Raw genomic sequence first — 51352 nt, 5'->3', positions numbered from 1 at the left:
TCAAATGCATCTCTATTAGCACTCCCTCCTTGTCTTGGAATTGGAGTTATATTATGAACTGTATTTATCAATATAGAGTTTGATAATAACGCGTACAGACGTCGTACCTAGTACCTACGTCCTCGCCGAATCGCTCGGCGACAACAGAACTGCCCTTGCTTGCGCGTACGGCGATGATATAAAGCAAATTAATATTATTGCTGCTTCAGCACATCTTGCTTCACTGGCCTGACCTAATAGTATGTCAATAATTTACACCTTAAACTATTCTTACTTATATTACCCCTGAAAGAATAGCGACACAATATGTTCGGTGCCGACTCCGGCGGCGACAATATTTATTTTTGTCGCGGGTCTACGTCTAGATTGTAAGAAAATAAATTATCATCATTAAATGAAGAAAAATTAATTGAGTTGTATTCATACAAAGGGTTAGAACAGATTTTTAATAGCAATAAAAACATAAGTACATTTTGGATCAAAATTCAATCTGAGTATCCTGCATTAACAGAGGAAGCTTTAAAAAAGTTAATTCCATTTTCAACGACATACTAATGCGAAGCAGGATTTTCTACGATGACTAGAATTAAAACTAAATCGAGAAATCGACTGGATATATCGCCAACAATGAGAATAAGTCTATCCAAATCTGTTGAGTCAAAGATTGACAAAATTATTTCAAATCAACAACAGCAAAAGAGTCATTAAATTAAAAAAATATTCAAATGTACATAATACACCTTTTTTTGTAAAATATATACACAAATAAATACAATAATAACAGTTTCTTAAATTTTTTAATGCTTACATTACATAAGGGTCGTTAGACATCTCGGTGACATTATATGGGGGGGGGGGGGGGGGTCGCGAACTCAAAAAGGTTGAGAACCGCTGGTCTAGAAGACCCTACCCCGCGCCGCCGTATAGTGCAAACCGGCTTCCCGTCCGGCCGCCGCCAACAGAGGCCTACCGCCGCGGTACGCGGACTTAGATGTATCAGATTAGTCGTCAAAGTCGTGTGACGCGATCTGTATCGAGTCCGTCGTCGTCAGTTATTATGGGTCGGAATCGGTGGCATAGTGCGTGATTTATGTTGGCTTTGATCCGAATGCTTGACTAATATGCCTGTAGCAGGGGCGGACTTACCATTTTTCCGCCCCTGGGCACTACAACACTTGCGCCCCATGCATTATTGGCGTGCTCCCGTGTTTAATCTTTAATATTGTAATTGATGTTTTCTTATAGGCAGCCAGAAAGGTACTGATTAAAGTGGTGAGCACTCTAGTCTCTATAATCGTAATCGATTAGCAGATTTCTGAGCAGTATGCACTATGCAGGAGACGGGCGACAGTGCCGTCGTCGCAATGTTTATTATTATTTATTACTTTATCAAGACATCTGATTTCCAGAATTAATTCCAGTTTCTAATTCTAATTTCCATTCTAAGAATAGACTAGTTTGATGGCCGCGGGCCCGTGCACACTTATTTTGGTGCCGGGTGCGGGGTGAGGCGGGTCCCAGTTAATAACAAATCATTTACTTGCCAAGCACTGTGCGAGCTGTCCCCCATCTAGCTAGTAGAGAGGCTATATACCATGTACCCGGCGGCCCGAGGCAGTATATTTGACTGCCTTGGCTGGCGTTTTGCACATGCGCCATTCACAATATTGTATATTGTGTTTACGCCGCATACCCGTACACCACCTCCTATGCATTAACATAGGCAACGCCGGCAACTGCCTCGTCGAGTGTCGATGTTGAACCTCTAGCGGCGCGCGCCGTTCGCAGGATTAAACTCGAACGGCAAGGTTATTATAGCTTATAAATTAAAACGTTACTGCGAAGTGACCATTCTCTAGTTAGTAGCATGCAATTTGTATACAAAAAAAAAATTAATATCAAATATAAATTTAGGTAAAAAAAATTATGAAATTATGAAAAACTAAAAAGTAAAAATTAACTAAAAAATTGCGCCCTAGGCACGTGCCTTGGTGGCTATGGGTAAATCCGCCCTTGGTCTGTAGCGATAATATTAAATACCAAAACCTAATGCGGGTATCGTCAACTCTTTACTCTATACTATGTTCTGTACGAATCCCGGAAAAAAAAAATCCCCAGGTTACAATATTACTCACAACCACATACAAAATATGGTTGAACAAATATTTTTAAACGTTAATTAGTATCTATAATTAATATTTAATTACAAAAACGTATATTATATTATATTGTTAAAAAAATTATCTATTATAAATAATATTTTGTTTTAAATTACGGTAATATATTATGTGTAATTCAAATTAACAACTTAACAACTTCACAAATAGGTATAGAATTTTTAATAGGTTTTTATGAAAAACCTATTTTATCTACTACTTAAATTAACTTGGGGCAGTGTATGTTACATTTTTAAAAAATAGTAGACAATTGTCTGATTTTAACAAATATATTTTGTACCTGGTATGAGTATATATTAACATATAAAAAAAAATTTAAACATTCTTGTTTAAATAACTCGTTTTACTGTAAGTAGGTGCCTTGTGCCTACATTCAATAAATTATTGTTTGATAATTATTATTATTATTACCTATATTTTGTATAATATTTTTGTATACTATGTTTTTAACTGTATTATTTGACGTATCGATCATTCGAAATTAATTAGTTAAGTTGAATCACACATAATTTACTATCGTAATTTAAAACAAAATATTATTTATAAATTACAATATATAATTTTTTTAATAATATTATATACTTTTTTGTAATTAAATATTGATTATGGATACTGTCGTATATCGCAGACAGTCGTCAAAATAATATTATTTAATATATATGTAATATAGGTGGGAATATTTTAAATTGTAAATTATTGAGGGCCAGCGAAGCAATAATGTGCTGACATACTACGTACGCGCAGGCACGCCCCCCCCCCCCCCCCCCCGTTGTCGCTGAGTGATTCGGCGAGGACGTAGCTACGACGTGCGTGTGAAACGCCGATCGTAGTACGGGCTAGGCGATCTGAATTTGCTAAGTGTTTTATTTATGTTTGTTTTAATACAATAAAAGTGTTTCCGACCTGAAAACCCGAGTTAAACATTATTTTAGTCATTCTTACGTTCTTGCCTTTTATAGGAACAGCGCCGGGATATACGTACTATGTGCCAATGAAGTTTTATTAAACTGAATAGTGCCAAGGTATATGTAATCTTTGAGTCATTTCCACTAGATAGGAACGAACTAAGAATTGACAAGCGCATACCATCGTACCTCAACGAGTTAACAGTGCCATTCTAATTAACTTTAGAGAGTGTCATTAACTAGAGAATACGAGGGTAAGGCGTATAGTTGGTTTACCACGTATTGTCTAACACGGGTGATACCACAATACTAATTAACGTTTAAAAAATATTTGTTAAACCATTTGCATGTAGTTGTGAGTAAAATAATTGTAGTCTGGGGATTTTTTTTTCGATTGCCGCTGTGTACGACACAGACTGTGACTACTACTAAACTGTTCTTCCATCTTCGTTACCGTTATATATTGTTTAAATTTATATTTTTATGTATAAGTTATAAATTATAATATTAAACTGAAACCTGGATCGCCCAAGAGTGTCAAAAATGCATTCTTATTTTTTTTTTTTAAAGTATTAAAATATATTTATTTATTTTAATTTATTATTTTTAATAATAATTTTTTTATAATATTACCTACCCAAATTCTGAAATAGTTACACTTAATTAACAATACCTGCACTAAATAGAGGTCATTCATATGTTCCATTTTTTGTATAGTATACTTAATTGATATAAAAAATATAAAAAAAAAGTCAAATATTTTAGGTTAAAACTGGTATTTTTTAAATTATTCCCTGGGTCAAGATGACAAAAAATCAGTGATTTAGATTTTTGCCTAGGTAATAAGAATCAACTACAGTGTATAGGTTAGTACCTAATATACTGGGTGTAACATATAAAACTGACTTTTGGAATAACTTTTGTTCTAATTAATTAAAAATTTTTTTTATATATATAATTTATAGTCACTAGCGCTACATATATTATATTATACAAAAAATTATTTTTATTTTTAAAGACTTAAAAACTTAAAGACTTAATTTTTTTGGATGTATTCAAAATAGCCTCGAAAATAGCCAATTTGTGAATCTGATTATAAGAACAATTTTGATAGTAAATACATTTAGGTATCAAAGTAAAGTTGGTTATTTTTTAGAATTTTTTAAAATATCAATATAGGTATTTTTGATTAAATGAATTTGGAACGTTATAACTTTTTTTTAAAATATTTCTTTTGGGAATTTGCTGACATGAGTATATTTCTTAAATTATTTACTAATCATATAATTTTAACTATTTTGTCATACGTATAAGTAGCATCATTTTTTTTTCGTCAGGTCTTTCTGTTACACCCTGTATACCTAATACGATAAAAAACTACTTGGCATTATACATATTGAAACAAAATATTTATTTTTCAGTCTTGACGAGAACGTTTTAATTTCATTTAATGCTTGATCTTTTGAAGTCCACTTTTCCTTAAATTTTGTCAAAGCGTTTTAGTGGGAGAAAGTATAAACAAAAAGTATAAAAGTAAAAATATTTATCTTTAGTTTATTTTATTTCAAAAATACCATGTGTTTTAAAAAATAACAAAATATCAATAATTTAATGAAAATAGTTAATGATCATTTTTATCTTATTTCAATAACTTGTTGTAACTTTATTTGTAGAGTAGAAATATTTAATTTATTTAAATATTTGAAGTAATTGATACTTATATTAATTATATGAGTAGCAGTTAACAGCAGTTTAAATATTATACACAATACTATAGTTGAAACTATAATTGTCGAATAAAATATGTTAATTATTAATATTATTACCATAACATTATCATAATAAAGGTATATTATAAAGGTTGACAATTAATAAAAATGGAAAAAAGGCGGACAAGTGGACTTCGCCCTGCTGTACAGCAGGTTACAAGTGGGCCACTGTATAATGGATGGTATTAAATTTGAATTCAATGATATAATATCTTTGTATAAGAAAAACAATTCTGAGCGGAGACGGTATGTCAGTCTAAGTATAAGACATATTATATACTTATCTATGGTATTAAAAAAGTAATTGACCTATATTAGGTACTTATAACGCGTTATACATCAACAACAAACCCTGATACTATAATAGATATATAATAGTATACTTAAGAAGTTTTAAGTACCCACGAATAATATTATACAATCACAACGAAATAACTAAATAGTTATTCTAGGTTTTTTAATATGTAATTTCGTCCAAATTTGAACGTAAAATGACTACAAAAATAAACTGTATTTTTTAGATTTTTTGGTAACAGAGTTAACTACTTACGTGGAATCTTGTTTTAAAAATGTTTTCAATCCTTTGATATAAAAGTTGAACATTTTATACATTTTTAACTACAAAATAATTATTCAATTTTAAATTTGATAAATTTTGTCAAAATTCGATTTTTAAATTCTAATAAAAAAAAAATTGTGCCTATTTTTTTTAATATTTTTCAACTGCTATTGTAACAATATATCAGGAACCTTGTATTAAATTTTTACACTTTTTGGCCCCACAGATAAAAGTTTATTGATATTCATAGATAAAAAAAAACTAAAAAAAAAGAAACTGAAAATGTCCGTAAACAGCTCAAAATATTTGGAAAATTTTATTAGGTATAAGAATTGATAAAGTAAACATTCAGAGAAATTTTCATGTACCTACAGTTATTCGTTTTTGAATTACAACAAAATAAGAAAATAGCTACATGAGAAATCCAGTGAATATCCTATGTTGTAAAAATTTGAATTTTAAACGCTTATAAAGATTTAATTTGACGGTTTGGGGCAGTAAAACCGTAAAACTGCTTAGATTTTCTTCAACAGTATCTTGTTTGATTGAAATGAATTAGTAGTTGGTGCATTGGGGAGGCCCCAGTAATTTTAAAAAGCGCCAAGAAAAACAGAAAAAAAATTAAGGAAAAATGGGAATTTTGACGCATAATCAGTTTTTGACAAAATTCGATTTTGGTTTTTGGCGTAACTCTAAAACAAATGAACGTATATACATGAAATGTTGACTGGTTGTTTATATTATCATTTTGTATACACGATACAATTTTAAAATTATATATGAGCGTTTGAAGTTGAGCGTTTCATATTTCTACGACATTGGATATTTACTCGATTTCTCTGCATGTAGTCATTTTCTTAATTTGTTGTAATTCAAAAACGAATAACTGTAGATACATGAAAATTTCACTGAATGTTTACTTTATCAATTCTTATACTTAATAAAATTTTCCAAATATTTTGACTTATTTTGAGCTGTTTACGGACATTTTCAGTTTCTTTTTTTTTAGTTTTTGGTGCATTACATTTTCAAATCTTAGATTTAAAAATAAAATTTTTATGAATTTCTAACTCAAAATAATTTGCAAATTTTCGTAATTTTTACGTATTTTGTCAATATTTGAACTTGAGATGCTTATAAAAGAAATTGTGACTATGGATTTTGAATTTTTTTCATCTGCCTTTGAAATAATATACTAGAAGTCTTCTATTAAACTTTTAAGCCCTTTTAAACAACAAATAAAATTGTATTGATATTTATAGAAAAAAAAACTAAAAAAATAGAAACTAAAAATGTCCGTAAACAGCTCAAAATAAGTCAAAATATTTGGAAAATGTTATGGTGTAAAAAAAATGCTAATATAAACATTCATAAAAAATTTCATTTGTTTAAGAGTTGCACCAAAAACCAAAATTTTTACTTTTGACCTTCAAAAGTACCAACTAAATTCACTTTCCTATCAGAAAAGATACTGTTGAAGAAAATCCAAGCACTTTTACTGTCGTAAAAGGTGATGCCAGACACAAAAAAAAATAAAAAAAAACACACATCATGGTAAAATCAATACATTCATCGTTTTACTCAGAATCTAAAATTACATATTAGCAGTTTACAAGGATGAATCAACATGATGAAAATAAAACTGTTGATGAATCCTTGTACACTGCTAATGTGTAATAATAATAGTTATCGAGTACGAATCCCAGTGCTTCCCGGAATCGTCGAAAATCGTTGAATACTTCAAGTATTTGAACCGTATGCAGTAATGTTCCATTACAGTAAATTTCACTGAAACAAAAATATACCTATTAATATAACTTATGAAATTAAATTCAACTATTTTTAATTAATATACTACTGTTCATTTTATCTTAATACTATTCACTGTAACTAAATTTAAATGCCTTTTTTCAAACTATTATCTACTTTTCTTTTTATAAGACCTATTGTGTTATTTTTAAGATAATCTTTAAAGTTTAAGTTTAAAGGTATCACACAAATACTAAATACAAGTACACGTGTCATTAAAGGTTTTGTCAGACATTTAATTTTTCAATTAAGTAGATGTGAAAATACATACACAATTCTTGTATAAAAGCAAGGAGAATTGTTAGGATATCTAATTAACTGACCACGATATATTTTGGTCAGATTAAAGCTTATCTATTTGAAGATCGACATAAACTTAGTATGTACAACCAAATGTTTTATTTCAATTATGTGACAGCTATGATTTTAATATACATCGGTATAGCATTATGCAAATAATCTAATATTATGTTTCTAAACATTTATTAATTAATAAAGAGAAAATAGATTATCAGGATACAAATGTTTACTGGCTACTGTAGTTCTGAGCGATTATAAAATAAATGTTCTTAAGTTATGAAATAATATATTAATTTTTTTTAACAATCTAAATGAAGCCCTATCCAAAAATAAACAAATAATCCTCATGTGGGTTCCCGGACACTCCGGCATCGAAGGAAACGAACTAGCCGATAAACAGGCCAAGATCGCTGCCACAAACCCCAAAATAGCAAATATAGCAGGTCCAACTTACAACGACCTCAAAAGGCACATAAATCACATAACTAATACCAAATGGCTCAATACTTGGAAACAACAAAACACCAAACTCAACACTATTAAAAGATGCACCAACAGGTGGATTAACAATTCTTTAAAAAGAAAAGAAGAATTGGTTCTAAACCGACTGAGAATTGGACACACACGACTTACCCACGGATACCTAATGGCAAAGGAAGAACCCCCCTCATGTGAAGTCTGTGGTGTCCAATTAACAGTGAAACCAGGGCTTGCAAACGTTATAATAACGTTATGATTATAACGTTATGTTTGATAAAAAACGATTGAAATTTGTAAACGTAATTATAACGAAAAACGATAAACATAAATAAATAAATAACACAAAACAAAACGTAACGTTTAACAAAATATATGATATATCATTAAACAAAACATAACGCAAAACGGTATATATCGTATTCCATTAAACAAAATAATTAATTTCCAATTATTTAATAATACTTAGCATTATTCAATTATTTATTCGATCCAAGAATTAATTTTATCCCGTATCCGGCCTATACGGGAGATCTCGTATTAGATTTATTTTAAAATTTAATAAGAAGGTATTAATAGAATAATTTAATCACCAATAGCTAATAATAGTGATACTCTGATAATATTGTACTGTACTATCTGTACTACGGTCGGAATTTATACCATTCAAGTTATTCAACTATTGTGTTCGGTGATCATTGGTATTTATTTTGTTATTTGTGAATGTTCTATTGAATAATGGTAATATGGTAATAAGTATAATTTAGATAGTATAAATTATACTATGTTGTCTACACTCTATAGTATATTAGCTATGTACACACTTTTATATTGCCAATACATATTATTTAACTTTTAACAACATAAATTATAGATTCTGATTATTTTGTCAATTGTAGGAAGGTATAAAATAAATGTTGACAAAGTATGTCAAAACAATCAGAGTAAAATATGTTTGAAACATAGATTCCTGCTTAAATGATATTCTCAAGCACAATATTGTAAAACTTACTAAATAATTTTAACATTTAAAAACCTAAACGTTCAAAATTTCAAAATAATGATCATGATTTTTTTTTTTTATATTTATTATTTTATAATAAAGTCCTTAGAGCCTAGGCAATTTATTAAATTCAATAATACATTATCACTTATAACTTAAGATTAATTATCATCATACTGTTTTATCATTTATTTTGTTTCCATTTCTTTACGAACTATGTATATTGTAATTTAATCTGTATCACTGTACTCTATATTTTGTAAATAATATGTAATTGGGTTATCTAACCCATTTAATTAAATAAATAAAATTACACAATACCTACTTAAAACTCAGAATAGGGAAATTATGTCCTCAAAAAAGGTCATAGTCATATACTTTTAAATTGCGGCCTGTGTACTTTTAAAACAGGTATCTAAATACTTTTAAATATTAAATAACGATAAACGCAAAAATTGTATAACGTTTTAATTATGAATAACGTTAAACGCAAAAATTGTATAACGTTTTAATTCTGAATAACGATAAACACAAAAGTTGAATAACGTTGAAATTTTGAATAACGATAAACTCAAAATTTGTATAACGTTTTGATTGTAAATAACGTAAAACAATATTTTTTTTTCAAATGCAAGCCCTGAGTGAAACACATCATAACCGAATGCCTAAAATTCCAACGCGATCGTCAAATCATCGGATTAGATTCATCACTGGACACCGCACTGGGACCCAACACCGAAGAAAACTTTAAGATAATAAAATTCCTGAAATTGACAGGCCTTTACAATTTAATATAATAATATTTAACCCGACTGTACACTATGTAAACCAATTTTCTTATTTTATTGTAATTAAAAAACGAATGACTGTAGATACTTGAAAATTTTACTGAATGTTAATATTAGCATTTTCTATACACCATAAAATGTTGAAAATATTTTGACTCTTTTTGAGCTGTTTACGGACATTGTCAGTTTTCAATTTTTTTAGTTTTTTTTTCTATAAATATCAATCAATTTTTATTTGTTGGGTAAAAAAGCGTGAAAATTTAATATAAGGCTCCTGATATATCGTTCTAATAGCAGTTGAAAAATATTAAAAATACATAGGACCAATTTTTTTTTATAAGCATTTAAAGTTCAAATTTTGACAACATTTATCAAATTTATAATTTATTAATTATTTTGTGGTGAAAAATGTATAAAATGTTTAACTTTTATGGCTAAGGATTGAAAATTTAAAACAAGGCTCCACGTAAATAGGTTATATATAAATTACTTTATTCACAATAATATCATCAAATATACTTGGTAAAATCATAGGCTGACTGACCGTTTCGCTCAGAATCGTTTTTCTTATACAATGATATTATATCATTGAATTCAAATTTAACACCATCCATTACAGTGACCCACTTGTAACCTACTGTACAGCAGAGCGACATCCACTTATCCACCTTTTTTTAAAATTATTTTTTATTATTACTCGTAACATGTCAATCTGAAAAAAATTCCCCAAAAAGCATGCCTGATAAATAATTATAATATACCTAATATATGTTTAGGCTCTTCAGCAGGTGTTTTAAATTAAAGCATATTTTATTTATCTTAAACATTCAAGTTACTCTGCATTCTTTTGCTTGGGTACATTATCATTTATAGTTAAAAAAATCAGTGACAATAGGTGACAACTAAATTCGCAAACTATGCGGAAACGATGAATTGAAGATGATAATAATATGGTATAGTTCCTTATAACATTGAGTTAATTAATATGAGTATAGAGTATCTAATATTGTGGATCAGTGCAATATTATATGACATATAATATTATGTTTATATTATAGATAAATAGGTAGGTTATACTATCTATTAATTACACGTGTTTATAAGTTATAACGGGAAATGTAAAAACGTAAAAATGTAATTTACGCTATCTCCATTCACCACAATAATGATAATAAAATACTTATGTTGTACAAGTTTGTTGTTATTATGATGTGCGCACGGGATATTCTACAGCAGACTCTGTGACTCCAAGGAATTATTTATATAACATTGGACGTAATTTTTTTTTATGAATTACTCGTTAATTTCAATCATTGCGCTTAAATGCTGAATAGGTACACATTTTAATTATTTTGTATTTATAAATGACGTATACAATTTTAATTTGTGTAGGTAGGGCATTAAAATTGAATACGGAATTCCTAAAATGGGTTTAGAATGCTAAGGCGCATCTTTTAAGCTAACATTTATGATTATACGATCATTATTGACGATTTTTTTAAAAGTAAAAGGTTGGAAATAGCTAAAAATTATATTATAAACACAATTTAATCAAATTGAAAACGCTCGGTGAATGGAATCAAATTATTAACAATACGTTTGTATGAAAAGTTTCTAATTAAATTAATCACTACAAATATAGTACCTAATATAGTTATTACATACCTATTTATCCACATTCAACAGAATTTTGCGACCGAGATACAGGTTTCGATGTTGCATAAATCATAATTATTACATTGTTTCGTGTTTTAGAAGATTGATAGCAATGAGAAAGCATTATTCTGAAGAAGATTCAGCTTACAATAATAAAAATAATAAATGAGAAAGAAAAAGTTCTAATTAAACATGGTTTTTTTTATTTTAGGATTAAAAGGTTCCAATATTGTAGAACATTTTCATACTAAACATTTTATAATTTGTATTATTGTATACCAACCAATACAGGAAATTATTATTATAATGTTGTATTTTAGACTACACAAGTTGCTGCATGCCTTTGAACTTTGATTTCCAAAAAATGTTGTTCAATTAGTAAAATATTTGATCTGAAACCTTAAAATTGCTCTCCTGGACAATTTCATAAAAACGATTTAGAACATTTTCATTCTATACTTACTATTTCTTATTATTTATTGTAATAATTCAAAGATAATAATCGTGTGGTCTTGAAACTTTTACGTAGGTATCCCATAACATTTGACTATAGGTACACAATTAAATTTAAAAATCATTGGATTAATTTTAAGCTAACTATTGTCTATTTATTACTACTAATTTAATACTATTTTAGTAAACTTTGCTAAATTCAAAATAATTATTCGGTCATATTTCAGATTGTTGTTTGATAATCATTATATTATTTTCTATATAATTAAAACCGAATAAATTATTTATTTTATATTTCATTAATAACCGTTCATTTTATAATTTATTAATAGGTATTCAAGTATTTTAAAATTAAAATAATATACATTTTTATTAGTTTATCTGTATTTTTAAATACCTACAATTATTATAAAAGTGTTTTTTACAAAATTATAACATTCGGTCGCGAACAGTATCAATTCTCGCAAACCCATTAAAAATAAAAATATGGCCGTATACCAAATAACGTTTTAAAAAGAAATTTGCGTCAGCTGTGAAAAAAAAGTGCGAGTCTTTGACCTGGCCAATTTTAATCCTGTAAAAATCTTAAGGTTGACTGACATCTAAGGTTGACAACTTCTAGAACTTAATAATATATAGAGGCGTGTTTTAAAATGTAAGTTTCCGACTTAGTTAAGTGAAATTGTGTACGATTTGCACATATTGTTTATTACGATATTTCTTCGACCGAATTTATAGGAACACCTTAAATAAAATTCAATATCATAGAAAACACGTCATAACGATGTATTGCTGGAATATAATTTTAATTGTTATACTATAGAATATAGAATATAAATATATTCACATGAATGTCAATTAGATATTTATGTCAAATGTTTTTGCAAGGGTTGTAGTGAGCTGTGAGTATTAGACTATATACCTATATAAATAATTACATAATGTGTATTCATATATAATACGCGCCCACGTAATATAAAATATATAATGATACTACGCGAGCGCGTAACGATGATAATAATAATAATAATAATAATAGTAATAATGGTAGCGCGTAGAGTTGTACATTTTCATGAACATTTTCTTTTGATTGAAAATTTTCAAAAACTGAAAATTTTGAAAATTATTATTTTTGTTATGGAATTTGTAATTATTTATTTTTTAAATTATAGGCCATTCGTTAATATTATTCATTTAATCATTTATTCACAAAACACTTACCGACTTACTTATAAAATAAAAATGCCGACTGATTAAAATAGGTACTTTATCACTTAAAAAGGTGGATAAGTGGATGTCGCTCTGCTGTACAGTAGGTTACAAGTGGGTCACTGTAATGGATGGTGTTAAATTTGAATTCAATGATATAATATCATTGTATAAGAAAAACGATTCTGAGCGAAAACGGTCAGTCAGCCTATGATTTTACCAAGTATATTAATTGATGATATTATTGTGAATAAAGTAATTTATATATAACCTATTTACGTGGAGCCTATTTACGTAAATTTATAAATTTTTAACCACAAAATAATTAATAAATTATAAATTTGATAAATGTTGTCAAAATTTGAACTTTAAATGCTTATTAAAAAAAATTGTGCCTATATATTTTTAATATTTTTCAACTGCTATTAGAACGATATATCAGGAGCCTTATATTAAATTTTCACGCTTTTTTACCCAACAAATAAAAATTTATTGATATTTATAGAAAAAAAAACTAAAAAAATTGAAAACTGACAACGTCCGTAAACAGCTCAAAAAGAGTCAAAATATTTTCAACATTTTATGGTGTATAGAAAATGCTAATATAAACATTCAGTGAAATTTTCAAGTATCTACAGTCATTCGTTTTTTAATTACAATAAAATAAGAAAATTGTTACATGAGAAATCGAGTAAATATCAAATGTTGTAAAAATATAAATTTCAGACGCTCATAAAAATTTAATTTAAGTTTTTTCTAGACATTTTTTTTTGATAAAGGTAGACAAACTTATGAGTAATCTTATATTACATTTTCAAATCTTAGATTTAAAAAGAAAAATTTTTATGAATTCTCATCAAAATAATTTGCTATTTTTCGTGATTTTTCCGTATTTTGTCAAAATTTGAACTTTAAATGCTTATAATTAAAAACTGCGACTAAGGATTTTTAATTTTTTTCATCTGCCTTTGAAACAATAACCTAGGAGCCTTCTATTAAATTTTCAAGCTTTTTTACTCAACAGATAAAATTTTATTGATATTTATAGAAAAAAAAACTAAAAAAATTGAAAACTGACAATGGCCGTAAACAGCTCAAAAAGAGTCAAAATATTTTCAACATTTTATGGTGTATAGAAAATGCTAATATAAACATTCAGTCAAAATTTCATGTCCCTACGGTCATTTGTTTTAGAGTTACACCAAAAACTAAAATCGATTTTCTCGAAAACAGATTTTGCGTAAAAATTCCCGTTTTTCCTTAATTTTTCTTTTGTTTTTCACGTCGCTTTTGAAAACTACTGGGAAATTTTTACTTTTGACCCCCCAAAGTACCAACTAGATTCACTTTCCTATCAGAAAAGTTACTATTGAAGAAAATCCAAGCACTTTTACTGTCCTAAAAGGTGATGACAGACACAAAAAAAAATTTAAAAAAAAATAAAAATAAAAATAAAAATAAAAAAAAAAAACACACATCATTGTAGAATCAATACATTCATCGCTTCGCTCAGAATCTAAAATGTAGGTGTTATAAATTTAAAAAAAAAATCTAGAATTTAGAATTTATTACGTACAATTACACATTTTATTATTTTATTATTTTATTGAAAACTGGAAAGAACTTGAAAAATTTCAGTCGTTGAAAATTTTCAATGTTGTTGAAAATTTCAATGAAAAAAAAAAATGTCATTTGAAAATTTTCAATCTTACAGCTCTAGTGGCGCGTATGTATACAGCGCGTAAACATCAAAAATAGTAGCGCGTATACTTCGCGTAATAATACATCGATGATAAAAATATTATTATTATAAAATAATTATTTAATCAATAGTGGGATAGTTCAATAGTTGTTACTTAAACATGATTTAGTGGCCCGTGGTTGGTTCCTTAAGTTTTATTGAACGATTAAATGAATCAATATTTCATGCGACCCAGCATAAGAGTTTTTAATGTATAATATAAAATGCACCTATACCTGTCCTGCCTATATATCAAAACATAAGGAAGTAACGAACATTTTAACATATATAGTGTAATAAAAACCTTAGCTAATTGTATTCTGAAACTTTTGAAACATTTTGAAACACTTGTCAAAGTTGATATATTATCTTATGTTTATGTACTTCCCGCGATGTCCAATTATACTGTTCTACATTTAAGTACTTGTGATTATTATTAATTTTTTTCTTAAAATCAGAATTACCTATTCTTAAAAATTGTATTCAAAAAACAATTATAACTTTTAATTATTTACCTATTCCATATTATATAATAAAATGCAAGTATTCTAAATCGTCTGCTCCAACAATCTCTTAAGAGTAAAATATAATTTTTATTTTTATTTTTTATTATTACACTTTTACAATAAAATAAAAAAATTTTTTTTTTCAGAATTTGGCAATAAATTATTCTGAATACAAATTATATTAGCTATTATAAGTTTATTACTAATACCAAGTTTATAAATGATAAATATTTATAATTTTTACATTTAAAAATGTGATATATTTTATGGTCATAGAATATTATCATTTAAGACAGATTTTATTTCACAAAATGAAAAAATGAAAAAATTTTATTTTATTAAAAGTTCAATTTTTTTTTGTTTTTATAATCATTTAACAACTATAAATTATTTAATTTTATGTATCAAATCAATTTGTCTTAAGTAAACTGTAAGTATTTATATCATTAACTAATTCAAGTATTATTTAAATTAACAATATTATTAATATGTCCTGATGAACAAACCCGGTATAGGTACCATATTATGTCCATGGCGAAAAAAATTATAATTTTCATTTCTAACAAGTGCCATTTAAATTGTAAAAAAACAAAATAATTACGTTAAAAAAAATAGAATATTAAATCATATTATGTACCTAGGTATATACCACCAAAAACAAAAAAAACGAAAACTTTAACACATAATTATTTTGTTTAAAAAATCTTAAAATGAATATTGCTCTCCCGTAACATTTTTACGTTTGTGATTTTCAACTTTTGGCCTCTTATCATCGATTTGTGAATTACCATTTATACCGGATGAACGCAGTTAACGGAATTAAATGATAAAAAAAATATAATTTACCTGTGACAATAGCGTGAGAAGTTATTGAAACATTTTCCAATGAACACCGAATTCCAGTAGTGTAATTGACCAATAATACTACTATAAACTATTATAATAATATCTTTGTAGTGCCAACACACTAAACCTTACTATCATCATCCTGCAGCGAGTGTGTAGCTTTTCCCGTTGGTTTAGTGTGTCGACACTACGCAACTGTAAAAATGACAGCTATCCACTACATCGTGCGCCGTTTTATAAAATTATACATTGATACCCCACTATAAACTTGAGGAATTTGGTGGGAAAATTTTATTTTTTGTCATTCTAACCAAAGATTAGATTTATTATATAGGTATATAGGTAGTTAAATGTGATATCTGAGCTAAATGTTTTAATATTATATTATTATACCTACATAATATTTGATAATAGATACGCCAGACGTGCCTGTATAAAAAATAATGATGTAATTGTATGTGCGGTATCTTAACGCGTTAAAATCATTTTGCCTACGACTTTAATATATTATAGAGCATTATTGACCGAGCATGCTTTATCCACATTTTTTCGTATAAATACTTATACTTGCGATTTTTTATACCATTCTTATGGCGATAAATGCTTCTTTTTTACAAACAAAAACCACAATTTATTTTACTCTAAATGATTGTGAAGCAGATGATTTAAAAAAAATACACATGAATTTAATTAAAAATATGTAAGTATAGACACTGGATGGATACCTGTAGTGAGCTGCAGTGACTATACGTCTATACCTATATAAATAATAACATAATTTGTTCGTATTAAATATTCATATTTCATATTATATTATACGTGCCCGCGTAATATAATTAATAATATAATGATAATACGCGAGCGCGGAACGATAATAATAATAATAATGGTAGCACGTATACGTACATTATTATCACTGTATATATTATAATAATTAATAGTGATAATAATAGTGCGTATACACCGCATATACAGCGTGTGTATAATAATAGTAGCACTAATAAAATATTTTATACAATTACTTAAGTAAATAACTTTTGGTATGCCTGTGCAGGATTTGTGCTGTTATGTAAATTAACAAAACAAATCACAATAACAATAAATATATACGTCTGGACCGCTAACCTAACCTAACCTACCCAGGCCTGGACCGCAAATTTAAGACCATGTACGGTCGTGTTAACATTATTATTTATAGCAGGGATATAGGGACTGACCCGACGAGAGACGCTGATAGACAACCTGCATCCACAAGAAGAACAGTAATCCTAACTTATAGTCACAACTCGTTCAAAACTACCAACAGTTATTTTATTTAAGTCGAATTAGACTTAGAATATGTTCAATATAAATTATTTATTATGTTTTTGTGTAATAATAAACACTAATATATCTACATCGAAATGTATAGTAGTAATATGTATAGTATGTATAGTAATAACTACACCTTCATCCTATCAACTCGAGACGTATTAAGAACGTTATTATAATTTATAAGTAGGTATATTAATTATAGTCAAAGGTTTATACGTATTAACTATTAAGTATACATAAAATATGAGAGACTTTAACGTACCTAATCTGCCCATTTATTTCGATCACTGTGCTCCGGGGGAGTCAAAATCGTATAGGTTAGCCCACGCAAAACCCCCTTCTTTCCAAAATTATTCAAAGGTCACCCACCTTTGCATCTTGAAATTTAATATCTGTATAACTTAAAATATTAAAAAAAAAATATGTGGGTGACAAAATATAAAAAACTTTTAAGGTTTCAAATCATAAGTTTAGAACAATTACTAATATCTTGCCGTAAACCCGTCCGTCCGTCATTTACCAGTAAGTACCTACATAATTTATTGCAATTGTTGATAATATTGAGATATTATTATTTATTGTATAAGTATTTCATATAATATGAAGATTCATACTAGCCAATTTATATTATCGTAAAAATATTATTAAGAAACATGATATTTTATTTCGAGGTTTTAATTTTTACAAAATTATATATAATTATTAAATATTTTAAATAAATAGGTATAATGTGCTTTAAATGTGTTTTTTTTAACAATACAGCAAATGTGCCTAATTTAATTTATAATTGAGAGATTTTAGTTGATGTTTAAATATGCATGTCGATTTCCTTTGTGTGCTACATTGCACTGATTTCGTTTACCAATATCTATATAGACCTTCATAACAATAATTGTAAATATTTTAAAGTAAAAGTTTAATTATTAAACATTTAAAATATTTACTTCCACATTTTTACTTAATCCGGTGTTGTATGAAACGTAATATATACATATTATAATAATTAATAAATAGTTTTAAATTTGTGACAAACAAATTCTTAGTAAACTTTGTCTAGTGTTCAAAATATCATACCTAGCGAAATCGCGGACAACGGTTAGGCGAGTGAGGGTGAAGTATTCGAAATATTCGGATACTTATATCGAAAAGTGCCGTATACGGTATACAACATGATTCTGCCTTTAAATTAAATACATTCTATAATTAAAAACATACTCATAAAATATATCACTTCCCTTTCAAATAGTATCTCCGTAGAAAATGTTAAATGTTAAAAGCCAATTATCACAAAGCAACTTGGTTATATAATAATATATTATAAGCGAAACTATTGAATTATAATAAAAATGTATTTTACCATTAAAAAGGTAAACAATATACCTACACGAAAATACTTTTCTACTTAATTTTTGAATTAACATATTGTTATCCATTGAACTTTAGTCTTAAAATAAAATTATATACTCCTATTTTGTAGGTCCGTTTCGCCAGCACTGCCACTTTCGAATCATAATACCAAACCTTAATAGTATTATGTACTTTTTTTTGTACAATTTTGTACAACCAAAATTAAATTTTGTACAACCCCCCTAACCCGAAAAAACCCGGTTTTGTTATGCGCGTGCTGGAGAAACGTTCCCCCAGCACTGCCAATGTCGAGAATCTAAAAAGTTCAATTTTAAACTGTATAGTATTATGTACTTTTTTTTGTACAATTTTGTACAACCAAAATTAAATTTTGTACAACCCCCCTAACCCGAGAAAACACGGTTTTGTTATGCGCGTGCTGGAGAAACGTTCCCCCAGCACTGCCAATGTCGAAAATCTAAAAAGTTCAATTTTAAACTGTATAGTATTATGTACTTTTTTGTACAATTTTGTACAACTAAAATTAAATTTTGTACACCCCCCCCCCCCTCCCAAACACGACTAAAACCGTTTTTCCTATGTGCATACTATTATGTACTATACTTGTGTACATTTTAATTGAATGACAAAACAGTTTTTCCATTTTTCAAATCAATTACCTGTATTTTCCTTTATTTCCTATGCCCATACTATTATGTACTATACTTGTGTATATTTTAATTGAATGATGATACAAATATAAAATACATAAAACTTAGGTAGTATACTATTTTATTCCTCTTTTACGTAATACTTAATATACCTTCCATTCTAATTTATTATTTATACACATTTTATCATACCTTTTTTTATCCAATAGATAATGATAAATACTTAATATACTTGCTTACAGTCTCTTCCGTGTTTGAAATTATATCATTGATATTTGATATAAACCATTTAATTTATTGACGTGAATGATGTGATTATATTGTTAATACCAAAGTCCGAAATGTAAATTTATCATTTTCTTTATAAATCTATATCAAATATTTTGGTAAGAATAAAAGTATGTTTATAATATTTATATATTTTTGTATACTTACAGTATTATACGCCACGGTTTTTTGGTATTTTACCAAGTAAATTTACCGGTAAATTTACCAAATTTACAGTAAAATTGGCAAGTTTTTATCAAAATTCAATTTATAGTGTACCTGTTGAATTTTTTACGTACATTTCACCAGCCCCCCCAAATATAATTTTTGACATTTTTTTTTTTGCTAAACATTAGTGTGCCATTAGTGTGAATTTGTGTGACTATTTTCAGAATTTGTGCGATACTGGTTTAACCGTAAATTCAAAAATATATATGGGGGGCTGTAGAAATGTTCCCCATCCCCCCCCTCATAGAAAAAATTACAATTTTCAAAATTTTCTTTTGCCAAACATTAGTGCGTCATTAGTGTGAATTTGTGCGACTACAACCAGAATTCGTGCGACACCCGTTATAATCGGAAAAATCGTTTTTCCATTTTGAGCATTTCCCCAGCCCCCCCTCATGGAAAAATTACAATTTTCAAAATTTTCTTTTGCCAAACATTAGTGGCGTCATTAGTGTGAATTTGTGCGACAACAACCAGAATTCGTGCGACACCCGTTATACTCGGAAAAATCGTTTTTCCATTTTGAGAATTTCCCCAGCCCCCCTCATGGAAAAAATTACAATTTTCAAAATTTTCTTTTGCCAAACATTAGTGCGTCATTAGTGTGAATTTGTGCGACAACAACCAGAATTCGTGCGACACCTGTTGTACTCGGAAAATTTTGAGTATTTCCCCAGCCCACCCCCCCCCCCCTAGGTCTTATTAAATTTAAATATGTAAATGTACAAACTATAGACAACACAATATTATATCAATGAATCAAAATAAGGTTTCTAAAATTATGTACCTATGTAATTAATCTTTTTAATTTAAGCTAAATTAATTTTGTTATTTACAATTAAAATAATGAATTCATAAATACTTTCTTGATACTTAGTAAAAATAATTATATGGGCCTGTGCCAGAGTAAGGTAATGTGTGCCCGATCCACTGCGACCTCTTATATCGGCTATGTGCGCCTTGCTCTCAACATTGTTTTTCCGATATAAATCTAAGAACATCAATGCTTGGCCTGGTATGCATTATTTTGTTTGTAGGTTTATTCAACCTGGATTCGTCTAATATTTTCGCAAGACACATAGGTAATTATAGTGTTATATTAAAGCTGTAAGGATTGGTTTTGTGTAGGTATTTGAATTTATTAAACATAATACTAGCGTAATATTTGTATTCTCTATATTTTTCCTTTTAATATGATAACAAATTTTTATTATTGATAATATTTGACACAACTTTAATTTAAATTGTATTAATTAAGAACTCAATATATCAAATTTTTTCGGTATCGGTCAGCTTGTAAATTATAAGATCCATGTGGGAAGCCAGTTTCACTAGCTCCACTCGGTAACGGGGGATTTTTAGAATACACATTTTGCGTAAGATACAATGGAAATTAAAAATTATTGTGGTCTTGCCAGGTTACTCGAAATAGAGTTAAAATGTTTTAATTGGTTGATAAAACGTATATAATTTCGTCAGTGAACACTGTTTTCTAGTTGTATTTTCTTTTGTTAATTAATTGATTACCTATATTTAAAATTACTAATAAGATTTTTTTTATAAAATAGACCGTACTATGTTTATTGAATCCATAATGATAAATTTATAATTACTGATACAGTGAAATTAGTTGGTAACTTAACTACTTACGTGTTAGTGCAATAATTGCAGTGCATGTATGTATAATGAATAGATAGAAAATTCAACATTACAATAAAAGATGAGTATAAATATGACATTTATCTTATAAATTATATTAAATTTGGCAACTTTGTACAATGGTCACATCGTATTTTAGTATTTAATACGCGCAATGTAAACCAATAAGGTTCGCGCGCAATCGTATTCAACCCGCCCCGCTTACTCCACATGGTTGAATCACTGTGTTCTGAGGTCACTGAAATCAGGAAATTTCGGTAGCCTGGGTACCAGGATGGTATAGTTTACATTTTATATAATTTAACTATAATTTATTATTATTTTACGTCATTCGCACATACATAATTGTAGGTATTGATGGTAGTGTAGATTGCCGAACATTTGAGGTACTGATCTGTCGACATATTTATATTATTATTATTACACGCAGATAATCACACAACATTAGAACACGAATATTAAAACGAACAAATATTTTACTGACTAAATCACTCCTTTATATTATTTTTGTATTGGTACTTCTTATTAGCAAGTTAGTTTTTGTTATTAATAACGTGTGTAAAAATACATCTAATAATAACCTTATTATGGAATAATCATTTTAGTTTATTTGCTTATAATATGTATATTAATAGTCTGTAATCACTAATCGTATTTCAAACATTTGTATGATTTGCTATATTGATGTTATAACAAATCAGTTCCGAATAATATTTTGTTTTTAGTGACGTCTTGATTTTCATCGAGAACGTTTGTTGTTTGAAGTGATTTTTATTAATAATATATTGAGTTTAATTATTTTTACTAAGTATCAAGAAAGTATTTATGAATTCATTATTTTAATTGTAAATAACAAAATTAATTTAGCTTAAATTAAAAAGATTAATTACATAGGTACATAATTTTAGAAACCTTATATTGATTCATTGATATAATATTGTGTTGTCTATAGTTTTGTACATTTACATATTTAAATTTAATAAGACCTACCACAACGATTTGTTAAAAAAAAATTTTAAAAAATCGTATTTAAAATTATACTGAAAGTACAATAATGTGATATTATTTTCTAAACAAGCATGCAATATATAAAAGGTCTTATTTTATATCTGAATACATTAAGTAATATTGGTGATGACTGAATATGAAAATTTTTGATTTAGATCTAATGTTAAAATTTAATATTTCGACTTACCTGGAAGACAGCGCAAAAATTTATGGTGGCAAAAGAAAAATTTGCAAATTGTAATTTTTTCCATAATGGGGGGGGGGGGGGCTGGGGAAATACTCAAAATTTTCCGAGTACAACAGGTGTCGCACGAATTCTGGTTGTTGTCGCACAAATTCACACTAATGACGCACTAATGTTTGGCAAAAGAAAATTTTGAAAATTGTAATTTTTTCCATGAGGGGGGGCTGGGGAAATGCTCAAAATGGAAAAACGATTTTTCCGAGTATAACGGGTGTCGCACGAAATCTGGTTGTTGTCGCACAAATTCACACTAATGACGCACTAATGTTTGGCAAAAGAAAATTTTGAAAATTGTAATTTTTCCATGAGGGGGGGCTGGGGAAATGCTCAAAATGGAAAAACGATTTTTCCGATTATAACGGGTGTCGCACGAATTCTGGTTGTAGTCGCACAAATTCACACTAATGACGCACTAATGTTTGGCAAAAGAAAATTTTGAAAATTGTAATTTTTTATATGAGGGGGGGGGGCGGGGAACATTTCTACAGCCCCCCATATATATTTTTGAATTTACGGTTAAACCAGTATCGCACAAATTCTGAAAATAGTCACACAAATTCACACTAATGGCACACTAATGTTTAGCAAAAAAAAAATGTCAACAATTATATTTGGGGGGGCTGGTGAAATGTACGTGAATTTTTTCACAATTGTATGTAAAGAAGGCAAAATAAATATAAAATAAAGTATTAGTATTTAATTTCTTTATTAAAAATAATAATTAATAATTATTAATTATAGTAAAATACTAAAATATAAAATAAAAATAATTTTGATCTGTTTCAATTAATTCGTGGTATAACAACTGTCATTACTCATCATCATTTAAAAACAATCCTAATTTGTATTATAATCATAATATCTTGATAAAAAATACAAAAATATACAAATAAAGGGGTCACTCATTTGAGCAGTAAAAAAATGTAAATTGTAATTTTTTTTTTTGTAAATTTACTTTACCGGTAAAATTTTACATGGTAAATTTACAAGGCTCACATCACTAACAAAAATAATATCAATCAAAAAAAGTAGCTGGTACATAATTTGTACGAGTAGTTCTCCTAAGTAAAATCCTGATATCTAACCTAAAAATTAAAATTTTGGAAAATGCCAACACTTAAGCACAATAATGTTCTTATCTTTAATTTTAATTAGGTATAGGTCAAAATTTACTAAGATAAAATTGGTATGACGCAAAATCGGTTCTACTGAAATTTACTTAAGCTTACTGTGTTATAATATGTCTACAAGACGAAAAACATATAGGTAAGTTGTGGTGTTCTCAAGATACCGTCACAGAGTACCTACATTGAAAAATACGCGTGACGTCACGCTTTTACGTGACTTACGCTGTTTAAACGCTCTAAAATCAGATAGTACTTGATTTATTGATATAGAACTTTATACCAATTTAAAGTTTACAACTATTTCTTTCATTGCGTCATTGCGTGTATTATATAATATGTTCATTAAATGATTCAATTAAAAACTGGTGGTAAAAAAATAATCATTTGACTTAAAATAAATTTGAACATGTTTTATAAACTCAACGAGAAACAAACATAATAAGTAATAATATTATTCAGACATTGAAAACAAATGGCTATATTATTAAAATAAACAAATCCAAAAATATAAAAATATTACCTTAATTCAATCATTTAATGAACATATTGTATAATACACGCAATGACGCAATGAAAGAAATAGTTGTAAACTCTAAATTGGTATAAAGTTCTATATCAATAAAATATCAAGTACTATCTGATTTAAGAGCGTTTAAACAGCGTAAGTCGTAATATTCACAAGTATAGTACATAATAGTATGGGCATAGGAAATAAAGGAAAATACAGGTAATTGATTTGAAAAATGGAAAAACTGTTTTGTCATTCAATTAAAATGTACACAAGTATAGTACATAATAGTATGCGCATGAGAAAAACGGTTTTGGTCGTGTTTGGGGGGGGGGGGTGTACAAAATTTAATTTTAGTTGTACAAAATTGTACAAAAAAGTACATAATACTATACAGTTTAAAATTGAACTTTTTAGATTTTCGACATTGGCAGTGCTGGGGGAACGTTTCTCCAGCACGCGCATAACAAAACCGGGTTTTCTCGGGTTAGGGAGGGTGTACAAAATTTAATTTTGGTTGTACAAAATTGTACAAAAAAAGTACATAATACTATACAGTTTAAAATTGAACTTTTTAGATTTTCGACATTGGCAGTGCTGGGGGAACGTTTCTCCAGCACGCGCATAACAAAACCGTGTATTCTCGGGTTAGGGGGGGTGTACAAAATTTAATTTTAGTTGTACAAAATTGTACAAAAAAGTACATAATACTATACAGTTTAAAATTGAACTTTTTAGATTTTCGACATTGGCAGTGCTGGGGGAACGTTTCTCCAGCACGCGCATAACAAAACCGGGTTTTCTCGGGTTAGGGGGGTTGTACAACATTTAATTTTGGTTGTACAAAATTGTACAAAAAAAAGTACATAATACTATTAAGGTTTGGTATTATGATTTGAAAGTGGCAGTGCTGGCGAAACGGACCTCTATTTTGTTTGTAAGATAAATGTTAATATTTTGAATAGTTCTGAATGTTCTGATTTTCCATGCACTTATACCTATTGTTGGACGAAGCTGAGTTTTGATATGAATAATTATTCCAAATTTCAAGGTTTGTTTCAGAACACACGAATTTATTATTGTTGTTTCACTATTGTGTTGTTATGGTAATCGGAAAAAAAATCCCCGAAAATAAAATCCAAAATCCCCAAAGCAAATATTTATATATATTATATTAAGTATCATAAAATTATATCATAAAATATACTCATAACTCGTTTTAAAATTAAAATCTAATATTAAACCCTATGATATGACCTAGATAATAATCTTAAATTTAAATTGTATAAGAAGTCAATTCACTTCAGTGGCGACAGTGGCGTATATAGAAATAATTTTTGGGGTGGGCTATATAATATGATTGACTATTAATTTGGTACATACATTTTACATTAAAATCAAAACAAATTTGTTACTTTATTATATTATAGTCGTCGAAATTACCTCCCACTAAATATAAATAATTGTGGTGTTATTACTTTTTTCGTCTAGATAATGTTATTAGTTATGACTTTTATTAAACAATTGATAATTGTAGTATATTAGTTATTAGTTATTACATATTAATACTTTGGTTAAAAAATCATTTAGGACTCATAAACAGGAATACGATTAATTAAAAAAATATTAGCTCATTTATAATTTCAGTATAATATTTGTCAAATTGAGATTCAACTTACTGTACTTTTAATTTTTATTACCAAAGGGTATACCTATCCGTTTACAAATAAACAAATAAATAAATATTTATTTAGCAATATCATATAATATAATACGTATTTATCAATATTTTAATAATATAACTATAGGTAATTATATCATTCAAATTTTATATATTTTTATTATTATTGATTATTATTTTTGACAGCTGACCCAACAGTAGCACTTTCGGTCAGCTAAAAATGGGTTTCGAACCACCCGTCGGTGCATTGTCGTACGCGAGTTTTGCCGTGCATCAGCGAGCGTTTATTGTTTTTCGTCTCACCATCGTCAGTCACGCCGGGAGACGGTCCCCGTCTCAAATTTCAACCCAGGGTCACGTAACGTTACAAATTATTATCATCCATATTTTAAGATATTCGTTATGTTATTATTTATCATAGTCATAACCTCCCACCCCTAGCCAATCTGGTGTAAGAATTATTAAGACGATAGAATAAATAATTATTATCGTTAATTTACGTCCTAATAATTATTAATTAATATTGTCATTACTCATTTAGTCATTTGTCAATCGTGCGCTGTCTATATTTATCAACAACTTACAAGTAATATTAATTATATAACATTTGAAAATACAGGTGATTTATTTTCGGGGAAATACACTCTCCCACAAAAATACCAATTATATATGTAACTACGTTATTTTTAGAACAAATATTGAAATATCTGTATTAATATTTTTAATAGTTTAATTTTAAATTATAATACAATAATACATTGATAACCGTATTGGCAAATGTGAAATGACAACGACAGGTGTCCTCGGAGGTGTCTCTATCTGTTTTTTAAAATGGTTTTTTTTTACATAGATTATTTTAATTTTTAAACGTATAAATACAATTTTTTATTTTCAAAATTTTGATTTTTTTTAATTTTCTGAAAACTGGTTTTTCTCGGAAATGTATTATTTTAATATTCTCCAATTTTCCCACATTTTCTGAGGCTCTGAGAAAAAAACGGTTTTTTTCCGAAATTTTCCGGCATTTTGATCACATTTTGAATAACCTTGTATTTTTAAGCTATGTGAATAGGTATAGATATTGTTAACATAATTGCCGAAGAGAAAAATTATTATGTGTTATATTAGTATTTATGCTCAAACACTTTTTTTATATTTAGATAATATATTTAATTCTATCTTGATCAATATTTAAACACAACTCCGTAAAATGGCGTATAATTGTTTATGATGCCGGAATGTATAAGTTGTGTTCTTAGTTAAATAATAAACACTAACGTTGTCGATAAGTAACAATTCTGTGACCATAGTAGTATAATATAGTGCATGTATCATTATGTATATTATATAAATTGTATAAATATAATATTTATCTGTCTATACTACTAACAATGAAAATAATACGATAACACTTACGTCTTCAATCATTTTTTCGTTTAATTTTTTACTCCTTGGTTCCATTATACTTAGAGGGCCACACGCGCTTGCTGTCTCATAGTATTAGAATAGCTAGCTCGTTGCAGAAACATGTGATGATGATAGTGTGCACATGGCGACCATAATAACAATTAAATATATAATCATATAAGTTAAACTATGGTTAATGTACATCAGATAAAATAAATAAAAATAATTATTATTATGTGGCTCTTTACGTTTACTTTTATCAGTCTCGTTAATTATTTGTACGGTACCAATATGGGCCAGTCCTCCTGCAATGATGGCGGGTGCGCGTATACCGACCGAACTGGTAATTACAAAGGATGTGACTGCAGAATTTCCAAGGGACATCAAACCGGAAACGAATGTGAATCTTATGTGAACGCGTGTACAAAAAGTGTGGTATGTGAGGACAACGGCAAATGTGTCACGTCGATGGGGGATTGGTATTGTGATTGCCAAAATAATTATTACGGAGTCCGATGCAAATATAACAATCCAAACAATCCAAGTGAGTACAGTGGCGTAACTGGATAAAAATCTAGTTGGGGGGAGGGGGGGCAAAAAAATTAACCTCCCGTTCGGCCGTTCCTGTAGTCATAATCGCGATTTCAAGATAATAACGTGTTCACGAATCACGGATAATAATAGTCACGAATAATGTGATTATTTCGATAACAGTAACACTGACAATACGTCAACATAATATTATTCAACAAGTCTAAAATAAATATAAACTTTTATATAGTAATTTGAGGAAAAAAATATTTTAATATTATAATATTATGTTAACAGTCTTGTTAAGAATACTTTTTAAATGTGGATTATTTAGGTAAAAATTGATGTGACTTTTTTGAACACTGGAGTCGTAAGACTAGTTGTAGATTTTGTAGATTCCCTAATTTGGTTTTGTGAAACTGGAGTTGTGATGTTAATAGAAGGCTTTAATTTGTTTGTTCTATGAGAATCATCTAATAAAAAATATATATTTTATGTTAAACAAAACAAGTAATAAGTAACGTAGCACAAAAAAAAATCCATACCAAGGGATCTTATCCAAGTAGGAGGTTCTGGCATAGTTATAACTTATAATTGATGGTGATTGACTATCTGATTCTGAATTATTTTACCAAGTATTTGGTTTTTTTTACGCTTTCCACGACCCCGGTTTTCAATATTCGAGCTTTCAACATCATCATTATTTTCATATTTGGTAATTTGCTTCTAGCTTCCTCATATGTTCCTGTAGTTAAAATATATTAATATATTAGTGATATTACTAAGTATATTTAATGATATTATTGTGAATTAAGTAATTTATATATTATAATAACCATGTGGAATCTTGTTTTAAATTTACAATCCTTAGCTATACAATTTTAAGGTTATATACATTTTTAACTACAATATCATTTTTAATTTTCAATTAGATACATTTTGTCAACATTTGAACTTAAAATGCTAGTAAAACAAAAAATCGTGCCTATGTATTTTTAATATTTTTCAACTGATATCATAACAATATGAGGATGATATAGCAGAAACCTTGTATTTCATTTTTAAAGTTTTTTGACTCAAAAAATACAATTTTATGGATATTTTTAGAAAAAAAAACTTAAAAAATTTAAAATTGAATATGTTTTTACACAACTCAAACTGAATCAAAATATTTTGAAAATTGTATCAAGTATGGGAATTGATAAAATCAATATATGGTAAAAATGTCAAGTATCTACAGTTATTAGTTAAATCGCTACATGAGAAATCAAATAAATATCCAATGTTGTAAAAATATGAACTTCGAATTTCAAACGTTCATAAAAATTTAATTAGATTTAAAAAGAAAATTTTTTATGAATTTCTAACTCAAAATAATTTCTAAATTTTCGTGGTTCTTACGTATTTTGTCTAGATTTGAAATTTAAATGCGTAAAAAAATTGTGATATGGATTTTTAATCAAATGACATTGTAGCATTATTAAGAACCTTGTATTAAATTTTCAAGCTTATTTACCCAACAAATACAATTTTGATGATATTCAGAGAAAAAAAAACTAAAAAAATTAGAAACTGAAAATGTCTGTAAACATTTCAAAACAAATCAAAATATTTTGAACATTTTATCATTTATAGAAAATGGTAATATCCTAAATAACTAATGAAAATTGAATGTATTTAGGGTCATTTGTTTTAGAGTTACACCAAAAACCAAAATCGATTTAGTCGAAAACCGCTCAGAATCTAAAAATTATAGTAATAATAAATATATTATAATATACACGTCAGTCACTCGTCAGTTCCTCTTTTTACCAAACATACTATGTAACCATTTACATAAGATTAAACTTGAGCAACGAAAAAGAAACAAATAAGAACAAATAAAATTACTGTACATCCCACCTTTTTAATTTATTATTCAAATTTAATTATTTATTATTTGTTGTATTTTATTTGATCGTAATGAACGTTATTAGAATAATAAAAGTTGCTGAGAATTCACGCAACGACTATATATGACAACGACTGTTTTGTATGTTTTTTACTCGGATCAACTCAAGAGCGATCAAGAGTGACAATGAACGACGAGAGTTCAAGTAACAGGGACCTATGCTGTGTTCGTGATGGCTGTTGAGCGAGCAGCACCATAGAAAAGCAAGTACTGTCGCCGTCGGCGTCGCAACCATTCAGTTTTCTGTCCGACTGACACGGACGCCGCCGCCGCCGCCAAACTGAATTACCTAGCGACTAGTCCATGCGATCCTGGTATGCCTGCTCCGTAACGATATCCTAGCGTTTACTTTCCCGGTCAATGCAATTTGACCACGGACTGAAAATAATAGTTTTTTGTACAGTTTCATTGATATGAGCGTCGCTTGGCGGTTGGCGGCCCCATTCTCGGGTTCACGATCACGATTACCCCACAGATTTCTATATACTATATAGATATCTGTGCATTACCCTCAGATCACAGATGTCTATATTATACTAGATACCGAACTGGGCGGTTTCTATATTACGAAAAGTGAGGCACACTGATAAGACGGCCGCCATGTTTTCGGTTGGCAAAACACTATTTACTAGCCTCAGATCTCTATAATAATTAATAAATATTATGTACAACGCAAAAAACAAACAAAATAGTATAGGTAGTAATTAAAATCATATAATTTTATTTTAAAAGTATACATGCCATAGGTAAATCTTTTTATTGATGGTTAAATAATACTAGTTTTATTAATAAACGCCGTTTACTCACAATATCAGATGTTTTAGATTTTGCAACATGGTGCAATCTAATTTTTAAATATTCTTTACAAATAATAGTAACTAATTCTAATTTACGGTTCTCTAAGAATCCATCATTAGGACATTTTACATCAACTAAAATATTAGAGTTATAAACGTAATTTTTTGCAAAAATAATTATCTTTGACGTTAAACTAGAATTCAACATTTTAATTGATTTAAAATTAAATGTTAAATCTATAAGTGTTTTTTCAACAAATTTTACAACTTTTACAACAAAAGATGAACTTTTTACCAGCCCACCTCTATTTTTAATAGCAACCAATTTAGAATTTTCATTTAAAATAGCATAATTATGTTCATTAAATTTTTCCAGTAAGTTCTCACAACAAGGTAAACAATCTATTTTTTTTGAAATTCTTCTCACAATGAAACCACAGATATAGTATAAAATATTTTCTTTTACCATCCTAAAGCCATCAGCTTCATTCATGAATATATCTGGTATTTCTTCTTCTTTTTCCGTTTCCTCTAAGATACTTTCATCATGTAAATGACAAATGTCCGCAGAATTTCTTTTTGCCCAACGTATTTCAAAAACACTTTCATTGCTGGATTTATCAAAAGCCATGCAGTTGGCTGCATATGAAGAAGTGACAGAGTTTTTCAATAATATTTGTTTCATTGCTGTTCTGAATTCTAATACATTAGGATTATTGTTATGACCAAACCTTTGTCGAATTTTTGAAAACAGTATTTCTATATGGTCTTGGGAAAGTTTGTATGTTAAAAAATACTTGTAATCAAAATTATTTAGAAGTTCTTCAGCAATAGAAAATACTGATTTTACAGCTACAGCAAAACCTAAAATATTTTTGAACTATTAAATATGGGCATGTAAAAACTATACTTATAATCATCTGTTGTAACTTACCAATTATAAAAGTTCTCCGAGGAGTATCACAAATGAATGTACCATTTATATTGGTTAAACTTAATAAATAATCAACTAACGGTATAATAGTTTTTTTCATATTTTCAATATCACTTTTATAGAGTGGTTTTTTGTATCCTTTACCATATGGATTACGGGTGTTCAGGAAATCAAATATCCTGTCAATAGTTCTGATAAATTTAACGGTTTCGGCACCTAAAAATAGAATCTAGTAAAAATTGTTGTTTGAACTTATTTAAGTAGTTATAAAACTTTGCATTCAATCATTTATTTTATAATCTGAAAAAATTGGCATTATAAATCAAATACATTATTGATTATAAATTATAATTCATAAATAAAAGTAATGTGTGAATGCAAAAATTGATTTCATGTAAGCAAGCCAGGCATAAGCATTAGTTAAGATTTAGACTAGTATACAAAAAGAATAATCAATAATTAAATTTTTTTATAGCCAAAAAAATATGCCCTACAAGGAATTACTAATTTAAAATACTAATACTAATTACTAATATTTTCAAGAATTACAATTGTTAAAAGCGATATCATTAGAACTTTGAAAAAATTCAAGTGCATCAGCAACAGATGAGCTTAAAGTTTGAGCAGCAAGCTTCACTTTCATGATATTTTTTAAAAATTTATAAAATAGCTACCTGCTGGAATAGGGACTTCATTAGTTATAGTTCTAAGAGTAGGTGGCTTTCTTGGTTTTTTATTTTTATTTTGATAATATGTTGAAAATGAAGGAAACACGGAAGGTACATCATTGATTTTCAATAATGGTCGGTCTGCATCTGGCCTAATCATAAAATCATTCTCAGTGAAATGCACACTACAAGTACGACTCCACTGAGTTGGATTGAAATTTTTCCTTCTAATAGCATTTACCCACAGCTGAGTTAATTCTTCATTTTTAATAGGAAATCTATAAAAAATATATTCATAATTAGGTGCTTATAAATAATAAACCAAACTATATAAATTAGCATGAATACTATCACCGAAAAAAATGTATTGATTTCCCTGGTTCAAATCTGTTTGAACATCCGAAGGCAACACAGGATACTGGCATTATAATTATAATAATAATATAATAATATAGTTATTATTATGAACTTGAAGGATGTAGCGAATAGCGAAGTTCGTAACAAATTCAGTAGATCAGTAGAAAAACAATTTTAATTGTTACAAAATAGTAAATAAGCAATATTTAACATACGAATTATACAATATTTTGCCAACCGAAAACATGGCGGATACAGATAAGAATAAAAACTTGGGCTTCACAAGATAAGCGGAGTTCAGTATCTAGTATAATATAGACATCTGTGCTCAGATATATAAAGTGCGATTACCTTCTCGTGAGACGGAGGAACGAAAAATGGGTGCCGATGCGCACGATCCTAGTGGTGAATTTATCTCGTGGTATCGCACAATTATAAAACAAAACGCGCGCATTTTGAATTATTTAATGGAATGCATATTAGGTGTTGTGCTAGTATAACCTAAGCAATAGGAAAATCATTCGATGGAGGTCAAAATTGGTCACTAAACCAGGAACGAAGACAAAAAGGGAATTTAAAAAACTTATACAAAAGCAAAGTCTATATGTCCAGCGCGCGACGTAGTTAGAGCCGTTAGTTTATCGAAAAAAAATATTTACCCGGGGAGACTTTTCGTTCTCCGTACCATAATAAATGTAGAGCTCGGAAACTTCCGTACATACGTTAGAAACAAAATATGCGTTTAATTTGGGTTTTTATGTTTCAAAAAATAAAAAGGTGGGTAAGTGGATGTCGCTCTGCTGTACAGTAGGTTACAAGTGGGTCACTGTAATGGATGGTGTTAAATTTGAATTCAATGATATAATATCATTGTATAAGAAAAACGATTCTGAGCGAAAACGGTCAGTCAGCCTATGATTGTACCAAGTATATTTGATGATATTATTGTGAATAAAGTAATTTATATATAACCTATTTACGTGGAGCCTTGTTTTAAATTTTCAAACCTTATCCATAAAAGTTAAACATTTTATACATTTTTAACTACAAAATAATTAATAAATTATAAATTTGATAAATGTTGTCAAAATTTGAACTTTAAATGCTTATAAAAAAAATTGTGCCTATGTATTTTTAATATTTTTCAACTGCTATTAGAACGATATATCAGGAGCCTTATATTAAATTTTCACGCTTTTTTACCCAACAAATAAAAATGTATTGATATTTATAGAAAAAAAAACTAAAAAAATTGAAAACTGACAATGTCCGTAAACAGCTCAAAAAGAGTCAAAATCAATCAAAAAGTCTTTTTTTAAATTTGTCAAAATTCGTAAAAAATCACGAAAACACGGCATAAGTTTCAAAAAGAATCAAAAAAAAAAGCACTGAACTGGAAATTTGGCTCAGGAACATTGTGAACGCGTTTTAAACGTTATTATTCCGCTAAAGATAAGCATATAAGTAACAAGAACACATGCCGTGATGGCTGTTGAATGAATAGCTCGTCGACCGTCGACGACTCCGCCGCCGAAAACAAAACCGAAGAACGAGTAGCGGCATATCAATGTAACCCTGGTACCACGGGAGTCCGTTTTACTTCATTTCGGCGCTCGCGACACGATCACGATCACGAATCATGATATTATACGATATACGCGAAAGCGGCTGCAGCTGTAATGAGAACCCATGGATTCCGGGCGTGGTATGGTACGCGGATTGCGGGGGTCATGTGGCAGTTTTTGTGTCGCGAACTATAATCGAATCACAGAGTCTTAAGACTATACTTTACCTTATCTACTTAGTACTTTTGTATTAATTGCATGCGTTCTTTAAACATTTTTTTTTCAATATAGTTTAAAACTATTTAAAAAATTGTATAACTTACATAATAATGTAAGTCTTTTAAACATATTACCAATTTACTGAAAACAAAAGGTCAAGATATTTTAGTGTAGAGAACACAAACAAAATTCAGAAATAAAATCAATAGACACGCGTGTCAATGCGTCATACTTGGTTTGACCCAAAATGGCAAAATGCCTAATTTATTATTGTTTAACAGAGATAAAATAAAAAAAATGTAAAGTTTTTAACCATTCTGCTGTACAGTATGTGTCGAGTGGTAGTCAGAAAAAAAAGCCACGGAAAAATAATTCTATAATAATGATGTGTTTTTTTAATTTTTTTGTGTGATGTCTGTCGTCGCTTTTTGGGGCAGTAAAAGAGTTACACCAAGATATATGTATAATGTACCTACTTTGTACAGGGTGATTCTTTTTTAAATGTACATGTTGCAGTATGAACTACATATCAACTACATAATATATTAAGTTATATTATATACTTACTGACATATTAATTAACCAGAAAGACGGTTTGTCAGCCTAAGATATTTTATAGTATATTTATTATTTATATTGTTATTATTATTATTTGTTTATTATCATATTTGGAAAATTACTGACATATTTTTTTAAAAATTTGAAAGTGAAAATGATTTTGTTTAAAAATTTCCGTTTTCCTTGGTTATTTTTTTTGTTTTTTTACCCTTGCTTTTGAAAACTACTAGGCATTTTAAATGTTAACATCCTTAATTCACCTATTAAATTCATTTTCCCATCGAAGAAAAAACTGAAGAAATTGAAACTGAAAAAAAAAAAAAACATATTATTGCTATAGAATATTATAGAAATTACTATAGAAATTGCTATTATTATAAAATTAATAATATAATTTACAACTGAAGTAACTTTAATTTTATGTTTAAATTATATCCAACTATGTTCAAAAATTTTATTTTTTTTGTATATTTATTTCACTTTTTTTCCGTGGCTTTTTTTTTACTACCGAAGTACCTATAGGTAAATGTGAAACTGAGATACACCGATGTAACGCAGTATTTTATATTAATTGTTCATTTTTTCCCGGGAATAGTCGAGTTATAACTTATAGGTATACTGTATACAGCTAGGTAGTAAGTTATAACTTAAAAATAATAATAAATAGTACCTGATATTACTAGATTAGTAAGATTGATTATAAAAGTGTATGTATTAATGCTTGATAGAGTAAACTAATTTTAACACATCAAATAATATAGCAAATACAGAATACAGTTAGTGGCGTAGCTATAATTATGAAATGGTGATGGAGGGGGGGGGGTTAAGTATAAATTGAACTAAGTTTATACAGTTTTCGTATATAATTAATAGATGTATGAAAACTGTATAAACACTCCCCCCTGTGGCCCTGTGGCTAAGCCACTGAATACAGTTTTAAATATACAGTGTTGCAATTAGAGATGATTTGAGGATGAGCTTTTGATTTTAGCACAACCAAATTTTAAAATCATTGTTTTTCATACTATAATCTTGCACTGATGCCTTCTTAGACATCTCTCAGGCTTTCGACAGAGCTCGGCATGAAGGTCTCATATTTTTAACTTCGTAAATTACGTCTTCCCTCTACGGCCTACACTACTTATATTTCTATTAATCAAATACTATCTTAATGAAATACTAACCAGCATTTCTAAATAGATTGTTCGTCCACTTCGATATAGCTATAATTAATGCTGGAGTTACTCAAGACTCAAGAGTCAATGAGGTATTCTTCCATGTATTTTGTTCAATTTACCTATATTTTAACTAATATTATATAGGTAGTAAAATATTAACACATAAGTATCTAACTAATTATATATGTGTTTACAAATTGTGATGCTTTTATAAAAATAATTGTGTGGCTGCGTATAATATGCATTTTAATATTTCATAATTATTGTATATACCTAGTACGTATTCTTAATTGTTATTAGTGTTATTACTGTGATTAATGTTATATAAAACGAGTAGGTATTACTGTACTAGGTATAAATGTTGATAGGTATGCCTAAATAAAAGTATATAAAAGTAATACTTATCAGTTATTACTTATTATACCATTGATTATAAATACGTACTATTTAATAATTAACTAGTTTAACTCATGGCTAAATATATAAGTATGATCGCATTGAGACGCATTTTTGTTATGGGCTGCGCACGTACAATTATTGCATGTCTTAGCATGTTTTAACATGGAAAGGAATCTCAGCTGGCAATGATTTTTGGATTTATTTAGCCAAGAAATTAATAATTTGTATGGTTTAGTTAGCAAATAAATCGAAGTGATAATATTCACTGCCAGTGGCGGCCATGACACCTGCGTATCACAAAGTTGCGATCATACCTATATATTTAGCCATGGTTTAACTATTATTAACTAGTTTTTTTAACTCTTTTTTAATAAATTACTAATTATACTATTTAATATTTACAATTCATGTATTATATTATATTATGCAATGTTCACAATAATAGTACTATTACAATTATTAGCAGCTGATATTTGGTATCACAGGTAAAATCGATGTAGTTATATATATATTATTATACTGTATAGTTATACAACTTTAGTTTTTTTTAATTAATGACAACATTAAAAACAGTTATGCCAAAGCTAAAGAGCATAATAATTTATAACATCTACTAATTATATAGGTACAAACTACCTACCTAATAGCTAATTATTTAAATATAATGATAAAAATTAATGATTTTTGATATTTTTTTCAATGTTAAATCTTATATTTAATTATAACCTTGATATTATTATGTATAACAAGAAATGTTTTTTATTTCTATTAGCTTAAATGTTCAGACAGTCAGACCTACACGTATTTTTATCTATAAAAAAAATTAATGATTCGATATATATTATTATTTATAGCCATTATAGGCAAGTATACAAATAAATATATTTAACTACTCTCTGATGTATGTACCTATTTACATTAGTTGGTACCTATTATCTAATATTTTTAGAAAACATTTTATATTAACAACTTATAAAATAACACCACAAATATATTAATAAATATTTCAAATCAATAAGTGTATTGCAGTGTATGCGTGTTAGAGTGTTAGACAATATAAAGTAAACCGAAACAAATTAGATGAATGCAAATAATAGGTATTATAGTCAATAGGTATCTACTATTATAATTATATAACAAAATATATTGCGAAAATAATAGTTTACAAATATTGTTTTCGCGGTATTGTTCCTTCGCACTAATCACTATATATTAATTAATTATGTAACCATATCTATTTTTAATTTGTTACCTAATTTATATTATACAAATGGTAATATTCGTTCTATACATTGGTATTTTTGAATTAAAATGTATTTCATACAAAATATTGATTTTATAAGCTCCAAGAAATACTAGATACACAAAATGTTTCATCATGTACTCACCTCACATGCTATCAATATCAATAAATTATGAATTATATAATAGCTGCCGTAACAATGTAACATAATAAATAGGTAGGTAGGTACCTCCACTACCTAAAGTCACATAGTCAAACTATTTTATGAAACTTTTTTCAAACATACCATATTATATTATCTGAATTTATAATATCTGAACCCTTAGTTTTAAAAACTTTACCTATATCTAGTTGTTTGACAATTCACTATTAGCTTTTGATTATGTTAACCAAAAAATCTCAAAAATATAAAAACAGTTTTATTTATATATTTATTTATAGTTATTTTATGTTAAAATTTGGACAAAATTATATATTAAATAAGCAAGAATAATGATTCAAGTCATTTTTATGAATTACTCGTTAATTTCAATCATTGCGCTTAAATGCTGAATGATAATATAGGTACACATTTTAATTATTTTGTATTTATAAATGACGTATACAATTTTAATTTGTGTAGGTAGGGCATTAAAATTGAATACGGAATTCCTAAAATGGGTTTAGAATGCTAAGACGCATCTTTTAAGCTAACATTTATGATTATACGATCATTATTGACGATTTTTTTAAAAGTAAAAGGTTGGAAATCGCTAAAAATTATATTATAAACACAATTTAATCAAATTGAAAACGCTCGGTGAATGGAATCAAATTATTAACAATACGTTTGTATGAAAAGTTTCTAATTAAATTAATCACTACAAATATAGTACCTAATAGTTATTACATACATATTTATCCACATTCAACAGAATTTTGCGATCGAGATACAGGTTTCGATGTTGCATAAATCATAATTATTACATTGTTTCGTGTTTTGGAAGATTTATAGCAATGAGAAAGCATTATTCTGAAGAGGATTCAGCTAACAATAATAAAAATAATAAATGAAAAAGAATAAGTTCTAATTAAACATGTTTTTTTTTATTTTAGGATGAAAAGGTTCCAATATTGTAGAACCTTTTAATACTAAACATTTTATAATTTGTATTATAGTATACCAACCAATACAGGAAATTATTATTATAATGTTGTATTTTAAACTACACAAGTTGCTGCATGCCTTTGAACTTTGATTTCCAAAAAATGTTGTTCAATTAGTAAAATATTTGATCTCAAACCTTAAAATTGCTCTCCTAGACAATTTCATAAAAACGATTTAGAACCTTTTCATTCTATACTTACTATTTCTTATTATTTATTGTAATAATTCAAAGATAATAATCAAGTCTGTTTCACCAGCCCCCCCAATATTGAAATCTCGGATTTTTTTTTCACTAAAAATTAGCATGCAATTAGCTTGAATTGGCAAGACTATTATCATAATTTGCATGGCACTATTCAATGAGAAATAATCAATAAAATTTGGGGGGGGGGGCTGTTGAAACGTTTCGCCAGCCCCCATCCTTGAAAAAAAAAGATTTTCCCGAATTTTTTTTTAACCAATAATTAGCACGAATTTCGCACGCCAATATTTACCGAGCAGTCCCTCTTTCTTTATTTTGACCGTTTCGCCAGCCCCCCCCCCCCCCCCATCCTTGAAAAAAAAAGATTTTCCCGAATTTTTTTTAACCAATAAGTACCAAATCTGCTTATTTTGGCTACTAATATGAATACAATTATTTTATATAATGATAAGATAAAGTTGTAAAAAATTAATTAAAATTATTAATACAAATCATTAATACCTACTTATTGTATGGTTGATCGATTAGGAATCACTTAGGTATACATTTACTACTTGCCTGTTATTATACTGGACCCTTTTCGTTTACAACAAAATATAGGATATGAGCCGACTTGTGTACAATCGGGAGGCAGTTGAATACAAATTATTGAACTTTTTGACTTACAGTTGGGAGGCAACTAGTAGGTACCAGTAGTAGCACCGTACCTAGTCTAGCTTTCGATTACTTTCGTTTGCCTTAATCATTATATTATAGTTTTAACGTATCTTAGATATACGTACAAGGTACAATTCTATATTATATTATTATTTTATACATCAATTACAGTTCATAACACGAACATGTTCAATGGGGCCATTATCTTCTTGAAGAATAAACAAACTTTAAAATTTGTAAAGACCATGCATTTTTTAAACTATTTTAAATCATTTATTCAAACCTGTATTAATGTAGATAGGAACGAAAATACAATAGGCTAGGCAAGTTAACGATTTTTTTTTAACTCGTTAAGTTAAGTTATTTAAAAATAATAAAGTTAATTTAAGTTATAAGTTACTCGTGTTTTTTTTTCGTTAACTCGTAAAGTTAAAAGTTAACTTTGAAAAAAAAAGTAACTTAACTGATTGTAAAGTTAAAATTTGCTAATTTCTAAAAATAAAAAATTACAGAAACATAATATGGTTTATTAGATATCTTTACGCTCAAGAAAATTACTGGGGAAATTTAAAATGATGCATCAAATAAAAACCCATTAAAACATTTGCATTATTCTTCGGACGAAAATTAACTTAATTTAGATACTTTTGAAATAAAATTAACTTGAAGTTTTTATTTGATGCATCATTTTAAATTTCCCCAGTAATTTTCTAAAAAAATTCGGGAAAATCTTTTTTTTTCAAGGATGGGGGGGGGGGGGGGGGGGGAGCTGGCGAAACGGTCAAAATAAAGAAAGAGGGATTGCTCGGTAAATATTGCCTTGCGAATTCCGTGCGTAGGCGAGCCAATTCATGCTAATCGCGTGTTAATTATTGGTTAAAAAAAATTCGGGAAAATCTTTTTTTTTCAATGATGGGGGGGGGGGGGGGCTGGCGAAACGGTCAAAATAAAGAAAGAGGGATTGCTCGGTAAATATTGGCGTGCGAATTCCGTGCGTAGGCGTGCCAATTCATGCTAATCGCGTGCTAATTATTGGTTAAAAAAAATTCGGGAAAATCTTTTTTTTTCAAGGTTGGGGGGGGGGCTGGCGAAATGGTCAAAATAAAGAAAGAGGGATTGCTCGGTAAATATTGCCTTGCGAATTCCGTGCGTAGGCGTGCCAATTCGTGCTAATTATTGGTTAAAAAAAATTCGGGAAAATCTTTTTTTTTCAAGGATGGGGGGGCTGGCGAAACGTTTCAACAGCCCCCCCAAAGTTTATTGATTATTTCTCATTGAATAGTTCCATGCAAATTATGATAATAGTCTTGCCAATTCATTCTAATTCCATGCTAATTTTTAGTGAAAAAAAAATCCGAGATTTCAATTTTGGGGGGGGGGCTGGCGAAACGGACGTATAATAATCGTGTGGTTTTGAAACTTTTACGTAGGTATATCATATAACATTTGACTATAGGTACACAATTAAATTTAAAAATCATTGGATTAATTTTAAGCTAACTATTGTCTATTTATTACTACTAATTTAATACTATTTTAGTAAACTTTGCTAAATTCAAAATAATTATTCAGTCATATTTCAGATTGTTGTTTGATAATCATTATATTATTTTCTATATAATTAAAACCGAATAAATTATTTATTTTATATTTAATTAATAACCGTTCATTTCATAATTAATTAATAGGTATTCAAGTATTTTAAAATTAAAATAATATACATTTTTATTAGTTTATCTGTATTATTAAATACCTACAATTATTATAAAAGTGTTTTTTACAAAATGATAACATTCGGTCGCAAACAGTATCAATTCTCGCAAACCCATTAAAAATAAAAATATGGCCGTATACCAAATAACGTTTTAAAAAGAAATTTGCGTCAGCTGTGAAAAAATGTTGTTGAAAATTTCAATGAAAAAAAAAATGTCATTTGAAAATTTTCAATCTTATAGCTCTAGTAGCGCGTATGTATACAGCGCGTAAACATCAAAAATAGTAGCGCGTATACTTCGCGTAATAATACATCGATGATAAAAATATTATTATTATAAAATATTTATTTAATCAATAGTGGGATAGTTCGATAGTTGTTACTTAAACATGATTTAGTGGCCCGTGGTTGGTTGCTTAAGTATTATTAAACGATTAAATGAATCAATATTTCATGCGACCCAGCATAAGAGTTTTTAATGTATAATATAAAATGCACCTATACCTGTCCTGCCTATATATCAAAACATAAGGGAGTAACGAACATTTTAACATATATAGTGTAATAAAAACCTTAGCTAATTGTATTCTGAAACTTTTGAAACATTTTGAAACACTTGTCAAAGTTGATATATTATCTTATGTTTATGTACTTCCCGCGATGTCCAATTATACTGTTCTACATTTAAGTACTTGTGATTATTATTAATTTTTTTCTTAAAATCAGAATTACCTATTCTTAAAAATTGTATTCAAAAAACAATTATAACTTTTAATTATTTACCTATTCCATATTATATAATAAAATGCAAGTATTCTAAATCGTCTGCTCCAACAGTCTCTTAAGAGTAAAATATAATTTTTATTTTTATTTGTTATTATTACACTTTTACAATAAAATAAAAAAAATTTTTTTTTTCAGAATTTGGCAATAAATTATTCTGAATACAAATTATATTATCTATTATAAGTTTATTACTAATACCAAGTTTATAAATGATAAATATTTATAATTTTTACATTTAAAAATGTGATATATTTTATGATCATTGAATATTATCATTTAAGACAGATTTTATTTCACAAAATGAAAAAATGAAAAAATTTTATTTTATTAAAAGTTCAATTTTTTTTTGTTTTTATAATCATTTAACAACTATAAATTATTTAATTTTATGTATCAAATCAATTTGTCCTAAGTAAACTGTAATTATTTATACCATTAACTAATTCAAGTATTATTTAAATTAACAATATTATTAATATGTCCTGATGAACAAACCCGGTATAGGTACCATATTATGTCCATGGCGAAAAAAATTATAATTTTCATTTCTAACAAGTGCCATTTAAATTGTAAAAAAACAAAATAATTACGTTAAAAAAAATAGAATATTAAATCATATTATGTACCTAGGTATATACCACCAAAAACAAAAAAAACTAAAAACTTTAACACAAAATTATTTTGTTTAAAAAATCTTAAAATGAATATTGCTCTTCCGTAACATTTTTACGTTTGTGATTTTCAACTTTTGGCCTCTTATCATCGATTTGTGAATTGCCATTTATACCGGATGAACGCAGTTAACGGAATTAAATGATAAAAAAAATATAATTTACCTGTGACAATAGCGTGAGAAGTTATTGAAACATTTTCCAAAGAACACCGAATTCCAGTAGTGTAATTGACCAATAATACTACTATAAACTATTATAATAATATCTTTGTAGTGCCAACACACTAAACCTTACTATCATCATCCTGCAGCGAGTGTGTAGCTTTTCCCGTTGGTTTAGTGTGTCGACACTACGCAAATGAACTGTAAAAATGACAGCTATCCACTACATCGTGCGCTGTTTTATAAAATGATACATTGATACCCCACTATAAACTTGAGGAATTTGGTGGGAAAATTTTATTTTTTGTCATTCTAACCAAAGATTAAATTTATTATATAAGTATATAGGTAGTTTAAGGTGATATCTGAGCTAAATGTTTTAATATTATATTATTATACCTACATATTTGATAATAGATACGCCAGACGTGCCTGTATAAAAAATAATGATGTAATTGTATGTGCGGTATCTTAACGCGTTAAAATCATTTTGCCTACGACTTTAATATATTATAGAGCATTATTGACCGAGCATGCTTATCCACATTTTTTCGTATAAATACTTTTATACTTGCGATTTTTTATACCATTCTTATGGCGATAAATGCTTCTTTTTTACAAACAAAAACCACAATTTATTTTACTCTAAATGATTGTGAAGCAGATGATTTAAAAAAAATACACATGAATTTAATTAAAAATATGTAAGTATAGACACTAGATGGATACCTGTAGTGAGCTGCAGTGACTATACGTCTATACCTATATAAATAATAACATAATTTGTACGTATTAAATATTCATATTTCATATTATATTATACGTGCTCGCGTAATATAATTAATAATATAATGATAATACGCGAGCGCGGAACGATAATAATAATAATAATGGTAGCACGTATACGTACATTATTATCACTGTATATATAATAATTAATAGTGATAATAATAGTGCGTATACACCGCATATACAGCGTGTGTATAATAATAGTAGCGCTAATAAAATATATTATAGAATTACGTAAATAAATAACTTTTGGTATACCCGTGCAGGATTTGTGCTGTTATGTAAATTAACAAAACAAATCACAATAACAATAAATATATACGTCTGGACCGCTAACCTAACCTAACCTACCCAGGCCTGGACCGCAAATTTAAGACCATGTACGGTCGTGCTATCATTATAGCAGGGATATAGGGACTGACCCAACGATAGACGCTGATAGACAACCTGCAGCCACAAGAAGAACAGTAATCCTAACTTATAGTCACAACTCGTTCAAAACTACCAACAGTTATTTTATTTAAGTCGAATTAGACATAGAATATTTTCAATATAAATTATTTATTATGTTTTTGTGTAATAATAAACACTAATATATCTACATCGAAATGTATTATTACTACACCTGCATCCTATCAACTCGAGACGTATTGAGAACGTTATTATAATTTATAAGTAGGTATATTAATTATAGTCAAAGGTTTATACGTATTAACTATTAAGTATACATAAAATATGAGAGACCTTAACGTACCTAACCTGCCCATTTATTTCGATCACTGTCCTCCGGGGGACACATACGACTGCCCGACCGTCAGCTACGAAAAAGTTCCGCGCTCAAGGGGCAAGCGATCGGAGCGGACCGAATCGCAGAGCGCGGACTCACGGGAAAAATCAATAACCGTGTTCCAGGCGTATCAACGCACTGAGGAAGGGAAGACCTGATAGGCACGTCAAAAGACCTCGACGTGGGTCCCCGAATAAGGACGACCGAGGTGATGGAGGGCACCTTCCTTTTCCGCACGGGAACCATCTACCCAAGTGGGGGAACCATACCACCTGCGACAAACCAGTGGGCTTGGGCGAGAGGCGCTAGAGCATGACGAGCGAAGCAGACGCGGACCTCCGTGAGCGCGCTGGTGCTTTTAGCACGAACCTGACTGAGAGCACACGGGCCCGACCAACTCGTGTGCGAATACGTGCAAGGTGGAAGTCCAGCTGGGGGACACCCACCGACAAGCACTCAAACCCGAGCATTCGGTACGGACACGGCACCCGGCAAAAGAAAACCGTACCACTCAAAAAAGGTCGCATCGCGTCAGCGTAAGAACTGCCCCGGTGTCGATGCTAGTGGGAAAAGAGTCGTTGTGAGTACTCTGGATAACGGATCCTTCAATCTCATCCCGTGGGCGACGAGGACAGCCCCACTGAAAACCCGACTTAGCTAACGCCCGAACGGTATCAGTGCCCGTCGAGCTATGTGGCGTGCGTCCGGCCGACGCGCGCGTGTACCTCGCGTGCTCGCGCTCGCCGGCCGCGCGTTCGCGACATATGTGGATGGCCTCGCGGGGGCTGTCAGGAGTAGTGCCTTAGTAGAAGGGGAGCTATTTGACTGGGTCGAATCCAGCGCTCGCCGACGTGGTTATACGAAACCCACCGATCTATCTCGAACGAGAGCAGCCGGCGGGAGACCGTCAGCCTGGCGCCAGGGCGCCCTGACGTAACCCGTCGGAGGGATGTTTCCGCGTCACCCAAAGGCGTGAAGGAGCCGCCCTCGTGACATATGGCTAAAGGTGTAAAAACCCCCGAGGGAATGGTCTTATAACTCCCCGTCACACAGTGGTTAGTAATGTCCTCCGGGGGAGTCAAAATCGTATAGGTTAGCCCACGCACAACCCCCTTCTTTCCAAAATTATTCAAAGGTCACCCACCTTTGCATCTTGAAATTTAATATCTGTATAACTTAAAATATTAAAAAAAAAAACATGTGGATGACAAAATATAAAAAACTTTTTAGGTTTCAAATCATAAGTTTAGAACAACTAATATCTTGCCGTGAACCCGTCCGTCCGTCATGTACCAGTAAGTACCTACATCATTTATTGCAATTGTTGATAATATTAAGATATTATTATTTATTGTATAAGTATTTAATATAATATGAAGATTCATACTAGCCAATTTATATTATCGTAAAAATATTATTAAGAAACATGATATTTTATTTCGAGGTTTTAATTTTTACAAAATTATATATAATTATTAAATATTTTAAATAAATAGGTATAATGTGCTTTAAATGTGTTTTTTTTAACAATACAGCAAATGTGCCTAATTTAATTTATAATTGAGAGATTTTAGTTGATGTTTAAATATGCATGTCGATTTCCTTTGTGTGCTACATTGCACTGATTTCGTTTACCAATATCTATATAGACCTTCATAACAATAATTGTAAATATTTTAAAGTAAAAATTTAATTATTAAACATTTAAAATATTTACTTCCACATTTTTACTTAATCCGGTGTTGTATGAAACGTAATATATACATATTATAATAATTAATAAATAGTCTTAAATTTGTGACAAACAAAAATTCTTAGTAAACTTTGTCTAGTGTTCAAAATATCATACCTAGCGAAATCGCGGACAACGGTTAGGCGAGCGAGAGTGAAGTATTCGAAATATTCGGATACTTATATCGAAAAGTGCCGCATACAGTATACAACATGATTCTGCCTTTAAATTAAATACATTCTATAATTAAAAACATACTCATAAAATATATCACTTCCCTTTCAAATAGTATCTCCGTAGAAAATGTTAAATGTTAAAAGCCAATTATCACAAAGCAACTTGGTTATATAATAATATATTATAAGCGAGGCATATTTTGTGAAACTATTGAATTATAATAAAAATGTATTTTACCATTAAAAAGGTAAACAATATACCTACACGAAAATACTTTTCTACTTAATTTTTGAATTTACATATTGTTATCCATTGAGCTTTAGTCTTATAATTATATACTCCTATTTTGTTTGTAAGATAAATGTTAATATTTTGAATAGTTCTGAATGTTCTGATTTTCCATGCACTTATACCTATTGTTGGACGAAGCTGAGTTTTGATATGAATAATTATTCCAAATTCCAAGGTTTGTTTCAGAACACACGAATTTATTATTGTTGTTTCACTATTGTGTTGTTATGGTAATCGGAAAAAAAATCCCCGAAAATAAAATCCAAAATCCCCAAAACAAATATTTATATATATTATATTATGTATCATAAAATTATATCATAAAATATACTCATAACTCGTTTTAAAATTAAAATCTAATATTAAACCCTATGATATGACCTAGATAATAATCTTAAATTTAAATTGTATAAGAAGTCAATTCACTTCAGTGGCGACAGTGGCGTATATAGAAATAATTTTTGGGGTGGGCTATATAATATGATTGACTATTAATTTGGTACATACATTTTACATTAAAATCAAAACAAATTTGTTACTTTATTATATTATAGTCGTTGAAATTACCTCCCACTAAATATAAATAATTGTGGTGTTATTACTTTTTTCGTCTAGATAATGTTATTAGTTATGACTTTTATTAAACAATTGATAATCGTAGTATATTAGTTATTAGTTATTACATATTAATACTTTGGTTAAAAAATCATTTAGGACTCATAAACAGGAATACGATTAATTAAAAAAATACCTATTGGCTCATTTATAATTTCAGTATAATATTTGTCAAATTGAGATTCAACTTACTGTACTTTTAATTTATATTACCAAAGGGTATATCTATCCGTTTATAAATAAACAAATAAATAAATATTTATTTAACAATATCATATAATATAATACGTATTTATCAATATTTTAATAATATAACTATAGGTAATTATATCATTCAAATTTTATATATTTTTATTATTATTGATTATTATTTTTGACAGCTGACCCAACAGTAGCACTTTCGGTCAGCTAAAAATGGGTTTCGGACCACCCGCCGGTGCATTGTCGTACGCGTTTATTGTTTTTCGTCTCACCATCGTCAGTCACGCCGGGAGACGGTCCCCGTCTCAAATTTCAACCCAGGGTCACGTAACGTTACAAATTATTATCATCCATATTTTAAGATATTCGTTATGTTATTATTTATCATAGTCATAACCTCCCACCCCTAGCCAATCTGGTGTAAGAATTATTAAGACGATAGAATAAATAATTATTATCGTTAATTTACGTCCTAATAATTATTAATTAATATTGTCATTACTCATTTAGTCATTTGTCAATCGTGCGCTGTCTATATTTATCAACAACTTACAAGTAATATTAATTATATAACATTTGAAAATACAGGTGATTTATTTTCGGGGAAATACACTCTCCCACAAAATTACCAATTATATATGTAACTACGTTATTTTTAGAACAAATATTGAAATATCCGTATTAATATTTTTAATAGTTTAATTTTAAATTATAATACAATAATACATTGATAACCGTATTGGCAAATGTGAAATGACAACGACAGATGTCCTCGGAGGTGTCTCTATCTGTTTTTTAAAATGGTTTTTTTTTACATAGATTATTTTAATTTTTAAACGTATAAATACAATTTTTAATTTTCCAAAATTTTGATTTTTTTTAATTTTCTGAAAACTGGTTTTTCTCGGAAATGTATTATTTTAATATTCTCCAATTTTCCCACATTTTCTGAGGCTCTGAGAAAAAAACGGTTTTTTCCGAAATTTTCCGGCATTTTGATCACATTTTGAATAACCTTGTATTTTTAAACTATGTGAATAGGTATAGATTTTGTTAACATAATTGCCGAAGAGAAAAATTATTATGTGTTATATTAGTATTTATGCTCAAACACTTTTTTTATTATATTTAATTCTATCTTGATCAATATTTAAACACAACTCCGTAAAATGGCGTATAATTGTTTATGATGCCGGAATGTATAGGTTGTGTTCTTAGTTAAATAATAAACACTAACGTTGTCGATAAGTAACAATTCTGTGACCATAGTAGTATAATATAGTGCATGTATCATTATGTATATTATATAAATTGTATAAATATAATATTTATCTGTCTATGCTACTAACAATGAAAATAATATGATAACACTTACGTCTTCAATAATTTTTTCGTTTAATTTTTTACTCCTTGGTTCCATTATACTTAGAGGGCCACACGCGCTTGCTGTCTTATAGTATTAGAATAGCTAGCTCGTTGCAGAAACATGTGATGATGATAGTGTGCACATGGCGACCATAATAACAATTAAATATATAATCATATAAGTTAAACTATGGTTAATGTACATCATATAAAATAAATAAAAATAATTATTATTATGTGGCTCTTTACGTTTACTTTTATCAGTCTCGTTAATTATTTGTACGGTACCAATATGGGCCAGTCCTCCTGCAATGATGGCGGGTGCGCGTATACCGACCGAACTGGTAATTACAAAGGATGTGACTGCAGAATTTCCAACGGACATCAAACCGGAAACGAATGTGAATCTTATGTGAACGCGTGTACAAAAAGTGTGGTATGTGAGAACAACGGCAAATGTGTCACGTCGATGGGGGATTGGTATTGTGATTGCCAAAATAATTATTACGGAGTCCGATGCAAATATAACAATCCAAACAATCCAAGTGAGTACAGTGGCGTAACTGGATAAAAATCTAGTGGGGGGGAGGGGGGGCAAAAAAATTAACCTCCCGTTCGGCCGTTCCTGTAGTCATAATCGCGATTTCAAGATAATAACGTGTTCACGAATCATGGATAATAATAGTCACGAATAATGTGATTATTGCGATAACAGTAACACTGACAATACGTCAACATAATATTATTCAACAAGTCTAAAATAAATATAAACTTTTATATAGTAATTTGAGGAAAAAAATATTTTAATATTATAATATTATGTTAACAGTCTTGTTAAGAATACTTTTTAAATGTGGATTATTTAGAAGTGTAAAATGATACTTTTGCCCCCACAAATATTTCTGGGGGAGTGCAGCCCTGGCACCCCTCCCTCGCAATTACGCCACTGAGTGAGTATGTATGATAAATTAATTATTTATTTATTTATATTTATAGAACGAGAATACAATATATAACCCAAGTAGACATAAAGTAAACTATAAAATATTAAATATTAAATACAATGGTCAATTTTATGTATATAATACACATAAGAATATAAGACTCTATTTAATCTGCTAAAAATCTAACAAAAAACGTTTTCAACTTAAAACTTTTTGCATACAAAAAAGCCCCTCGCCTACCTTTCAAGCCCGTTGTTACCTTTCAATTACTCGTCTTTCAAACATTCCCGTCTTCGAAACGAGACCGCCAAAGCTCATAGCCTTATCACAAATCCTAATAACCAAGCTGTATCAGAAAACCTCAATCCTTATCGTTCGATTAAAATCTTTATTACCAACTCAAATTTTTTAGTTTTAATCGATCATCAACGGATTACTTTTATACATTTTCTCCAAAATCGGTACTAGCTCTCAGCGAATTTCACCAGTTTATAGTAATAAATAAATAAGACTCGCTATGATATGCTCTAAGTTACAATAATGATAATATTCAATAGAAAATGAATAGTGATATTTGTGAATAATAACAGACATGCAAGATAGATTTGCTATAAATATTGGTAGATCGGTGTAGCCTGTATAAAGATAATAATCAATAACTAATTAATAGATACAATAAAATATATCGTACATCATTTTATTGCATAAAAATAACTAACAATTCTAAAATATAAAAATTAAATATAAATAATTGATTACATATGAAAAAAACACATTAAGATATTTTGATTTACCGGGAAAATATTTAGGGTGATACGTTTTGGAGCAACTGTTTATATTTTAATATATAAATATTTAAATTATATTAAAGTTTACGTTTCAGGATTTTCTGGCCATAATAACTAGCCAAGTCTTATTGTTTATTGGATGTATCTTTCACACATCCCATTGTTGAAGTGGTACCTAATTGAACACACGGTGCTTGATTATATGGTAGATGTTACAAGCACCTTTTTGGAACGAGCCTTTCTGGTTTTGTAGCGCTTCATTA

General features: G+C 28.7%; 1 protein-coding gene across 1 annotated transcript; it reads right to left on the bottom strand.

The window, feature by feature from the left end:
• Window positions 1–28280: 28280 nt before the first annotated feature.
• Window positions 28281–50619, bottom strand: LOC132933424 (uncharacterized). Its single transcript, XM_060999715.1, has 6 exons — window positions 50561–50619; window positions 32547–32818; window positions 31873–32088; window positions 31405–31802; window positions 28736–28935; window positions 28281–28663 (listed from the first exon to the last, which is right to left on the bottom strand). The coding sequence occupies exons 1-5, from the start codon at window positions 50617–50619 to the stop codon at window positions 28897–28899; spliced, it is 984 nt and encodes a 327-aa protein (XP_060855698.1). The 3' UTR covers window positions 28281–28663; window positions 28736–28896.
• Between the last annotated feature and the right edge of the window lie 733 nt (window positions 50620–51352).

The sequence above is a fragment of the Metopolophium dirhodum genome, chromosome 1 (genome assembly GCF_019925205.1).
Source record: "Metopolophium dirhodum isolate CAU chromosome 1, ASM1992520v1, whole genome shotgun sequence".
NCBI classification, from domain to species: domain Eukaryota; kingdom Metazoa; phylum Arthropoda; class Insecta; order Hemiptera; family Aphididae; genus Metopolophium; species Metopolophium dirhodum.
This window is presented reverse-complemented; position numbering and strand designations above follow the sequence as displayed.

Bases quoted from the DNA above. Each gene is read 5' to 3' on its own strand.
- LOC132933424 (XM_060999715.1), bottom strand. From the start codon at position 50,619: ATGAGCTTTGGCGGTCTCGTTTCGAAGACGGGAATGTTTGAAAGACGA. The intron at 32,819-50,560 runs GTAACAACGGGC...TATTTTTTATAG, and splicing joins GAAAGACGAGTAATTGAAAG to ATTTCCTATTAAAAATGAAG. The intron at 32,089-32,546 runs GTAGCTATTTTA...TTCTATTTTTAG, and splicing joins TGAAGTCCCTATTCCAGCAG to GTGCCGAAACCGTTAAATTT.